Raw genomic sequence first — 72,089 nt, 5'->3', positions numbered from 1 at the left:
ACCAGGGAGGCTTCTTCAATTTTACAGATGCCTTCCTCTGAGCTGAAGTGATAAATAGACTGAATTGTAAATAGTCCCTCTGGCATAGATGCAAAGGTTTGTTCTATTAATTGTTCTTCGGTTAAGTATCCTTCAGGTATTAGCCCAATTACATTATTCTGGAATCCAAAAGTGTAATAACTTGATTCCAGCGCATATCCTATGGTAGTTCCCTTGGATAAGGTGATATCCTGTGGGATCATTTAAATAAAAAAATAGGTGGCGCAAGTTAATGCTGTTCTGACTATTAGTGGTATGAATGTAGATCAAGTCTCCCTATGTGTCTGATAGTGTTCTCACCATACATAAGCTGTGTTGGAATTGAAAGGTAGGTGATGTCTCTCCAGGACAATAAAGCTTCCAGATTCAAGTTCCACAATACAAATATATATTTATTGAATAAAAGATTCTTGTATATATATGGGATCGAAAATGATGATCTATTCGCATATAGTGATCTATTCACAATTTAAAACACTTTATATTGTACAATTGTAAAAACACTGGTGTTGTTTCATAAACAAAAAAGCTATAAAAAACTAGAATTGAGGTAATACAAACAAGCAAGTATAATTATAAGATAAAAACAAAAAATAAAAAGAGGGGATTCATATACCTCTAAGCGTATGACTAGTAAAAAACATGTGTAAATGCATAAATGAATACATGAACCATGTGTCTGGTATCCATTAAATCAGCATATATACTTCACAGGTATTCAAGGGTTAAGCAAGTATTTTACAGTTCCTTATGGCTTCATATTCTGGCAAACATGGGGTGGCTATCCTTCCGTCAAAAAATAATCGTATATTGAAACAAATGTATATTGAAACAAATGTGGCAAAATGTAGCCTATGATAGATAGCTGTAGTGTTAGTTCTTAAATTTCAGCGTCTCTGTTATTTAACCAGAGGTAGGTTACATACGGTTTCTTGCTGGGTGTGTGGATTCCTTCCTTCAAACAGTGCACTGTTGACGTCTTCCTTCTGCTATACAGAAAAAGCCGGTGGAGTGCTAAGTCCCTTAGCCTCCGTTTACCAGCGATGTTGGTAATTATCTCCTCGAATTTGCCGCTTACCCAGTAGCGGGCCTTGATGGTAATTTTGTGAGCTCCGATCACAGCTTGCTTCTGTCTTTGTGAGTATATAACCCAGACTCGGTCTTTGTTTTCACCGGTCTCCTCGCTGTTGTCACAGCCGACAAAGTTCTCCTCTGGAGCTAAGTTGTTTTGGCTCACTTCTCAATTCAAGTGATCAGGTTTCTACGCCGAAACGCGTAGAAACCTGATAAAAATAGTGTAAATATTTTAAAAAAAAAGCAAATGGACTGTTTGCGGTTGTTTGCGGTGCGTTAAACGGGGAGTTTGGTCTGTCACTGTGAAGTGGGCGCAACCCTTACACTACCTGATCGATACAACATCAAACCTGATGTTTTAAAGCACGTTATTCCAAACAATTTAGGAATGTTAGGTGATTTATGCCCTTTATGGCTTAAAACCAGACTCTGCATCAACTATGTAATTTTCCATGGGAGTTTTGCCATGAATCCCCCTTCGGCATGCCACAGTCCAGGTGTTAGTCCCCTTGAAACAACTTTTCCATCACTATTGTGGCCAGAAAGAGTCCCTGTGGGTTTTAAAATTCGCCTGCCCATTGAAGTCAATGGCGGTTCGCCCGGTTCGCAAACATTTGAGGAAGTTCTTGTTCGCCGTTTGCGAACGCAAAATTTTAGGTTCGCAAAATCACTAGTGTTAATATGTGTATATAAATATTTTTGTACACACAGCTTCTTAAAAGTTTCAAGTAACATGCTTCTTATGCATCAAAGAAAGAAACATCACAATATATAGGCTGATACCTTTTCAGCTATTTTTCTGGCTGAAAGGACAGATTTTCAATTTAACGTAATCACAGTATAGTGTTTTTGGCTCTTTCTCACATCCACAATTTAATTTGTGGCTCTTTGCTAAAAGCCCTTTTTTACTATGGGGCCAAACATTTCTGAACAATGAAAATCCATTTTTTTAGGAGATTTTTCAACAACTTTTCGAGGACAGTTTTGACTTTTCAAATTCAAAATCTCAAGGCACTTTATAAAGCCTCAAAATAGCACTTTGGAACATTGTTGCAATGATTACAACACTAACTGGAAACAGTCTATCATCTTGCGCAGGTGCAAAACACTCTGAAATGGCCACAGGAGACATTGTAGAGGTACATGGTATGGATTTAATAAAAAAAAATGAATACCATTGTATAGTCTGTATACAGCGGTAAGGACATACATTAACATATGTATAGGATACACATACATATGTATATGTATTGAGTATGTGATATCCTGTACAGCTAAGGGGTGGCAGTAGGAAAATTTACATCAGGACCCCAACATCTACAAATGGCATTGAGCAATCTTTTTCTTTTGATGTTTGATTCTTAGTCACGTTCTAACTGCCATGAGTGTCACTAACAGTAGGGGCATCTTCATAATCAAGCTTTAAACAGGATTGTGCAGTTGCAAGCTCCAAAGGACCCTATTGCTTTTTGTTTCCGCCTGCAGCACTGCTAAACCATCTGAATGTGTGAATGGGAATTTGTCATTCTTTATATTGATTATTTTCAATATTTATTATTATTATTTGTTAAACCACTGCTTCCGGATTGGTGTGAACTGGAAACAAGATGGAGACTATGGTTTCTATTGAAAGGGCTTAGGATATCTTCTTATACTAGAGCAAACTTGCTCCATTGCTACATTATATATCTGCATAGAAAATGTTCAAACAAGATTGCACCTTTGTGACTGGGTTTTTATAGAGGATGCGCCTTCATGCACGCTAAGTCCAAATATAGTCACCTTAGTGCTTTTTAAGTTCTTGCACTGGCATTATTGAATTCACATTCAGAGAGGCAGGTTCCCATTTAAAAGTTCAATAATGTAGGCACTTTGAAACATACTGTTATGACTGTGTTTGGACTTAGGGGTATATTTATTACAGTGCGAGTGGACATGATACGATGTAGAGTATCATGTCCGCTGCAAATTGATAAATGCCAACAGCATTCACGGCATTTATTATTGCACCTGCAGTTCTGGTGAACTGCTGGTGCAATGTCGCCCCCTGTAGATTTGCGGCAAGGGGGTGACAATCAACCTGATCCTATTTGATTGGGTTGATTTCTGTCCATGGCCTCAGAGCAGGCGGACAAGTTATGGAGCAGCGGTCTTTAGACCACTGCTTCATAACTTCTGTTTCCGGCAAGCCTGAAGTCTCGCTAGAAACAAGGGGCATCAAGCTCCATACAGAGCTTGATAAATCAGCCCCATAGCATGCATTAAGGCTTTTAAAGCACTAATCTATTTTGCATTTTGATTACTCAAGAATTTCAATTCCTTATTAAGGTACAAAACAAAAAATCAATTTCAAGAGCAAATCACTGATAGATAGAATTTGACCCCAAGAAAGTTAATTTAGAATGTTCCCCTTTTAAATTTTAATACTTCTTTGTCACAATTGTAAAATTATTTACTTTTAGGCAGAAATGCCAGATTATAAATATATATATTTTGCTCTGTGATGAAAATTGCTTAGTTGTATATTTGTGGTTGTTCACAAACCTTTAAAATGTTTATGTATACAAAATTCAACAATTATTTTTTGAATTTTTTTAGATAATTTAATAAGCTTTTCTAAAGCATTGTAATCGATAAACTTGGTAATTCTCCTAATCAATTGAGGGGTTGATCACAATCCTTTAGAAAAAATGTATTATAGACTAGATTACAAGTGGAGCGCTAATTTATTGAGAAACCGCAAACACAAATTTGCCTGTTTATGGGTACGCGATAAATAACCAGCCATTACAGGTAGCTGATTATTGCTATTGTTTGTTCCCTGTAATATATATATATATAAATATATATATATATATATATATATATATATATATATATATATATATATATATATATATATATATTAATATACACATATTAACACAAAAATATATATTTAAATTTGCTGCCAATCGCTGTGCGACTTACCCCCTAGCTATGCTACATTCTCATGCTGTGTTTCACGGCTTGGCAATGATGCTCCCATGGAAGCGTTCTTCTAAAGTCTTGTTCGCATTGTACCTCATCTGTAATACCAGTGCACATTTGCATGAGCTGGTATTACACAGTGGAGCGCAAATATTGCTCCACTTATAATATGGCCCTATATGATTTGTCTACAAGAATCCCAATAGAATTTTATTGGTGTTTTAGTGTTGGTAATCATTCGATTTTTATATTTTTTTCTAAAATAAGAGGCACATTTTTGACACTGAAATATCATTGTAGTTCATAAAAGATACCTATGTGATTTGTATTCTTTACCCAATAGGCTCTGCAGCTTTGACTGATTATAGATTCCAAAGTTGTTGACTGAAAGAGCATAAATGATAAAATTAAAATCAGAAAGAAAACTGAAGTCTCTAAGACTAGGATGATTATTTTGAGAAATACTTATACTATAAAAGAAAACTGCTTTTTTAATTATAAATTCAACAGGAATTCAGTTTGGAACTCTTCCACATGCTTTTTCCAATTGTAAATTCATCTTTTATTCATAAGTTAACTGACCGACAGTTTAGTAAATGGATTCAAACTTGCTTCAAAAAAGACATTTTCTATATTATGGCTAGAGTGTACTCTTTTTACAATTTTTTTTTGCCAAGTTTAGTATAGCTGATATTGAAATACAGGAACAAACATAAATGAATATGGATGAAAAATCACCCAGAGATATACAGAGGAGTTTTCTATTTGCGCATTTTGTACAGAATAACAGATCATTTATCAAGATAACTAAATTATAATTGGATGTGCATTGTATAAAAACACGTTATGTTTCTAGTAGTTCACGAGAGGATTTAGCTTGAGGAATTTGATGTGCTTGCTTATGGAATAAAATATTTCATAAGTGATAATGATTGCATTTAAACAGTGTAAATAGTAAATTAACTTAAGATAAATAACAGGTCTTTGATTTAAGAAATAAAGGGTTAGATTACAAGTGGAGCTCTAATTTATCATATGCCTACAAATGGAAAAACGTGCCCGTTTGCGGGCCCGCTATAAATAACCAGCCATTACAAGTGGCTGGTTATTGCTACCAAAAGTTCAGGGAAGAAATTAGCACTTAAAAAATTAACCTGAGGTCAGACCTCTAGTTAATTTTTTAAATGTGCCCCAACTGGCCCACAAAAAATATGTGTAGCTCATTTTAAAAATAAAAAAAATGTGACATCTTTTTTAAAAAAATATATAACTGCACAAAGCAGTTTTAATGGCTAAAGTGTGTGAAGTATCCTGTGTGTCAGCCTGTCAGCCAATATAGCTGCATGATCACACAGACATCCATTCCTGGATCTTGTGATGAATCTCTAAATAAGAGAGTGCAGTCACTCAATGGCTTAGTGGTAAGCCTATTTCCAGAGTACTGCTGAATATTTATTCTTCTTTACTTGGTTCCTTGAGGTGTAGCTGTTACAGGTGTCTATTCAGTCAGCTCAGTGAGCTGTTGGAGATTCAAAAAAGTGTGAGCCAATCAGGGTACATCTACCGGTTTCAGCTAAAAAGAGCCTTTATCAAGGCTCTTGATAAATCCATGTGACAAATGAATGTAATCATAGTGAAGGGAAAACACCACCTCCGTCGATCCGATCAAAAAAAATATAGCATAGTATCTAACAGCACAACAGCTGTGGCTGTTGATGTCAGTTTCACATGGCTATGAAAACAATCTCACCCATTGGTTCAGTGGGGGGACACCTATGCATCTGATTCACCATGGGGTACTATATGCCCGCCCCTCAATAGTCCGTAGCTAGCAATAGAAAAGCCAGCTGGAGTGGAGGACAACCAACCTACTTAGAGAACGATCCAAGCTGTTAATCCACAATTAGATTGCTACAATAGCGATCGCAGCACTGGTAAGCATAACTAGGCGCCTCCTGTGTAAACACACCAACGCACGCCCCCAAGCCAACATCCTCCTAGGTGACGTTCCCAAGAGATGGATAGCAAGCATGACCAGAACGGAACAAGTGGCTAGCCTACTCATAAAGCAAAATGGCTTAACACAAGAGCAGCTCAAAATAGCAAAAGACTTCCCCGCAAGGGTAAATAAGTATCACCTTGATTTGTAGCCTACAGTGGGAGGGTTTCACAGGCCTATAAATGTTTGATTTTGTTCACTAGTTGCTTGTCAGAAGAAGGGACTTTTGTGGCCCTGAAACCACACAATAAAAAAAAGATTGTCATTTATGACCGAAGTCCAGCGAGACCTTTCTTTTCCTAAATTCTTATATATAAATATATATCTGAGACAGAAAAAGAAATGTATAGAAAGAAGATATAGAATAAGAAAAGATAACAGGATTCCTTAACCTAAATATACAACGTAGATATATCTCTATAACCCCTAAATATTAAAAATACAAAACCATGGCCATGGTAGAGAGAGTTATAAACAATTATAAAAAAACGTCTATAATATGTATGTGTTAATCATTATAGAGAATAATATCAATAAAGGGCCCTAGTATTTATGCAGTCGGACATTTAAACCAATAGTGCTATTATAAGGCACTGACATACATCATTAATCGATTCTCATATATATGAATACTTGATTCAAGGTGACAGGCAAGTATAACAAGTATAGACGTATAAATAAATACAGTCCAGCAATATTCCACAGTTGGTTCTTATGCTAATTAAATGAAGCAAGGAATGAGTTGTTGTGATGGGGCAGTTAGTAGCAGGTTAATAACTTGTTATTATAAGCAGTTTGTGCATGTTAATCATAAGCATTAGCAGCAGCAACCATTAGCAGAATGGCATTTAGCGCACATATACGATGGTTATATAAGGGAACTCCTACTGAGAGCTTTACTCTCATCTAAGTGGCCCTTTTCAGATCTCACCACGCCCCAGAAAGTTTTTTCCTTCTCCAGTATGTTATGCCAAAATACTGATAAACGGTCACAGTCCTGCGGATGTTATATCTATGCGACCTGTATTGCGCGCTGTCTTTGCCTTCTCTCTAGGCCGTTTGTATTACAGCAGACTCCTCTTTTACTCGGGTGGTCCATCCCGAGTCATGTGAAAACACGCAACACATGTTTCGCCGCTAGGAACTTCCGGTGCAGCTTCTTCACAGCGTATCAGTACTACTGGTATTTTCTTCCTTCCGGAAATGTATACCCTAAGTGTTGGAGGCCTAGGGTTTACTCCAATCAGTATGCCTGTGCCTGTGATGTCATTATTTTAGGGTAGAGAATTCCTATTTTACATTGTTAGCAATAGTTTGTTAATACATTTGTTAAGTTAATACTGAAACCTTAAGTAGTCATAATCAAATCTATTAATATAATTGAATCTCTCTCTATACAATTATATTATAATTATGTGCATTCAAAAAATAAAGATAAAGATGAATATAAATATAAATATAAAAATAAAAAATATACTCTGAGAAATGTATTAAAATTAAAAACTTCAATCATATCCACTTACTCAGGCACAATGCCAATATCATAGCCGACTAATTTAAACATGTTAATACTGATAGAGTATTGTCTATCAGCTACATATCGTATGGGGGTTAGAACCAGGTTAAACTCATGCAAATAGTGAAGGATTAGGATACATAAAACTGAGTGGCTTACCTGTAGAGTAGACTTAAAATTACTTATCTATAGGAAGGGGGCATAGTTAATCCCTTCATTTAGCCCATTAGGATTCAAGGTATCCATATTGTAGATCCACTTGCATTCAGTTTGTAATAGCTGTTTGTCTAAGTCCCCTCCTCTACTCTGAATATCTATTAATTCTAAACCTCTCGCCTTTAATGAAGTTACCGAGCTTTCATGATAAGTAAAAAAATGTCTAGCCACACTACTGTCTTTGAGGTTCTTGTTTTTAATTTCCCTTTTGTGTTCTTTCACTCTGTCTCTAAGTTCTCTATAGGTTTTTCCTATATAGGAAATGGGGCATAAACACGAAATCATATACACTACCCCTTCGCTGCGACATGTTATGTGTCCTTTTATTTTATGTCTGTTGTTGTGGCGATCTAACACTGTATCACCTTTTTGTATATTTTTACATATACTACATTTTCCACAGGCAAAATTGCCATCTTTCTCCTTATGTTTAGAAATCCATGTACCTTTATGTTTGGTTTTATTTGAAATGACTGTGGACAAGTTTGTCCCTTAGATTAGGGGCTCTCCTGGGGGTCATTATCGGTCTTTCTCCCACTATTTCCCTAATGATGGGATCTGTGTGTAGTACTTCCAAGTGTTTATTAAAGATTGCTCTAATGTCTTGCCACTTGTTGTTATAGGCCGTTATAAATCTAATTCCTTCATTGTCCACACTGCTCTCTTGTTGGTTTTTCGCCTCATATAGAGTTTCATCACGTGTTTTTTTACGTGTTATATCTTGAATAATTTTGTTTCAAATGTTTATTATGGTATCCTCTCTCTGTTAGCCTATCTCTCAGATCATCTGCATGAAATTTTAATGATTCAGCAGTTGAACAGTTCCGCTTACATCATAGGTATTGGCCGTATGGAATGCCTTTTATCACTGAGTTTATGTGATTGCTATCAGCTTTCAAGATCGTATTAGCTGAGGTTTCTTTCCTAAATATTTCTGTTTCCAGCACACCATTCTTGGTGGTAATAACCAAATCCAAAAATGTTATACTGGTAGTACTATGGGTATATGTAAATTTAAGATTTAAGTTATTCATATTTAGTCTCTCAATGAATTCCTTTAGTTCCCCTTCTGTACCATTCCATAGGACCAAGACATCATCGATGTAACCTACCCAAAGTTTCATTTTATCCTCAAATTGAGATGCAATATCTAGTACACAGTCTGTTTCCCACCTGCCTAAGTATAGGCATGCATAAGAGGGGGCACAACTAGCCCCCATAGCTGTACCTAAAGTTTGACAATAATATTTGCCATCAAATGTTAAGGACAAAATCCAAAATTTCCAAAACAAAATTTGTATGATCTTTATATTTTGGCCCTCTCTGTTCTAGATAATATTTGCAAGCCTCTATCCCCAAATTATGGGGAATTGAGGAATACAGAGATTCCACGTCAATGGCCACTAAAATAGTATTTTCCTCTACAGTTAAGCTGTCCAATTTTCTAAGAGTATCTCTTGTATCTTTTATAAATGAGAGCAATGTTTCCAAAAAGGGCTGCAAGCAATAATCTATGTATTGGGATACATTCGCACTCAGGCTACCTTGACCCGAGATAATGGGTCTTCCTGGTGGTGGATTTTTATTTTATGTAATTTTGGTATGGTGTAAAACGTTGCTGTTTTTGGTTTTTTAAAATTCATAAATTCATATTCTGCTTTATTGATTATTCCATTCTCTATAGCCTGAGTGAGAATGTAATCCAACTCAATCTGATATTCCATAGTAGGGTCACTATTCAGCAAACTATAGTGTGTACTATCTCTGACTTGTCTAAGACATTCTCTTTTATAGTCGATAGTGTTCATTATCACTACATTGCCACCCTTGTCTGATGGCTTAATAGTAATATCATTGTCTTTTACCAAATCGTTAAGGGCCCATCACTGTTTTTTAGCTAGATTATCTTCATAGCCTGTGTTAATATCTAACTTGGCTATGTAATTCTCCACAAATTTAATGAAACTGCTTACTGATCCCGCCATAGACAAAGGTGGCATGTATTGCGATTTCTTTTTTAATGGCGTATAGCCTATATGTTTAGGCTAACAGAGAGATGATACCCTAATAAACATTTGAAACAAAGTTATTCAAGAACACGTAAAAAAACACGTGATGAAACTCTATATGAGGCGAAATACCAACAAGAGAGCAGTGTGGACAAAGATGGAATTAGATTTATAACGGCCTATAACAACAAGTGGCAAGACATTAGAGCAATCTTTAATAAACACTGGGAGGTATTACACACAGATCCCATCATTAGGGAAATAGTGGGAGAAAGACCAATAATGACCCCCAGGAGAGCCCCTAATCTAAGGGACAAACTTGTCCACAGTCATTTCAAACAAACCAAACATAAAGGTACATGGCTTTCTACACATAATTAGAAATATGGCCATTTTCCCTGTGGAAAATGTAGTATATGTAAAAATATACAAAAAGGTGATACAGTGTTAGATCGCCACAGCAACAGACATACAATAAAAGGACACATAACATGTTACAGCGAAGGGGTAGTGTACTGTATATGATTTCGTGTTCATACCCCATTTCCTATATAGGAAAAACCTATAGAGAACTCAGAGACAGAGTGAAAGAACACAAAAGGGATATTAAAAACAAGAACCTCAAAGACAGTAGTGTGGCACTGGCTAGACATTTTTTTACTTATCATGATAGCTCAGTAACTTCATTAAAGGCAAGAGGTTTAGAATTAATAGATCTTCAGAGTAGAGGAGGGGACTTAGACAAACAGCTATTACAAACTGAATGCAAGTGGATCTACAATATGGATACCTTGAATCCTAATGGGCTAAATGAAGGGATTAACTATGCCCCCTTCCTATAGATAAGTAATTATAAGTCTACTCTACAGGTAAGCCACTCAGTTTTATGTATCCTAATCCTTCAATATTTGCATGAGTTTAACTTGGTTCTAACCCCCATACGATATGTAGCTGATAGACAATACTCTATCAGTATTAACATCTTTAAATTAGTCTGCTATGATATTTGCATAATTCCTGAGTAAGTGGATATGATTGAAGTTTCTAATTGTAAATACGATTCTCTGAGTTTATATTTATATTTATCTTTATTTTTTTGAATGCACATAATTATAATATAATTGTATATAGAGAGATTAAATTATATTAATAGATTTGATTATGACTACTTAAGGTTTCAGTATTAACTTAACAAATGTATTAACAAACTATTGCTAACAATGTAAAATAGGAATTCTGTACCCTAAAATAATGACATCACAGGCACAGGCATACTGATTGGAGGAAAAAGTGAACCCTAGGCCTCCAACACTTAGGGTATAAATTTCCGGAAGGATGAAAATACCAGTAGCACTGATACGCTGTGAAGTAGCCGCACCAGAAGTTCCTAGCGGCGAAACACGTGTTGCGTGTTTTCACATGACTCGGGAAGGACCACCCGAGTAAAAGAGGAGTCTGCTGTAATACAAACGGCCTAGAGAGAAGGCAAAGACAGCGCGCAATACAGGTCGTATGGATATAACATCTGCAGGACTGTGACTGTTTATCAGTATTTTGGCATAACATACTTGAGAAGGAAAAAACTTTCTGGGGAGTGGTGAGATCTGAAAAGGGCCCCTTAGATGACAGTAAAGCTCTCAGTAGGGGTTCCCTTATGTAACCATCGTACCGGCATATATGTGGGTTAAATGTATATGTATATATGTATATGTATGTATATGAGAATCATTTAATGATGTATGTCATAATAGCACTATTGGTTTAGATGTCCTACTGCATAATTACTAGGGCCCTTTATTGATATTATTCTCTATAATGATTAACACATACATATTATAGACGTTTTTTTATAATTGTTTGTAACTCTCTCTACCATGACCATGGTTTTGTATTTTTAATATTTAGGGGTTATAGAGATATATCTACGTTGTATATTTAGGTAGTCAATAAATTTACACTATTTGTATACTATTTGTGCATTCTGATTCTTTGCTTTTGCTGTGGTTCTGATTGACCATCGGGTGTTTAATCTCTGACTAAATTATATTGTAAGGATATGGGAAGTGCTGGCTAAGGAATCCTGTTATCTTTTCTTATTCTATATCTTCTTTCTATACATTTCTTTTTCTGTCTCAGATATAATCAACATTGATTCCTCCTGTGCACCCTCTTACACTTACCACTAGCTGTCTTAGGTTTTCCCTATTACTTTATTAATCCAGGTGATACTTCGAGCTGGTTTGACTAAACATTCAGATATATATATATATATTTATTTATTTAAATATTTTATGGATTATTTAGCATTCTTTTATAGAATATATATTTTTATATATATATATATATATAGATTTACGTTCAACCCCAAGGAAGAAAACGCTTCACTCTCCGGTCTTTTCATCAATATTTATTTATTATTCACAAGAGTTGTATTACAGCATTCCCAGACGTTTCGACACCTATTGGTGTCTTTTTCAATGGGTATTTGCCAAAATTCTTTTGTCCCAAAAAGGCTCCTAACAAACTATTCCTAACCGCTTACCTATAAACCCCCGTATGTGCTCATGTCACTTCCGGTGCCATGGAGGCCGCTCCCCCTTGCGCGTGTCACTGCTCTTTCTCTGCCGCGTGGCTAATTAACATAGCTCCACCTGCGTGTTGACGTATATCAACACGTAGTACACCCAAATGTGCGCATGTCAGGGGCCAGCAACTCTGATAGCATCGGACTGACTAAAAATCGTGTATTAAAAAATGTATTATAAAAGCTTATCTATCCCGTCTATTTATTAAAAAAGTGCCGTGAAAGCACAGAATAAGACCCTTAATATTTCCTATTTACACAGTGAACCTAATACCCAATTTATTTTGTCAACTATATATCCATTAACTTCATCTCAAGCTTGTTTGTACTAACATAACGACAGTTCTATAGTTGATTGTAAAAAAATTGTATGGACGTGGAGTTACTTGGTTGGTGGGAAACTTATCATAATAGCATTCATCCCTAATGGAATAAGGTAGAAAAACTTTTTGGTCCGCAACAGTACACTATATCATGGAGCTTCTTTGGTTTACAAATGTTCTTATTCCATCCACTCTATACAAATGGGTAAGACCTATTGTGTCTGCCCGGGATTCTTTGTGCTCAAATGTGGCCATCTTTATAGACCATCACTTGCAACCAGTTGTTAAAGAAACCTACTCTTTTATACTAGACTCTCCATCCCTTATCAGGAAGTTACTGAATTGGCAATCCCTAAGTCCAGGTGACTTATTAGTCACTATGGACGTTGACAGCCTGTATACCGCCATCCCTCATGGTGGCGGGATACAGGCTGTTAGATCAATATTGAGCAGTTCATTGGCATATGCGGGACCACCCATTGAGTTCCTATTAGAACTCCTTACCTTTTGTTTGGAGAAGAATTTCTTCAAATTTGAGAAAGATTATTTTCTACAAGTATCAGGGACTGCAATGGGTTCTAATATGGCTCCCGCATATGCCAATCTATATATGGCTTGGTATGAGACCAATATAATGCAGATTCTAGAGATAGATCACATCAAGCTATATGTAAGATACATTGATGATGTATTTCTAGTGTGGCGAGGGTCAGAGGAATCACTGAAGAAATGGGTTGAAACTCTGAATAACATTGACTCTACCATTCGTTTTAAGTATTCCTGTGATTGTAGAAGTATACCATTTTTGGATTTAAATATTACAATTTACAATGATGATGAGGGTTGTAAATTTTCAACCTCATTGTACTCAAAGCCCACTGACAAAAACTCCTTGTTGCTGTCCACAAGTTACCATCCGGGACATCAAAAAAGAGGTGTTGTCTCCTCTCAGCTTACGCGAGTGGTCCGCAATAATACACTACCGGAGACAAGGAGAATCCAAGAGGAAGAAATGGTCAATAAATTGGAACAACGGGGCTATGGACGAAAATTGATCAAAAAGGTACACACTGAATTGGTGCAACAAGATCAAAAGTCATTACTTCTGCCTCAGGGTGTGAAGAAGAATGTGGAAGATGTGAGTGACAACATCAATTTTATAACAACGTTCAACCCCATATCTAAGATTCTATCAGAGTCGGTAAAGAAGAATTGGGAAATTGTGAGTTCTGACAAGACCTTACCCTTTACACGTACAAAATCCCCACGGATGGTATACAAAAGAGCACCCAATTTAAAGGATATTTTGGTCCACAATGACCCGGTTAAGTGTTACGAAAAGGGGACATGGTTGGATACAAAAAGGAAACTGGGATGCTACAGATGTGGTGACTGCACTACGTGTAATAGCATGCTGACTGGTATGCACTTCCATCATCCACACACTGGGAGGAAGTACAAGATTCTGCATAGGCTGTCATGCCTTAGTACCTACTTGATCTATGTACTGATGTGTCCGTGTTCCCTGATGTATGTGGGGAAAACATCGACCACCTTTCGTGAGAGGATGGCGAATCATCGCCATGCGATCAGGCAAGCGATTGAGAAACGTGAGTCTGATCAACCTGTGGCTCGACATTTTCTCCAGGCAGGACACACAGCTGCAAGTCTGAGGACCATAATCATAGATCATGTGCCGCCCTTACGAAGAGGGGGAGATAGAAATACCAAACTCCTCCAGGTGGAAACCTCCTGGATCTACCGACTGGATACAGTAGCACCAAAAGGACTAAATATACAACTGGATTTTAATGTTTTCCTTTAATGGGAAGTCTAGGATTGTTTGATCCAGGTCAATTCTATTATAAGGGACTGTATTACCCATTTGTATAGAGTGGATGGAATAAGAACATTTGTAAACCAAAGAAGCTCCATGATATAGTGTACTGTTGCGGACCAAAAAGTTTTTCTACCTTATTCCATTAGGGATGAATGCTATTATGATAAGTTTCCCACCAACCAAGTAACTCCACGTCCATACAATTTTTTTACAATCAACTATAGAACTGTCGTTATGTTAGTACAAACAAGCTTGAGATGAAGTTAATGGATATATAGTTGACAAAATAAATTGGGTATTAGGTTCACTGTGTAAATAGGAAATATTAAGGGTCTTATTCTGTGCTTTCACAGCACTTTTTTAATAAATAGACGGGATAGATAAGCTTTTATAATACATTTTTTAATACACGATTTTTAGTCAGTCCGATGCTATCGGAGTTGCTGGCCCCTGACATGCGCACATTTGGGTGTACTACGTGTTGATATACGTCAACACGCAGGTGGAGCTATGTTAATTAGCCACGCGGCAGAGAAAGAGCAGTGACACGCGCAAGGGGGAGCGGCCTCCATGGCACCGGAAGTGACATGAGCACATACGGGGGTTTATAGGTAAGCGGTTAGGAATAGTTTGTTAGGAGCCTTTTTGGGACAAAAGAATTTTGGCAAATACCCATTGAAAAAGACACCAATAGGTGTCGAAACGTCTGGGAATGCTGTAATACAACTCTTGTGAATAATAAATAAATATTGATGAAAAGACCGGAGAGTGAAGCGTTTTCTTCCTTGGGGTTGAACGTAAATCTACATTTTTCCACGCAGCACCCCGGCAGATGATCCTTGGAACAGTGAGTGCACTTTAACTGTTATTGCTCTCTCTCTCTCTCTCTATATATATATATATATATATATATATAATTATTTTTATTGATTTTTTTTTATATTTTTTATTTAATATTTCAATAATGCACATGAATTAAGCAATTCTTCATGTGCGCTAACCCAAAACCACATTAGACCTAAATCGCTAAACACAAATCGCTAAACACATATTTTACCTTCTGAAGTTCTGTACGTATAATTTTTTTATTGTTATTAAATATATATCTCTGTATATATGTGATAATGTAAATGTAAAATATATATATATATATATATATATATATATCTGTATATCTAAAGGAATACATAAACAGGTATAGATTTACAGTATATATATATATATATATATATATATATATATATATATATATATATATATATATATATATATATATATATATTTACAATAAAAATTACATAGTTCTGTAGATAAAGAACATTGGAATTTGAAATATGAATAATTCCTGTCAGGTTAGCGTGCAAGCAATAGATGATATTTTTTTTTCTTCTAAGAATACGTTAATGCGGTTGCGATATTTAGTTCACACATTGGGTTTCATTCACGTACAGTCTTTTTACTTTGGATTTGTAATATGTGTGCAAAACAATTACTTCTAGAGAAGTTTACTCTCCAGCAAAAGCACCAAATCCAAATAGCGCGCCACTTGTAATATGGCCCTGACACGGCATGAGAACTAGCGCAGCAAAGGATGCAAGTCACACAGCAATGGGCAGCAAATATAAATATATATGTATATGAATATATACGTATATATTTATGTGTTAATATGTGTATATACACATATTAACACATACATTTATATGTATATAAGCTTATACATATATATTTATACAGGCCCGGACTGGCCATAGGGCATACAGGGCAAATGCCCGGTGGGCGGCCGGTTACTTTAGCCCCTCCCACCATTACCGCACACACCAAGTGCTTTTTATTGTGTCTCTTAGTGGGGCATAACTATAGGGGTTGCATGGGACACAGATGCTATGCTCACTGTCAGTTTGATTTTGTCACGATGGCAATTACTTCAGTTTCTTTTACACCAAACTGTACTACCTACTACAAGCCTGTTCACTCTAACAGATTTTCAAGTGAGCACACCTAATAAGGAATTCCTTGTACAGGGTCGCCCTGTGCTTTAATATTATAGCTCCGGCAGCTGCCTGAAGGAGGAAGCACAGCTATTTTTTGTTAGTGTCTTTTTTTTCTGCTTAGGAGCATAATGAGAGTGTGCTTGTGTTAAATGGCATGTGCTCTATTCATTAGCAATTATTGTGAATTATGCAAGATGTACCGGTCCCTATCCCACCAGCATTGGCTGCTACAGCACATTGTCAGACAAACTTTAAAGAGGGAGCGGGAACTTCTTGGCTGTTAGTGCGATCTGCATTTAGTTCACCGACACAGTAAGAGAAATATGACAACCACCTAGTCTTTGTTATTTGTTTGTGTCAGTGTTACTCTCCATTTCTCTGCATAAAAATAAATTGGTAAATTAGCTTTTTTCTCTCTGCATAAGACCCTATTGATAGTTTTCCTGTTAAGCCTTATATTATTTACATTATATATAAAAAATAATTTTGCCATTTTTTGCATAACAGAGCAATTAAGTCAACAGGGTTGGATAAAGGCAACATTATATTTCCATTCAATGTACATTTTGGGTAAAGCATTCTTGTTTAATTAGAAGTATACTTTATAACATATCACACACATCTAAACTTTTGAAATGTATTTAATTTTTTACTAGGAGATAAAAATTCAATAAAATCCCTGCACTAAAACATACCCTGTCAGTAAGATTGCATTCTTTACACCATGCAAAATCATGTGTGTTCTTTCATGATTGGTCGCAGTAAAACTTTAGTTTATAGAGGCTTTGCATCCATGAAAAGCGAGTTCAGCAAATGGGACAGTACCAGCGTTGAACCTTCTGTATAAGCCCAGCATTTGTGAGTTTTTTTATACCAACTAATTCACAAAATATACATTATACTTGTCATATTTTGTCTACAGTTAAATAAGAAATGGGGGGGTGGAGTGGGCTGCTTTGCCTTAAAAAGCCTGGGCCTATTTTTGGTACCAGTCTGGCATTGTATTTATAGGGAAAATACATTCCCCATAGACTATGTAAAGGCACTTTTCAGTGCCATTTTTTTCCTAACACCCCACACCCACCACTTTTAACCCCTAAAAACTATCCAGTGCAGTAGTTTTTTATGAAAAAATAATAATAATAAAAAACCCTATATTTTGGTGGCATTTGGGGGCACTTTTGGAAAATTATTTTTCTGAGCGCTAATGGCTTGGTTATTTATTGCCCACCCGCAAACGGGCGAAGTTGCCCGTTTGCGGGCACGTAATAAATCAGCACTCCACTTATAATCTTGCCCTAGATTGGATGTTCTTTTGTTAGAAAAATATTTAGAAGTGAGAAGATTAAGAATTAAAAAGGAATGTTCTTTTTATAAACCATATGTCAATTTCCTATTATTATGAAAACAATGATTATAGGATTGTTCCTTGAAATGTATAAAATAATTTTTGAATATAGGAAATACGTCTTTGCATTGCTGATTATAAATATGGCAAGAATAGAAAACATTTGTAATCTTTTTAAAAACATGCAGAAAATAACAATACATTTTATTTAAAAAACTAAGTAGGTCTAAAGCAACAACCATTTTTTAAGAATAGTTTAACTATATCATTACATTATACTTGGGAAAAGTGTATATAATTTACAACAGAGCTGGTAAGACAGTAAGTAAGAATAGGGATGCTCTTGTGTAAGTACAAACTGACAATCCTATCTATCTTCAAAAATATTTAAACCTCTAGTCTCTCTTACTCTGTGTACTTACTGCATACTCTATAAACATATTATAATTTAAAAAAATAATAATTTAACATAATAATAATAGTGCTACTCTCATTGAACTCTATCATGTAAGCAAATCCTTCTATCTACAGCAGTTACTTTAAACTTATCCAATCAACAACCTTATACTCAATAGGAGCTAAAACTAAGCATTATACACATAGAATCCATTAACATGAGAGTATAACAAACTTGCTTCCCTGTGAGGTTCAATGCACTTCCTGTGTAAACCGATTTATATCGTTAAGACCCTCAAGGGTTTAAATAATATTCTTGTAAGACACTAGATAAAGACACTAGATAAACTCTATGTATTTGAGGGATAATAATAATTATCTGCATTTTTTACCTTGTTACACCTGCACGCCATGCTTAAACACATGTTTTCATTAGAGTTGATTTTGGGACACAAGGCATTAAGCAGGGAGAAACCAGGGGGTGTGATTGCATAAGCATTTGCCGGTGCAATGACAAAAAATGGACAGCAGATGCTATCCACTTCCTGCAATGCCGGTCCTTCCACAGTGTCATGAGATGCAGGACACATGCAGAACACGGCAAAGATGATACAACTCTATTTTATTGTAGAGCATGGAAATATACATTTGGTAGCATTGATCTCACTAAGTAACTGTGACACAGACAACCATACCTAAGCCCCGCCCCCAATCTGGTGACATCACTTCCCACTCTCATCACATCTTCCCCTTTTCAAAGGACAAAGCATACATTTTTTTCATTTGAATATAACAAATAACAAGTTACAGAAAATATAAACAACATGAATTACATCCTAACTTGAACATCGGGGTAGACTACCCTAGTCCACAGTGACCATGGTATTATTCTGCCCATACTTCCGGTCACTATTCTAACTAAAGTTAATCTCAACATCGGGCCGGAAGTTTCACCACTCTTCCACTTGATGTAACTCTACATGAACTGTCCTCTGATACAGAAGAAGGTGATTGAGAGTCTGCTGGAGGCAAAGACATATCCCCGCTGTGATCTTGCTGAGGGGAAGGCACCCCTTTTAAAACAGGGGATCCCACCGGCGGTGGTACTGAGGCATCCAGTTCCAAACTCTCAGGTACAGGCTGAAGATGTTTTCGATTACGGCATGTAACTGTCCCTCCATCAGTAAGGACTACATAAGACCTTGGTTCTGGAGAACATCCAATTACCGTAGCAGGCATCTTCCATTTCTTCTCATCATCCAGTTTAATTCTGACACTTTGCCCCACATTCAGCTCCTGCAAGGGCCTCACAGAATGTCTCCTGTCATAGAAGAATCAATAGCCCCTTTTTGCCTCATCATACCTCCTAAGGACTTTGTCCCAAGGAATAGAGCTAGTTGGCTGGAAGACACCCACAGAGGGTAAGGTGGTGTGAATCTGGTGTCCTAGCATCAGCTGTGCCAGGCTAAACCCTGTGACTTGAATGGGAGTCGCCCTATAGGACAAGAGAGCCAGGTACAACTCAGATTGCTTCAAAATTAATTTTGTTGTTTGAACTGCCCTTTCAGCCATTCCATTGGCCTGCAGGTAATGTGGACTTGATGTGGAATTTATAAAATCATATTCTCTGCTGAAAGAACTGAACTCTGTGGAAGCGAACTGCATTCCGTTATCACTCACCATCTCCATTGGTATGCCCCACCGGGCGAACAAACTCTTCAGACGAGTGATAATGGCTTGACTTGTGATTTCATTCAAATGTGCAATTTCCAAATACCTGGAATAGTAGTCGGTCATGACTAGGAACTTTTTCCCGTGCAGTTTACACAAATCAGCAGCTATTTTCTGCCACGGGCCTGCAGGCAGCAGAGTAGAAATCAAGGGCTCCCTTCTCTGAGTAGGCCAGCGTTCCCAGCAAAAGGCACCTTTAGACACATGGCTTGCAATGTCCGAACTGATTCCAGGCCACCATACTGCCATAGCTGCCCTTTCTCTGCACTTTGTAATGCCTAAGTGGCCATCGTGAATCCTGTTTAATATCTCCTGCCGCATGCTAACAGGAATAACAATGCGGTCCTGGAACAGCAACAACCCATCTTTTCTGACTGGTAAGAACGTAAAGACATCCAGGCTGCCCGACTCTTGGGCCAACCTTCTTTTATGTACTTTATAACTTCTTGAAAGTCTGTATCTAAATATGTCTCTTTCTTTATCTGTATCTAAATATGTCTCTTTGTTCTAGCTTCCCTGAAGAGATGGACTTGGAGGCCAGAATTGAATCTACATACACTTTCACATCCGATTCCGTTGAAGACTCTTCAGCAGCAGCCAGCGGGAGCCTAGACAGTGTGTCCGCCACAACCAGTTGTTTCCCCGGCATATGCACTGCCTGAACATTGAACCTGAGCAGCCTCATTAGAAGTCTCTGGCATCTTAGGGGTGTTTTTGACAATATCATAAGACCGCTGCTCCTTAACTCGTCTGCTACCTTTTAGGTGGCGGACTGCATTCATGATTGACACCCCTTGCTAGCGGCCGATTGGACGCAAATGTGCAGGAGGCAGTATTGCACAAGCATTTCACCAGAAATGCTTGTGCAATGTTAAATGCTGACAGCTTATGCTGTCAGAATTTAGCAATGTCGGGCGGACATAATTCGCTACAGCGAATAATGTCCATCCGCCATTTGATAAATCAGCCCCTTTATGTCTAGTAAAGGAGTCCAATAACGGCATCATGCAACAAGCCTTAATTTTTTAATGGGTTTAATGTAAGCTGCCAGATGGTGTTATCTTTTAACAGATATTGGCTGGCTGAAAATATTAACAACAATGTAAACTCAGCGAGAGGTGTTAGCAGTTGGAGCTGTGGCTGTCAATGGAGTGTACTTAAAATGCATTTTGGGCGTGATATGTAACTTTTTCATCACCTGCTTGTCGAAGTTGGACGACTGTTTAAGACACTACAGTGGGTGGATTTTACATATACAGTATCAGCAGTGGATTGTTCAGAAAAGACTAACACCTGTATTTTTCACAGTACAGATTAAGGTGTGTTTTCCTCCATCAAGGCCAATGCGCTATTTAGCCACCCTGTAAAGAGACATTATATTTATCATCACCTTAAAGATATTACACATGGTACAAAAACATTCTGATAATCATTATCTGATGCATTGGTCTTTCGCTTTTTTCAATCCTACTTATTAAGGAAGGTCCACTGCCATCTTACAGCCATATAAAATAATAATTTATAACTAGCCCAATAATCTGACCCACAAGGTTATAATATAGACCAAAGGTACATCATTTAACTTCCACAATTAGGCCTTATAAAATAAACGAACCAAAGATGCAAAAATAATTTTCCCTACTGAAATATGTGTGTGTGCATGTACATGTGTGTGTATGTATGTATGTGTGTGCTCATGAGTGTTAGTGTGTATGATTAAAAATCTTAGAGTGCTTAAGATTTCATCCTTATATCTATTAATATTTATTTAAATCTTTATACTTATATTCTTTTTTGTATTTAACGTGCCATAAAAATGTTTTGAGATCCGTGCATGCTCTAAAAGTGCTAATTAAGTAAAAATAGTTTGTATAAAAAAAATTGTTTAAAAATTGCTGGCAAGTATTTTAAAATAATTTTCAAAAATAAGCAAAATTAGTTACATAGTAGGGATGGGCAAATGTGTTTATATTCAAATTCGAATGTTAGAATGAATATTATTGTAGAAATTCGATTTACATAATAGAATGTTGATAAGAACGAATATTCTTAAAAATTCTATTATCGAATGTTATTTACAGTTTTTGAATGACACCTTCGAATTCGAATGTGACATTCAAATGTGACATTCGAATTCAAATGTGACATTTGAATTCGAATGTGACATTTGAATTTGAATGTGGCATTTGAATTCGAATATTATATTTATAAAACACAGTATTAGACTAGAAATACTATTTCTAATTTGAATGTTACATTTATAAAACAGTATTAGACTAGAAAAACTATTTAGAATTAGAATGTGACATTTGAATTTGAATTTAGCATTCAAATTCGAATATTACATTTATTAAACACAGTTGTAGACTAGAAATACTATTTTGAATTCAAATGTTACATTCAAATTCGAATATTACATTTATAAAACACAGTATTAGACTAGAAATACTATTTTGAATTTGAATGTCACATTTGAATTTGAATTTAGCATTCAAATTCGAATATTACATTTATTAAACACAGTTGTAGACTAGAAATACTATTTTGAATTCAAATGTTACATTCAAATTCGAATATTACATTTATTAAACACAGTTGTAGACTAGAAATACTATGTCACATTCGAATTGGAATATTACATTTAGAAAATGAATGAATACATAGCTAAACATTCTATTATTCGAACAAATATTTTTGAATTTTATTGAAAAATTCGAAACGAAAATTTGAAAATAGAATGTTAGAATGTTATATAAAATGCCCATCCCTATTACATAGCTGTGCTTTCTGGAGTAGACCGATCCCGCCCCTTATCAGTGTTTAACATCAGAAACACAGGCATTGTATTTTAACTGAGTTCACAGCAGCTTATTTGCTTCTAGGCATGCTCCAGCAGATATTGACTGTTAAAGTCTTGCATTCTACCATATCAATGGTGGATATATATACAGCCATAAAAGGAATTTTGTGGGGGGAGTTAGAGCTGTACAATTCAGTAACTTAAAATAAAGTGTTAATGGCGAGGCACTGCAGTATACTTTTGCAGGCAAAGTAATTAAAGTACATATTATTATATTTTGTCTCTATCCCAATTTGTTTTATGACCATTAACTTTAATCTCCAACCCTTTAAACATTATTTAGATAAGTATTAGTAATGAAAAATGTTTTCTTTCACTAAATAAAACTTTGAATATATGTGTGCCCCTTTATTACTTTACTACTAGGACAATGACAGACTATTATTTTAAACTTTTCTTTCTAGACCCATGTTTTGTATTTTTTATTTATTATCTATTCATTTTAGATTTTATCTTATAAAATAATAATAAGACTGAGCAGTACAGACTAATACAAATATCACATAAAATAATGTTAAGACTAATACAAACATTAAAAGAAAAATTTATGGTAGCAATACTAGACACTGTAATGTTGCCACTTCAACAATTCTTAAAATGGAACTACAATACTGGGCACATTTACATACAAATGTAATTATAAAACTTTGAAAAGTTCAGTGAAAGTTCATAAATATAATAAAGGAATTGAATGGGGTATTTTTTCATACAGAAGATTTGCACTTTTGTTGTTGTTTTAAGTATTATTATTAAGGGACATTGAACCCAATTTTTTGTTCTTTCGTGATTCAGATAGAGCATGCAATGTTAAGCAACTTTCTAATTTACTTCTATTATCAATTTGTCTTCGTTCTCTTGCTATCTTTATTTGAAAAAGAAGGCATCTAAGCTTTTTGTCTTGGTTCAGACTCTGGACAGCACGTTTTTATTGGTGGATGAATTTATCCACCAATCAGAAAGAACAACCCAGGTTGTTCACCAAAAATGGGCCGGCATCTAAACTTACATTCTTGCATTTCAAATAAAGATAGCAAGAGAATGAATAAAATTTGATAATAGGAGTAAATTAGAAAGTTGCTTAAAATTGCATGCTCTGTCTGAATCACACAAGAAAAAAATTGGGTTCAGTGTCCCTTGAAGGTTGATGGAGGATTTTTTTTTTTTCCTTTTACAGTCTTGCATTATACTGACCTATAATGGTTACATTAGTGTCCTTATATTATTATATTTAACTCAGTTTCCTCTTTGGCCAATATGTTTTTTTAATTTGTTTTGGTTTTTTTGAGTGATTACAGTCAGAAATAATTTTGACCAATTAAAGCCTACAGCCAAAAAAAAATCATTATAAAAGTTCCCAAAAATGTGTTTTCAGTACTTTAGTACTTATTTTCAGGGTCGAAAATGGAGATCCATCTGAAACTAATATACTAATATATACAATGGCCATTTCACATGCCCCAAGGTTACATTACAGTTCTTTTAAATTAACCCCTTTGTACAGTGTATAAGGTAAATAATCATTTACATGCCCAAGATTAACGTATTGTAATCTGAATTCATCCTGATAACTGCTAAACAGTATGAATGTCATTTCTATATAGGCATGCTTGCTCAATGATTATATTGACACAATATTGTAAAAGTACTTTTTCGTTATTTCCAATAATTGATTGAGGAAGCATTGTTTTCTGGTTTCACACAATTTACATCTGAAATCAATAAGAATGCTACAGGAAATTAGTATCTATTAGAATGAAGTTGCTAGAACTATTATAAATTGTGAAACTGTTAAGTGATGATGGTTCCTCCATTGCAATATTGTAGCTCTAGAAATGTCACCAAAACTGGAAATCTGCACTGTTGAGAACAGTGTATTGTCTTTACACAATGCATATTACTGAAGATAGCGACACAAGCTTCGTAATATAATAAATCACGATTTTAAAAAAACATAACTGTTTTGCCATTTAAAAAAAAAAAAAAAAGTAATCTTGGTTGCCAACAAAAAAGACAGAAGTCAAATAACAAATTGGCCATCACCAAGATGTAATCGGAATCCTGTTTATTAAGATGACAGTATTACACATGACAATTGCAACAATTCAAGTGTGTATTAGAAACACACATTTACAGAAACGATTGCTACACACCATTTCTAGATGTTATCTCATGATTTCCAGGGGTCAAGTCCATTGGGAACGGAGTTCCTGCACTATTTTTGTCTCCCTGGCAAGAGAACAGAAATGCTTCAGTTAACACTGCAGGAGGAGCAGGAGCACACTGGAGGAGCAGGAGCACAGTCTGGTTAGAGGGATAGTGAGATCATCAAGTAGTGGGCAGTAAAACTTCCTACAATACACTAAATGCAAGCATGTCAGCAGCCCTGCTGTGTAATCACCCCACACTGTGAACACATAGTCCTTACATAGTCCTGTGTTGCTTGTTCTGGGGTTATTTAGCTCCTCTCAGCAGAAATAGGACTATTGTACCTTAAATGGGTGAGACTCTGTGACAGATGAGGTCTGGAGTTGCTGTCAGACACAGATGTCTCAGCCTGCCCTGGAAAGGAAGGGGGAGAAAGGAGGGTGTGAGGAACTGACGCAGCGTATGCTGTCGGCATTTATTCATGTGCTGCATACATGATATGCTACATCGTATCATGTCTGCTCGCACTTACATAAATATGCCCCAAGGTGTTTTTGTGTGTCTAGTTTAGTTATTTTGAAGTTTTGATTTTTTTTAAAGTTCAGTGTTTCACCAAAGAAAAAATGTGCTCATCAAGCAGGGAAGAGTTATGTCCTTCCAGCTTACCCTTTTAGTTCTTCCAGAGATAAATGGAATCAGGTTTACAAGGGAAATACATGTGTACACACAAAGGTAAATAGATATAATAAATAGATATAGATATAATAAATATTAAATAAAAATTGGATCTACTGGATATCGTCTATTTGGGACTCACACCACTAGGACATATAATTTGGACACTATTAGGACATTATTTTTTTTTGGACACTCTTCTATTAAACAATATATGAGGGTATTTTCTTTGAGTACTAAACTTACTCTGTAGTTTGGTTTTAATGATCTTTGTCTTTATAACGTTTGCTTTTTGAAATATTGTGTATAGGGTACCTTATATGCAGTTTTTATATTAAATGACAATTTTTATATTAAATGTTATTTTTTAACAAAATGATAATTTTCACAGTCCAAGTACTATCTTAACTCTATTTAGTACATATATAGTAATTATATATTTTCATGACATTCTAGCTTATAGATACTTTAGCCAATTTGGTGCTCCCTTCTTCTATATATTGTAATTATTTATGAGTTTTTAGGGATCTCATTTTGGGAGCTTGTATCTTTTTATGTTGGCGCTGTGTATATAATCTATTCTCTTTGTAGCAGGACAGGATAAGCCCAGTTACTTTATTTTATAAACCAATAGTACGTGCAGTCTGTTTATCTATGTTGGTGTCTGTATGTCTATCAACTTATGGTCAGTAGGCCAGATTCTCTGCAGAATGCTGACCTGTGCAAGATAATGTATTTGCCGCAGATTCAACCTTACCACTTTCATCCCATAGTGCAAGGCGACCTGTTTTGCTTTCAATGTTATGGTGCCCTCATGCCTCCTGCTTCCTCTGCCAGTGTTACTTACTTACCATTTACTTGCTATATGTGTTAATGGTTAAAGAAAATGACACCCAGACTCCTTGTGACCATAATTTTACTTTAAATCACATTATCATTGTTTTTACTGCAGCGTGAGTGCACACAAACCTTGTCAAGATCATAATATCAGATGTTTACATTACAGAACCTTACACATCCTGAGAGCCAGGGAGTAACATCTCCTAAAATTCTACTAAGGATCTTAGCTTTTTTGGATTATTCAACATCATCAATATAGAAATGCCTTTTCATGTGTTCTAAAAAGCCTGTGTCTGGCTTCTCAGTATTCAGTATCAGTTGGTACCTTAATTACAAACAAAAATGTCCCCCCTGCCATGTAAAAATGTAGCCACGGGTATCCATCCTCAGACCCAAGGCACCCATTAAGCCCTTTATTGGTTTTAATTTGCTTTCATTAACCAGAGTACATAGCTTATATACATATAAAGTGTGTGTGTGGGTGCGTATAAAACAATATTAATTGTGAGGGGGTGGAAGTCTTGGTGAGTCCTCACCCTTTTTTTGTAGGACTTGACCCCTACTGATTTCCACTTTTTTTATTTTTCAGCATATCCTATTAGCTGTACAGGATTTCACATATTATATAAATATGTATTTGTGTGTCCTGCCCATTGTAGACATTCTATAAAATAGCAATGAATAGAGCTTTAGTGAATCTAGACCATGTATTTAACTACGTCTTTGGCCATGTCTTAAACAAGCACAACATAATAGAATAATTCAAAATCTTCTTGGAATACTTGCAAACATGTCAAAAAGGACATTTCTGGACTATTAAATGCCTTTAGGTGAAGCATTCAATAAGTGTAAAATGATAGACTGAAGGTTTGGTAGAATTACATACCTACACATCAGACATGAGGTTACGTATACTGTGTACTTTTTTATGACTATGCTTATGGCAGTCAATTGAAGAGGAGCAGTCATGTTTATCATTAAAATGGTGTTTGTGAGAGGTAAGAAGCAGCTTCATACACATATGAAACTGGTGATTCAAGAAATACAGTGTTCATTTTGTAATAACCACTAGAGACACAGATATTGTTGTGTCAGATTTACTAATGCTAATGCTTAACATCCTGCTTTATCATAGGTGGTGGAATCACTGTCAAGTCTGCAATATCTTCTGCACCGTAGAACATCAGTATTGTATGTATTAATATGATTTATCTATGTCTACTATTATTATTATCATTTATTTGTATAGCACCGCAACATTTTGCAACACTGATCAATAGATTCATATATCAGTAAATAACAGTGTGAACCTTATTAGCAGTAGCAGTTGTATGGGGGTGCTGGGGAGTGCTATGCACTAAGTGTAACACCCAGTTGATCTGCAAGGGCTCACTATTCTATGTGGGCTTTCAACCTTTTCTCTTCTTCTTAGCCCCCAAATATTAAATTCTAACACCTTGTTTTCTGCAAGTGGTTTTTAATGGTTAAACTCCACCCCCCACATTCCTTATTTGGAGGAGCCAATCCAGACTTGAGGCTACAGGTGTATAGGCTTGCCTCTGTTATAATGTTAAAAATGTTTCCATTGTTTTCTTTAGCAAAAAAAGATAACAAGCTGCAAATGAATATGTGGCAAGGTTATGCTTGTGAAGCCTGCCATGCGCTCTTTCAGTTTTCAGGACTGGAAAATCCACAATTTTCAGACTTAAATTACAGGGAAAGCAGGCAACATAAATTATTAAACTATAATGCAAAGTTGTTTTACTATGCAAATAACATTATCTCAGTGTTTACAGACCCTTTAAGAATAGTCAAAAAATAAAAATATATTTAATTGTTTGTTTTATTTTACCTTTAAAATCACAGATATGCAACATCATCATTTATTTTTCTTAAAGCAAAAAACTGAGATTGATAGGTTCAGCACACACTTTGATAAATATCTAGGCTTTAATCCCAACATAGAAATAACTAATAAAGACAAAAGAATTTGAATTTATGTCACTATGGGCCAGATTGCACGTGGGGCGCACCAATCAGTAATCCCAGTGCGTGGAAAAGTCATATTTACATTGCAACGAAGCATTGAGCTCATTAGAGTGCTCTTCCATAGACTCCAATAGGAGCCTCATCCTCATGCCGTGAGACAAGGCAGAGAAGCTAGCCCAGCGAAGGGGGTAAGCCGCGCAGTGATGTACATCAAAGTTTAAATATATATGAATATATACATATATATATATTTATGTGTTTATATGTGCATATACACATTTTAACACATAAATATATATGTACAGTATATAAGTATATACATATATATTTACAGTACACACACAGTCCCCATAGACTGCAATGTAAAGGCACTTTTCAGTGATGTTTTTTTCTAACACCCCACACCCACTCATTTTAACCACTACAAATTGCTTTGTTCCGTTATTTAAAAAAAAAATTAAAGATGCTATGATTTTTTTACATTTTATTAAGGAACCTCTCACTCTATTTGGGGAGCAATTAGGGTACATTTTGAAAATTAACCAGAGATCTGATCTTTGGTTAATTTTCAAAGTACTAATTGCTACCACAAGCTTGCATTAGCATTAACCAGCCAGTTGTAATGACTGGTTATTTATCATGTGCCTGTAAATAGACAAATTTGCACGTTTACAGGCGTTCGATAAATTAGCGCTTCACTTGTAATTTAGCCCTATATGTGTAAAATATAAATATAGTTTCTGTCTATGCATCAATTACTTACATTGAGTACTGAGTAATAGAAGGGTTTCCAACTTCATGCATAGCATTGTTTACTTAAAGTGACATTCTGATCAAAATTTAAATGCACATAGATGAATTACATCTTTGAAAAAAAAAAACATGTGTTGGCAAAAACACTTCTAGTAAAAGTTATCACTGTATTAGTGTTAACATTTTTCTCTGCACGTGCATATGAAGCATAGCTAGATATTCTCAGTGCACCAGATCTTTAAATACAGCAGCTGCTCAGAGAACCAGTGGGACTTGTATCATGCCAGCAATTAACAAATTGAGTCTATGGAGTCCATTTATTAATGTGCGGACAGACATGATCCGATATAGTGGATCATGTCAGCCGCAAGTCGATAAATGCCGACAGCATACTCTGTCGGCATTTATCATTGCACCAGCAGTTCTTGTGAACTGCTGGTGCAAAACCACACCCTGCAGATTTGCGGCCAATTGGCCGCTAGCAGGGGGCGTAAATCAGCCCGATGGTATTCGATCGGGCGGATTGCTGTCAGAGGTGGCGGACGAGTTAAGGAGAAGCGGTCTTAGGACCGCTGCTACTTAACTTCCGCCTCAGCTGGAACTGAAGTGGGTCAGAGGCAGCATCCGCTGCTTCATAAATAGACCCCATTACCAGATGGTACAAGCACCTTAGGCTCTCTGAGCAAGTGTTGTGTTTAAAATGCTGGTGCACGGTGCATACTTAAATACACTTTTGAAACAGTTATAGCTTTTACTAGAAGCATTTTTGCTAATATATATATATTGCAAAAATGCTTCTATTCAAAACTGAAATGCATCCATGTGGTTTTCAAGTTTGGCTGGAATGTCCCTTTAATATATATTTATAGCTTTTGCAGCACTATTTGTATGAACATTGCAATAATATTCATTTAGGCATTACAGCAGTGAACCTGGACTGTTATTTTTAGTGTAAACTTAATGCAGATGTATAAGAGTTGCAATACGAGATGTCAGTTCAGCAAACACATCATAACTATTATTGTACAGAACAAGTAATCTACATTCAAGGGCCACTAAACCCAAAATCTTTCTTTCATGATTAAGATAGAGAATAGAAATGTAAACAACATTACAATTTATTTCTATTATTTATTTTGCTTCATTTTTTAGATATTCTTATTTGAAGAAAAAGCAATGCACATGGGTGAACCAATCACATGAGGCTTCTATGTGCAGCAACCAATCAGCAGCTACTTAGCATATCTATATATTCTTTTCAGCAACTAATATCAAGAGAATAAAACAAATTAGATAACAGAAGTAAATTAGAAAGATGTTTAAAATTGCATTCTCTTTTCAAATCATGAGAGAAAAAATGTGGGTTTCATGTCCCTTTCAGTTAATGTGTTTTTTTATGTTTTGTGCAAATCTTTTTTTAACCTTTGCAGTTTACTTCAGGAGGGATATTTATCAAGCCGTCAACTGCAAATACGCCAGAATTCTGCATCGTAATTGTGGCGAGCCTGATTTGCCCTTTCTTTCAAAGCCTACAGACTGGCAAAAGTTGAAATTTGTGACGTAACATACGATCCGTCGGTCTCAATCCGACACAGATCGATGCTTACGTCATTACAGATGTTCTGAATACAAATTCAGCATTATCTGACAACTTTTGCTAGTTAACAAATTTCTAACAGGTACGCTCACCACTATTCCGGCCCAGCGTACCTGGTTTTCAATCCGCCACCCTGGAGGCCGCGGATGCTATAGGAATCAATAGGTGTCTGAAAGCCGCAAAAGCTTATGTTCAATGCTGCCAGATATCGCATTGATTTCTATGCTAGAATAAAAGTTACATTTACACCTAACACCCTAACATAACCCCCGAGTCTAAACACCCCTAATCTGCCGCCCCCGACATCGCCGCCACCTACATAATGTTATTAACCACTAATCCGCCGTCCCCGACATCGCCGCAACCTAAATAAAAAATATTAACCCCTATCCCGCCGCTCCCGGACCCCACCGCAACTAAATAAATGTATTAACCCCTATTCCGCCTCTCCCCAACCCCTCAGCAACTAAATAAAAATATTAACCCGTATCCCTCCGCTCCCGGACTCCGCCGCAACTAAATAAATGTATTAACCCCTAAACCCCTGGCCTCCCACATCACTACCACTTACTAAACCTAATAACCCCTAAACTGCCAGCCCCCCACATTGACATAAACTAAATTAAGCTATTAACCCCTAAACCTAACAACCCGCTAACTTTACATTAAATATTAACTCATCCCTATCTTATAATAAATTTAAACTTACCTTTAGAATTAAAATATACTATATTAAACTACTAATTAACCTACCCTAACTATTATACTAAAATTACATTAAACTATATTAAAGTAATAATTAACCTACCCTAACTATTATACTAAAATGACATTAAACTATATTAAACTACTAATTAACCTACCCTAAATATTAAACTAAAATGACATTAATTTGCAGAACAATTGGGATAGAATCCCTGGAAAGAAATGCTGTGTATCTACACAGCATTTCTTTCCAGGGATTCTATCCCAATTGTTCTGCAAATTCAGTACCAGATGCTAGCACTACTCCTCAAAAGAAACATAATATATTGATACTAAAATAAAATATAGTATCTTATGCAATTCAAACCAATGAGGAGCTTGCCTATATAGTGCCCTTGTTATCCTTGTGTGTCAAATTCATAAAATTACATTAAGCTAACAATTAAATTAACTATATTACATATTTAAAAACCTAACCCTACTCAAGTTATTTAAATCTACTATAAAGAATTACTAAGGGCTCGCTTCCATTGAGTCGTAATTCTGTTTGCGTGCACTCGCAAACCGATAAATATGCTGTCGGAAGCAATGTCGTTTATCGACTGTTTCCAATGGCGCGTTATACCTCAATATCGGCAGCCGGACTTCGGACTTCTATGGGTCTCGAAGATCTTTTCGGCAGCCGAAGTCCGGCTGCCGATATTGAGGTATAACGCGCCATTAGAAACAGTCGATAAACGATATTGCTTCCGACAGCATATTTATCGGTTTGTGAGTGCACGCAAACAGAATTACAACTCAATGGAAGCGAGCCCTAAGTTGTTACACAAAATAAAAAATAATTTATCAAATATTTAAACTAATTACACCTAATCTAATAGCCCTATCAAAATAAACCCCCCCCCCAAAAAAAATAAAAACCCCCATAAACTACCAATGGCCCTTAAAAGGACCTTTTGTTGGGCATTGCCCCAAAGAAATCAGCTCTTTTACCTGTAAAATAAAATACAAACACCCCCCAACAGTAAAACCCACCACCCACACAACCAAACCCCCACCAAATAAAAACACATTAAATATACAGGGAGTGCAGAATTATTAGGCAAGTTGTATTTTTGAGGATTAATTTTATTATTGAACAACAACCATGTTCTCAATGAACCCAAAAAACTCATTAATATCAAAGCTGAATAGTTTTGGAAGTAGTTTTTAGTTTGTTTTTAGTTATAGCTATTTTAGGGGGATATCTGTGTGTGCAGGTGACTATTACTGTGCATAATTATTAGGCAACTTAACAAAAAACAAATATATACCCATTTCAATTATTTATTTTTACCAGTGAAACCAATAAAATATCTCAACATTCACAAATATACATTTCTGACATTCAAAAACAAAACAAAAACAAATCAGTGACCAATATAGCCACCTTTCTTTGCAAGGACACTCAAAAGCCTGCCATCCATGGATTCTGTCAGTGTTTTGATCTGTTCACCATCAACATTGCATGCAGCAGCAACCACAGCCTCCCAGACACTGTTCAGAGAGGTGTACTGTTTTCCCTCCTTGTAAATCTCACATTTGATTATGGACCACAGGTTCTCAATGGGGTTCAGATCAGGTGAACAAGGAGGCCATGTCATTAGATTTTCTTCTTTTATACCCTTTCTTGCCAGCCACGCTGTGGAGTACTTGGACGCGTGTGATGGAGCATTGTCCTGCATGAAAATCATGTTTTTCTTGAAGGATGCAGACTTCTTCCTGTACCACTGCTTGAAGAAGGTGTCTTCTAGAAACTGGCAGTAGGACTGGGAGTTGAGCTTGACTCCATCCTCAACCCGAAAAGGCCCCACAAGCTCATCTTTGATGATACCAGCCCAAACCAGTACTCCACCTCCACCTTGCTGGCATCTGAGTCGGACTGGAGCTCTCTGCCCTTTACCAATCCAGCCACGGGCCCATCCATCTGGCCCATCAAGACTCACTCTCATTTCATCAGTCCATAAAACCTTAGAAAAATCAGTCTTGAGATATTTCTTGGCCCAGTCTTGACATTTCAGCTTGTGTGTCTTGTTCAGTGGTGGTCGTCTTTCAGCCTTTCTTACCTTGGCCATGTCTCTGAGTATTGCACACCTTGTGCTTTTGGGCACTCCAGTGATGCTGCAGCTCTGAAATATGGCCAAACTGGTGGCAAGTGGCATCTTGGCAGCTGCACGCTTGACTTTTCTCAGTTCATGGGCAGTTATTTTGCGCCTTGGTTTTTCCACACGCTTCTTGCGACCCTGTTGACTATTTTGAATGAAACGCTTGATTGTTCGATGATCACGCTTCAGAAGCTTTGCAATTTTAAGAGTGCTGCATCCCTCTGCAAGATATCTCACTATTTTTGACTTTTCTGAGCCTGTCAAGTCCTTCTTTTGACCCATTTTGCCAAAGGAAAGGAAGTTGCCTAATAATTATGCACACCTGATATAGGGTGTTGATGTCATTAGACCACACCCCTTCTCATTACAGAGATGCACATCACCTAATATGCTTAATTCGTAGTAGGCTTTCAAGCCTATACAGCTTGGAGTAAGACAACATGCATAAAGAGGATGATGTGGTCAAAATACTCATTTGCCTAATAATTCTGCACTCCCTGTATATTTATATTTGATAAATTATTTTTTATTTTGTGTAACAACTTAGGGCTCGCTTCCATTGAGTCGTAATTCTGTTTGTGTGCACTCGCAAACCGATAAATATGCTGTCGGAAGCAATATTGTTTATCGACTGTTTCTAATGGCGCTTTATACCTCAATATCGGCAGCCGGACTTCGGCTGCCGAAAAGATCTTCGAGACCCATAGAAGTCCGAAGTCCGGCTGCCAATATTGAGGTATAACGCGCCATTGGAAACAGTCGATAAACGACATTGCTTCCGACAGCATATTTATCGGTTTGTGAGTGCACGCAAACAGAATTACGACTCAATGGAAGCGAGCCCTTAGTAATTCTTTATAGTAGATTTAAATAACTTGAGTAGGGTTAGGTTTTTAAATATGTAATATAGTTAATTTAATTGTTAGCTTAATGTAATTTTAGTTTAATATTTAGGGTAGGTTAATTAGTAGTTTAATATAGTTTAATGTAATTTTAGTATAATGGTTAGGGTAGGTTAATTATTACTTTAATATAGTTTAATGTAATTTTAGTATAATAGTTAGGGTAGGTTAATTAGTAGTTTAATATAGTTTATTTTAATTCTAAAGGTAAGTTTAAATTTATTATAAGATAGGGATGAGTTAATATTTAATGTAAAGTTAGCGGGTTGTTAGGTTTAGGGGTTAATAGCTTAATTTAGTTGATGGCGATGTGGGGGGCTGGCAGATTAGGGGTTAATAGGTTTAGTAAGTGGTAGTGATGTGGGAGGCCAGGGGTTTAGGGGTTAATACATTTATGTAGTTGCGGCGGGCTCCGGGAGCAGCGGTATAGGGGTTAATAACTTTATTAGACTTGCAGAGGGATCCGGGAGTGGAGGGATAGAGGTTAATTACTTTATTAGAGTTGCGGTGGGCTCCGGGAGCAGAGGGATAGGGGTTAATAACTTTCTTAGAGTTGCGGTGGGCTCCGGAAGCGGAGGGATAGGGGTGAATAAGTTTATTAGAGTTGCGGTGGGCTCCGGGAGCAGTGGGATAGGGGTTAATAACTTTATCTATTTGCAGCAGGGTCCGGGAGCGGCGGGATATGGGGTTAAACTTTTTAGTATAGTGGCTGTGTTTAGTGAAAGGGTATAAATAAAGTTGGGAGAAAGCCGAATAGCAGCGAGATAGATGACTGTTAGTTAACAACACTCCGCTGCTCATCGCCCCGTACTTGGTGCGCGGCTTTTTGACAGCTTTTTTATTAACCCTTTAAGGACACAGCTTTCAGTTTACTCAATTGTTTTTTCCGTCATATGTCCTTAAGAGGTTAATAAGGAGAGCGTATTCAGGTCCGCGGCCACAATGTTAGGCGATGTTAGGCGAGCGTATTGGTGCCGTTGATTGCAGCATAGTTGACTGCTTGATAATTCGGCCTCCAAGTCTGAAATTGCTCTAAATATTCCTGTGCAATTTTTGGCTTGTGCTCGAGCGCAAACTATAGCTTTCAACTTGTAATGCCAGCTGAAATTAACATGGTTGTGATATCAATTGAAAGTATAGACTGCACTCGAGTGAAGATGGCTACACTAACCCTTCTCTGGTTAACGCACTTTACCATGAAATTGTAATATATAAAATTACGTGCTAATGGTAGTCATTAGTCCGCCACTTGTAATCTAGTCTTAAATAAAGAGTTTTAACTAGGTTTTTTCAAGTGATGACAAAATTGGCAGCATTGCACAGGATTTGTGTGTTATAACCATATAAGGTTAAAATGAAATTATACACTACAGCCTGCGGATTAATACAGCAAGGACTGGTGAGGCTGGAGAGGCTGAAGACGCTCTAGGGAGCCTAACAAAGACTGATATTGCACTTGCGTTGCAGTTACTGCACCACTCACAATCTAGGCGCTACAGTTTATACACACACTACTTACATTCATAGTATTTCTCCTCAACACTTTGGGTTCAATTTACCAAGTGTCGAACTGACATGGTTCTCTATTGCGAATCATGTCCTCTCGACATCGCTAAATGCAGACAGCATGCGCTGTCCGCAGTTATCATTGCACAAGCATTTCACCCAGAAATGCTTGTGTAATGCCGCCCCCTGCTAACTCGGGGCCAATCTTATGATCACTGCTTCTTAACTTTAGTTTCAGGTGAGCCTGAAAATGTGTGCTTTCCAAGGCAGCTTCTGCTGCTTAATAAATGGAGACTTTTATCTTCAAATTCAGTCATCTATCTTATTCCTTCTCTCTCAACCTCTTTCTCTGGCACTGATATTCAAAACCACTCTGATCAGGGGAGATATTCTTAAATGATCCTCCAGCACTGCAAGATCCCTAGTAAAATGTTAAAAGGCAGATTTTGCTATATTTCTCATAGGTGCAATCTCTGCATTTCTGTATGTGATGAAGAGATAAACCAAGTGCAATATAGCACTGCATGACATGACAGTTCTGCTGCATTTACACTTTGTGCTTTCTATTTTATATCACTTTACTCTTCATAATTAATTTTATTACATTTAAACTTTTCACTTTTTATTTTGTATTTTGTTTTGTATACAGAATACATTTTGATTATGTCTTCAAGTGTAACTTAAACAAATTAGGCTCATACGTATTTTTATGTGTATATTTTACAAATCAGATTGGACTCTTTTATTGTTTTATTTAAATTAAATTAGAAAAACTGTCATCTTTAGTTTAATTACTTTCTATGGACCAAATAATCAAACATTCTCTAGAGAGCTGACTTCACAGGTGCTGAACTCACTGAATTTTCTAAGAAAAGGGGAGAAACCTGGAAATCCCAGAGAGATGTATTCCATAGAATGTAATGAATATCTCTGGGATACAACATTTCACAGGGGAAATTTTACAATGGAGAAAATAAAAAGTACAAAGTAATTTGTAAAAAATGCACAAAAATATACAAAGTGTAATCCTAAGTTATGAAAGTAAACTTTCAAAGCATAATCAGAATGTGTAATATCACTACTAGATCCACATTTTAATGTATTAAAATACAAATGAGAATGTGCAAAGCTTAAATGAAATAATATTGAAAGGACCCAATCTTAAGTCTTAAGTAATGTAAAATACAATGCACAAAGTGTAAGTGTAACAAAACTCTCATATCATGCAGTTGAGCTTGTCTCTGCTTCACATACATAAATGAGAGAGATCTTGCCGTGCTGAAGAGTTCCGTCCTTTTTCTTTTGAAAATTCACTAAGTTCAGCCTTTGTGAAGTACAATTTCTCTCCAAGCTGGATAATCTTTGAATATCAGGGCCTCTATCACACCATATGTTACATCACTTTCTCTCCCTCTATCACTCCCACAATTACTGCTCGTTCAACTACTCCCCCTTTATATTTTGCTCTCACTCTTTCTCTACATTATTTTAAATGAATATGGGTGCACAATATGTATAAAACAATGTTGTTTGTGTGTTGTATGTGTGTATCTATGTATGTTTTTAGGCTCTCGTCATCCTGGGCTTATCCATTTTTAATTTTTGAGCTAATTTAGTTTTTCACTTTTTGATGATGTAGACCTACAAACATGTGGGCATTTGCATACCTATAAGCAGCAAGATGTGAATTACTGGGAAATATAGCTTATGGTTATTCAGACAAAGCTGAAAATTACCAGTGCATATTGGGTTTAATAAAACTCATTTAAAAAATTTCTACTCCGTACTGAATTAAGATGCGCACATATAGGCATCTATTTATCAAGCCGTCAACCGCAAATACGCTGGAATTCCACAGCGTATTTGTGGCAAGCCTGATTCGCCTTAGTTATCAAACCCTACAAACCGGCAAAAGTAGAATTTAGTGACGTAACATACGATCCACCGGACTCAGTCCGACACAGATCGATACTTACATCACTACAGATGTTCGAATGCAAGTTCGGCACAATCTGACTACTTTTGTAAGTTATCAAATAACTACCAGATACGCTCACCACTATTCCGGCATAGCGTACCTGGATTTCAATCCGCCGCCATGGAGGGGGCGGATGCCACAGGAATCAATGTGAGTCGGAAAGCAGCAAAAGCTTATGTTCGCTGCTGCCCGATATCCTATTGATTCCTATGGGAATGTTTACACCTAAAACCCTAACATGTCTAAACACCCCAAATCTGCCACCCCCTACACCGCCGCCACCTTTATTATACTTATTATCCCCAAATCTGCTGTCCCTACACCGCCACCACCTAAATAAAAGTTATTAACCCCTATCCCGCCGCTCCTGGACACCTCCGCAACTAAATAAACGTATTAACCCATAAACCGCCGCTCCCAGAGTCCACCACCATCTACATTATACTTATTAACCCCTAATCTGCCGCCCCCTACACCGCCACCACCTACCTACATTTATTAACCCCTAATCTGCCGCCCCCAACGTCGCCGCCACTATATTAAATTTATTAACCCCTAAACCTAAGTCTAACCCTAACCATAACACCCCCTAACTTAAATATAATTTAAATAAATCTAAATAAATATTACTATCATTAAATAAATTATTCCTATTGAAAACTAAATACTTACCTATAAAATAAACCCTAAGATAGCTACAATATAACTAATAGTTACATTGTAGCTAGCTTAGGGTTTATTTTTATTTTACAGGCAAGTTTGTATTTATTTTAATTAGGTACAATAGTTATTACATAGTTATTAACTATTTAATAACTTCCTAGTTAAAATAAATACAAAAGTACCTGTAAAATAAAACCTAACCTAAGTTACAATTACACCTAACACTACACTATAATTAAATAAATTCCCTAAACTAAATACAATTAAATACAATTAATTTTTTTATCTAAAGTACAAAAAACAAACAAACACTAAATTACAGAAAATAATAAAATAATTACAAGATTTTTAAAACAATTACACCTAATCTAATCACCCTAACAAAATAAAAATCCCCCCCAAAATAAAAAAGCCCCACCCTACACTAAATTACAAATAGCCCTTAAAAGGGCCCCCAAGTAATCAGCTCTATTACCTGTAAAAAAATTACAACCCCCCCCAACATTAAAACCCACCACCCACACAACCAACCCTACTCTAAAACCCACCCAATCCCTCCTTAAAAAACCTAACACTAACCCCTTGAAGATCACCCTACCTTGAGAAGTCTTCACCCAACCGGGCCAAAGTCGTCAACGAAGCCGGCAAAAGTGGTCCTCCAGACGGCAGAAGCGGTCCTCCAGATGGGCAGAAGTCTTCATCCAGGTGGCATCTTCTATCTTCATCCATCCGGCACGGAGCGGTTCCATCTTCAAGACATCTGACACGGAGCATCCTCTTCTGACGACGGCGACTGAAGAATAAAGGTTCCTTTAAGTGACGTCATCCAAGATGGCATCCCTTCAATTCCAATTGGCTGATAGAATTATATCAGCCAATTGGAATTAAGGTAGGAAAAATCCTATTGGCTGATGCAATCAGCCAATAGGATTGAGCTCGCATTCTATTGGCTGTTCCAATCAGCCAATAGAATGCGAGCTCAATCCTATTGACTGATTGCATCAGCCAATAGAATTTTTCCTACCTTAATTCCGATTGGCTTATAGAATTCTATCAGCCAATCGGAATTGAAGGGACGCCATCTTGGATGACGTCACTTAAAGGAACCTTTATTCTTCATTCGTCGTTGTCAGAAGAGGATGCTCCGCGTTGGATGTCTTGAAGATGGAGCCGCTCTGCGCCGGATGGATGAAGATAGAAGATGCCGTCTGGATGAAAACTTCTGCCCGTCTGGAGGACCACTTCTGCCCATCTGGAGGACCAGGGGGGATTGGGTGAGTTTTAGAGTAGGGTTGGTTGTGTGGGTGGTGGATTTTAATGTTGGGGGGGTTGTAATTTTTTTTTACAGGTAAAAGAGCTGATTACTTTGGGGCAATGCCCCGCAAAAGGCCCTTTTAAGGGCTATTTGTAATTTAGTGTAGGGTAGGGCTTTTTTATTTTGGGGGTGATTTTTTATTTTGTTAGGGGGATTAGATTAGGTGTAATTAGTTTAAAAATCTTGTAATTATTTTATTATTTTCTGTAATTTAGTGTTTGTTTTTTTTGTACTTTAGATAATTTTTTATAATTGTATTTAGTTTAGGGAATTTATTTAATTATAGTGTAGTGTTAGGTGTAATTGTAACTTAGGTTAGGTTTTATTTTACAGGTATATTTGTATTTATTTTAACTAGGAAGTTATTAAATAGTTAATAACTATTTAATAACTATTGTACCTAGTTAAAATAAATACAAACTTGCCTGTAAAATAAAAATAAACCCTAAGCTAGCTACAATGTAACTATTATTTATATTTTAGCTATCTTACGCCTAGATTTAGAGTTCTGCGGTATCCGTCAAAACCAGCGTTAAGGGAGGGCGGAGCAGACCAGCGAGGCTAATGGTCGCATAGTTAGAAAGCTCCGGAGCTGTTGACTCTGATGAGGGTCTTATAACATTTAACTTAATCACTAGCTGGGCATAATCGTGTTACAGGACTCTGCTAAAGCCCTTTACATGTGGAGGTCAAACTTTTGAGTGAGTTTATTACCTGCACGATCGCCGTTACAGCCTGAGGCCAATCCTGGGGAAACGGAGCAGCATATGACGCATCAGCACTTACATAGTGTACGCTGACCCACCGGTAAACACGGACTGATCTTGTGGAACAGAGGTTAGTGCCTGACAGCCTATATATACCACCTGTATCTTCACGGAGGATCCGACCACGGAAAGACACACCGGATCAATTCTACATCAGAGTACAGGTAGTTTTCGACGAGGCAGTAGGCCACAGGAAAAAATCCAAAACATATTTACACTAACCTCTGCAACACTTAACCGCAGGTTACTCAATAATACTTAAATCAGAGTAACTCTATAAGAACTCCATAATAACTGGCATATTACAGGGGTCCCCAACACTGGCACAAACGCATCATTGCAAGATCACTTAGTGTACTACAGGGAATCAACCCTCAAATATCAGTTAATCTGCCATATTGAAGAGGCCTTTTATGATACAGGGCCATCATTGACACTGCAGGTTTCTTTAAAAACTCAAAGAATGACTTCTAAAAATAAAAATAAAACAGATAAATCCTCTAAGGGGGGGGCTTTGTCGGGGGGGCAAATTAAATTCTTATTTCAAAAGTCAGGACTCTCCTGCAAGGGGGATACTGCATTACTTATCCCAGACCTACATGATAACTCCTCGCGATCTAATAATTCTGTTCATGAGGACTTAACACCTATAACTCGTGCTGATTTGCAGGCTTTATCTACAAAGGCAGACCTTGCCGCCATAATGCACCAGGTCAGCAAGGCCATCAAAGATGGACTTGCGGAAGTTAAAAGAGACATTAGGGAGCTGGGAGAAAGAGTCCTGGAACTGGAAGAACAAATGGAGGAGACAAACAAATCTTCTGATAATACCACACAAGCATTCCAGTACCAGCATGAGGCCATAGAAAACCTACAAATACAAATTGAAGATTTAGATAACAAAGGCTGCCGCCAGAATCTACGGATCCAGGGCATCCCGGGAAAAATACTACCGCAGCAACTCTCCACTTACCTCCAAAACCTATTCAAATATCTTCTAGATCCTGAAAAAGATCCCATAACTCTGGACAGAGCCCACAGGGCTTTAAGACCGAAACCCCCTGATCATTTGCCCCCCCGAGATGTGATCCTTTGCTGCCACAAATACACAGACAAAGAGAAGATACTACAGGCAGCTAGGAAGAAATCTCCCCTACACTTTGGAGAAGATACCATACAGGTATTTCCAGATCTCAGTCCAATCACCTTGGCCAAACGCAAGGAGGCCAGATACCTGACCATGCACCTCCAAGATTTGGGAATAACATATAGATGGGGATTCCCCTTTGCTATAAAGGTCATGAAAGAGGATAAGACCTATATCTACAGAGGACCTGAAGACATAGAACAGTTCTGCAAGCAACTTAATATAGTGCAACCTTCCCTGCCTAAACTCTCTGACACCAAAAAAAGTGAGACCCAAATGGGCTAACCAGCATCTAAATCTCAGAGAAGGAACTGGTCTACAGTGCCGCGCAAAAGAAGAAACACTGAGAAACAGGATCCTGCTTCCACTTTACATCCTGCGGAGGACACTTGAAGTTTTCTTTACTAAATTTGCTGGAACTTTTTAGTTAGCTTTGTAAATTTGACCATTAGCAGAAAATAGCTAGCTTTTAGATTCACAACCCCAGTTGAATGTGATAGATTGCTTAACTTACATGATAGTAACCTTTATTACCTCATCTTAGAGTGGAGAGACAAATCCATCAGTCTAAAACCCCCCATCCACTCGTGGACTATTAGTAGTCTGTATTGAAAATTGAAAAATTACTAGTTAATTTCACCAATGAGTATTTGTAATGTTCGTTTTTGTTTGTTATGTATGAGTTTGTGTTGTTTTGTATATGTTGAACTGGTCAACTTTGCTAATACATTTATTGCCTTTAGATCTACAAATAGAAGAACAACCTACTTCTCTTGTTTAGAATATACTTCCTTAGTAGAGGCTCCATCCTCCAGACAGTCTCATGGAAGACCCCTCAAATCTTTGCACAGCTGTCTCCGGCAGGTAAGCCAATCCTTACACAAGCATACAGTTCCCAAGAACAGATTACATGTCACCCCCTAAGATACACATATTAACACAAAACACCAAAGGACTTAACTCCCCAACTAAACGTTCAGTGGCCCTCAAACATCTGTCGAAATTCTCTCATTCAATTGTATTCCTCCAGGAGACCCACTTTGTAGCTGGCGAGGAACCTTCTCTCACATCAAAAGATTTTCCAATATGCTTCCATAATGCTTACAACACTAAGAAGCAAGGGGTTAGTACCTTGATCCATAAACATCTACACTTCCAATTACAAAATAAGATAGTAGACGGAGAGAGCAGGATCCTAATTTTAGTGGGACTTCTGTTTAACAGACCTGTCACTTTGGTCAATGTATACACCCCATTGAGCTGTAGACGAAAATTCTTCCATACACTACTCACACTTATCCTAGAACACAAAAAAGGCCTGCTGATTATGGGAGGGGACTTCAATACTACATTAGATCCAAAGCTTGACTCATCCTCGAAACACGCACAGACAAAATCTCAAGCTCCAAACGCTGCCTATACACTGATAGACTCTCTGGGATTGGTCGATGTGTGGAGAATACAGCATCCTACACAAAAGAACTTTACTTTTTATTCACACCCATGGTCCACGTACACACGCATCAACTACATTTTTCTAGATAGGAATCACCTATCCCTTTTAAAAGACACAGAGATTAATACTACGGCGTGGTCAGACCACTCTGCGGTTATTATGGACCTGGAGTGGCCGGAAACACCTATAAATCCTTTCATATGGAGAATGGACAATTCACTTCTCCATTATCCCCCGGTACAGGCTGTGTTACAAAAGGCAATCTCGGAATATTTTCTATTTAATAATAATAACGAGACTCAACCAGGTTTTATCTGGGAGGCACATAAGGCATATATCAGGGGGGAATGCCTGAAACAAAAGGCTATCATGAGAAAACAGTACAACTCCTCTATACAGACATTAACAACCCAACTGACTGAATTGGAATTAAAACACAAAAATACCCCTAATGACACATTTCTTCTTTCACAGATAACTAAAATAAGAGAGGATATTAATAAAATACTAACTAAAGAAGCACAAAGAAAAGTTCTAGCAATTAAAAAAATCTACTTTTATGAAAGTAACAGAGCAGGACCAAAACTAGCCAGACTACTTAATGAACAGAAAATGAAATCCCACATCCACAAATTGATAACGCCACTGGGTCATACATTAATAGATAGCAAAGAAATTGCCGATCATTTTAGTACATACTACAATGACCTATATAATATACGAACTAGCCAATCCACAAATAGGTTAAATGATATAAAAAATTATATAAAAGAAGCAAATTTACCCAAAATCCAGACATCTTTGAAAGAAGAATTTGAGACACCTATCACATTAGCAGAGGTTCTCTCCGTTATAAGGTACTTACCAGCAGGGAAAAGTCCAGGCCCAGACGGGTTCACTAATATGTATTATAAAATGTTCAGGTCCTCATTGGCCCCTCACCTCCTTACTTTTTTCCAGACCATAGACAGAGGCACTTCCTTACCTGCCACAATGCAACAAGCACATATCTCAGTAATTTTAAAACCGGATAAAGTTCCCACTGACCCCAAAAACTTTAGACCCATATCTCTCTTGAATGCAGATTTATAAATTTTGGGCAAAATTTTAGCAAAAAGACTAAACAACTTACTTATAGACATAATTCATACAGACCAAGTAGGTTTTATCCCCCATAGAGAAGCAAGGGATAACACTATTAGAGCCCTGACCCTTATATCCTATGTAAAACACTACAAAATCCCGACGGTCTTCATGGCAACAGATGCCGAGAAGGACTTCGATAGGCTTGATTGGCAATTCCTCAGAGAAACAATAATAGAAATAGGAATAGGCCCCTACATGCTCAACAGAATATTTAGCCTTTATGCACATCCAACTGCAAAGGTTAAAGCCAACGGAACTCTATCTAACTCATTTTCGATAGGAAACGGAACTAGGCAGGGCTGTCCCTTGTCCCCCTTGTTGTTCGTTCTGACAATGGAGGTGTTGGCATCGCATGTCCGTAATAAAAGGTATAGAAATTGGCCCCCATAGCTTTAAAATAGCGCTGTACGCCGATGATGTCCTTTTTACAATAACTGACCCGTCTCAATCCATAGCAGAGATCATGAGAGAGTTAGACAATTTTGGTAAATGCTCCAATTTTGCGGTCAACACCTCCAAGTCAGAACTACTAAACATCTCCCTTGGTCAAGACACATTCATGAGATTATCAAAAGTTTGCCCATTAAAGCTCCAATTAGACGCTCTTAAATATTTAGGTATATATCTCTCCCCATCTCAGAAAATCCTTTTAAAAAAAAATTATAAACCTTTACAACAAGCACTACAGAAAGACTTGAATAGATGGTCGGGTAAACCCATATCTTGGTGGGGTAGAGTACAATGTATTAAGATGACAACACTACCTACTCCAAGCCCTACCAATAGCTATACCGAAATGGTTCCTCACTCAGATGCAAAAACATATCAATAAATTCATATGGGGCAAATGCAAACCTCGAGTAAACAAAGCTACTATACACAGACCCACGACACTAGGGGGACTTGGTCTACCTGAGATAAAAATTTATATAGATGCAATAACATTGCAAAGAGTTCTAGATTGGCATATACCGTCAGGCCAAAAAGCCTGGACTGCGATTGATTCCCACATATTGAAGGTCCCGTCGGTAGGAGCCCTCTGTTGGGTTCCTAAATCGCTGAGACCCCCTCAATGCTCAATACTACCCATACACTGCCACTTTTTTAGAGAATGGGACCTATTAGTTCAGAAGAATAGTTATATCTCGGGTCCTAGATCCCCACTCTTTCCGATCCCATTAAATGCAGAACTTACAGGAGGACTAGATAGAAACTACCAAAGAGCAGTGGAATGGGGGGACACAACCCCCCTATGGGAATTCTTAAAAGAGGGCAAATTGCTAAATAGAGAGGCCATAAAAGAAGTAGCTAATGGTGCTTACTACCCATGGTTAAAATACATGCAACTCGATCACTTTATCAACACGTGCCCACATAAAGCTGATTATCTAAGACAACTGACCCCCTTTGAAAAGATTTGCAATGCCAACATGCAAATACCACACTCTCTTTCAAAGATGCGATCAATACTACAATCTCAAATGGAGTTTGAACTCCCAACATACACTGATAAATGGCACAGAGAACTGAATGAGACATTAAGTGATAGATCTTGGGGCAGGATATTTCAACACACTAAAAAAACCTCAACAGCACCCAAAATACTCTAACTTAATTTCAAAGTTTTGACCAGATGGTACTTGACCCCAGCAAGGCTACATTCAATTTACCCTTCCTCCTCCGACAGATGCTGGAGAGGTTGTAGACTAAAAGGTAGTTACTTACACATGTGGTGGGGCTGTAGTTCACTGACCCAGCTTTGGAATTTTATAGAAGTCCACTTCAGAAATGGATTGATTCCAGATTTCAATCTTACTCCCCATTTAGTATTATTCAACCAACACCCAAAAATACCTTGTAAACTTCGGAGACAGCTGTTGCAAATAGGAATAAACAGTGCAAAATCACTAATAGCGGCACAATGGAAAACGCCAACATCACTGACAGGACAGATGTGGTTGGTAAGGGTGGAGGCGATGCTAGTGCTGGAGGAGTATGGTTTCGTGAAAAGAAATAAACTAGAGTTCTTCCATGACATGAGATTTTTGTGGGACGAATCCCTCAAGGTTACAGCCCCCCCATCTTAGTTACTAATTTAGTTAATTACAGAGTAGTATCTATATTTAGCAAATGACCAGAATTGTTATTCATGTTGTTCTAAATGTTTGATTATCTTAAGGTTTAGTAATTGCGGTCTCTTGATATATTGTGCATATGCAGAGAAATGTGACCTGTATTGAACTTGATTGTTGGGCATGTAGCCCCCATCTTTAATGTTGTATTAAGCATTTCTACCCAATAAAAGATGGCTTTTAAAAATTAAAAAAAAAAAAAAAAACAGCGTTAAGGGGTCCTAACGCTGCTTTTGGCCACCCGCTGGTATTTAGAGTCAGCCAGGAAAGGGTCTAACGCTCACTTCCAAGCCACAACTTTTCCATACGGCAGATCCCCTTACGCAAATTGCGTATACTATCTTTTCAATGGGATCTTCCTAATGCCGGTATTTAGAGTCTTGGCTGAAGTGAGCGTTAGAACTCTAACGACAAAACTCCAGCCACAGAAAAAAGTTAAGAGCTTTCTGTGCTCTAAAGTACACTAACAACCATAAACTACCTATGCACCCCTAAACCAAGGTCCCCCCACATCGTCACCATTCTAATAAAAAAATTTAACTCCTAATCTGCCGACTGCACACCGCCACAACCTACATTATCCCTATGTACCCGTAATCTGCTGCCCCCAACGTTGCCGACACCTACATAATATGTATTAACCCCTAATCTGCCCCCCCCAAAGTTGCCACTACCTTACCTACACTTATTAACCCCTAATCTGCTGACCAGACCTCGCCGCCACTATAATAAATGTATTAACCCCTAAACCACCTCACTCCCACCTCGCAAACCCTATAATAAATTTTATTAACCCCTAATCTGCCCTCCCTAACATCGCCGCCCCCTAACTTCAAGTATTAACCCCTAATCTGCCAACCGGACCTCGCCGCTACTCTAATAAATGTATTAACCCCTAAAGCTAAGTCTAACCCTAACCCTAACACCCCCCTAAATTAAATATAATTTAAATCTAACAAAATAAATTATTTCTTATTAAATAAATTAATCCTATTTAAAGCTAAATACTTACCTGTAAAATAAACCCTAATATAGCTACAATGTAACAAATAATTATATTGTAGCTATTTTAGGATTTATATATTTATTTTACAGGCAACTTTGTATTTATTTTAACTAGTTACAATAGCTATTAAATAGTTATTTACTATTTAATAGCTACCTAGTTAAAATAATTACAAAAATACCTGTAAAATAAATCCTAACCTAAGTTACAATTAAACCTAACACTACACTATCAATAAATTAATTAACTAAACTACCTACAATTACCTACAATTAAATCAACTAAACTAAATTACAAAAACAAACTAACACTAAATTGCAAAAAATAAAAAAAGATTACAAGAATTTTAAACTAATTACACCTACTCTAAGCCCCCTAAAAAATAACAAAGCCCCCCAAATTAAAAAAATGCCCTACCCTATTCTAAAATAAAAAGTTAACAGCTCTATTACCTTACCAGCCCTTAAAAGGGCTTTTTGCGGGGCATGCCCCAAAGAAATCAACTCTTTTGCCTGTAAAAAAAAGCATACAATACCCCCCCAACATTACAACCCACCATCCACATACCCCTAACCTAACCCACCCAAACCCACCTTAAAAAACACTAGCCCCTGAGGATCTCCCTACCTTGTATTCACCCATCCGGGTATCACCGATCCGTCCAGAAGAGGGTCTGAAGTCTTCATCCTATACGGCAAGAAGAGGTCCTCCAGAGGGTCCGAAGTCTTCATCCTATCCGTCAAGAAGAGGTCCTCCAGAGGGTCCAAAGTCTTCATCCAGGCGGCATCTTCTATCTTCTTCCATCTGGAGTGGAGTGGGTCCATCTTGAAGCAGTCGACGCAGAGCCATCCTTCTTCACCAACGGACTAATGACGAATGAAGGTTCCTTTAAATGACGTCATCCAAGATGGCATCCCTTGAATTCCGATTAGCTGATTGGAATTAAGGTAGTAAAAATCTGATTGGCTGATTGAATCAGCCAATCCGATTCAAGTTCAATCCAATTGGCTGATTGGATCAGCCAATCAGATTGAGCTCGCATTCTACTGGCTGATCGGAACACCCAATAGAATGCAAGCTCAATCTGATTGGCTGATCCAATCAGCCAATCAGATTGAACTTGAATCTGATTGGCGGATTCAATCAGACAATCAGATTTTTCCTACCTTAATTCTGATTGGCTGTTAGAATCCAATCAGCCAATCGGAATTCGAGGGACACCATCTTGGATGACGTCATTTAAAGGAACCTTCATTCGTCATTAGTCCGTCGGTGTGGAAGGATGGATCTGCGTCGGCTGCTTCAAGATGGACAAGCTCCGCTACGGATGGAAGAAGATAGAAGATGCCGCCTGGATGAAGACTTTGGACCCTCTGGAGGACCTCTTCTTGCTGGATATGATGAAGACTTCGGACTCTCTGGAGGACCTCTTCTTGCTGGATAGGATGAAGATTTCGGACCATCTTCTGGACTTATGGGTGATACCCGGCTGGGTGAATACAAGGTAGGGAGATCTTCAGGGGCTTAGTATTAGGTTTTTTAATTGGGGTTTGGGTGGGTTAGATTAGGGGTATGTGGGTGGTGGGTTGTAATGTTGGAGGGGTATTGTGTGCTTTTTTTACAGGCAAAAGAGCTGATTTCTTTGGGGCATGCCCCACAAAAAGCCCTTTTAAGGGCTGGTAAGGTAATAGAGCTGTTAACTTTTTATTTTAGAATAGAGTAGGGCATTTTTTTATTTTGGGGGGCTTTGTTATTTTTTTAGGGGGCTTAACCGGAGTGGCAGATTAGGGGTTAATAATAAAATGCAGGGGTCAGCGATAGTGGGGGCAGCAGAATAGGGGTTAATAAGTGTAAGGTTAGGGGTGTTTAGACTCGGGGTACATGTTAGGGTGTTAGGTGCAGACTTAGAAAGTGTTTCCCCATAGGAAACAATGGGGCTGCGTTAGTAGCTGAACGCCGCTTTTTTGCAGGTGTTAGGTTTTTATTCAGCTCAATCTGCCCCATTGTTTCCTATGGGGAAATCGCACACAAGCACGTTTTTCAAGCTGGCCGCTACCGTAAGCAACGCTGGTATTGACAGTTGTAGTGGCGGTAAATTATGCTCCACACTCCCTTTTTGGAGCCTAACGCAGCCCTTCAGAGAACTCTAAATACCAGCATTATTTAAAAGGTGCAGGGGGAAAAAAACACGCGTAGCTAACGCACCCCTTCTAACGCAAAACTCTAAATCTAGGTGATAGGGTTTAATTTATAGGTAAGTATTTAGTTTTCAATAAGAATAATTTATTTAATGATAGTAATATTTATTTAGATTTATTTAAATTATAGTTAAGTTAGGGGGTGTTAGGGTTAGACTTTTTTTTAGGTTTAGGGGTTAATAAATTTAATATAGTGGTGGCGACGTTGGGGGTGGCAGATTAGGGGTTAATAAATGTAGGTAGGTTGCGGCGGTGTAGGGGGGGCAGATTAGTAGTTAATAAATATAATGTAGGTGGCAACAGTGTAGGGGTTAATAAATGTAGGTAGGTTGCGGCGGTGTAGGGGGGGCAGATTAGTAGTTAATTAATATAATGTAGGTGGCGGCGGTGTAGGGGACTGCAGATTAGGGATTAATAAGTATAATGTAGGTAGCGGTGGGCTCCGGGAGCGGCAGTTTAGGGGTTAATAAGTTTATTTAGTTGTGGCGGGGACCGGGAACGGTGGTTTAGGGGTTAATAAATGTATTTAGTTGCGACGGGGTCCAGGAGCGGCAGTTTAGGGGTTAATAATTGTATTTAGTTGCGGCGGAGTCCGGGAGTGGTGGTTTAGGGGTTAAACATTTTATTTAGTTGCGGTGGGGTCCGGGTGCGGCGGTATAGGAGGTAAACAGTATAGTATAGTGTGGGTGTTTAGTGACAGGGTACCAAGAAAGCTGTAAAAAAGCCGAAGAGCAGCGAGATCACTGACTGTTAGTTAACAACAGTCCGCTGCTCATCACCGCGTACTTGGTGCACGGCTTTTTGACAACTTTTTTGATAATTTTGGACAACGTATTCAGGTCCCCGCGGCAGTGATGTTTTGGCGATCTTAGGCGAGCGTATTGGTGCCGGCGAATGCAAGTCAGTTGACGCTTTGATAAATAGATGCCATAGCCTCATGTTTTTTTAAGATATCCATAAGCGCAAAAAGCATCCATTTCATTACTGCGTACCATTACAAAAGTTACTTGTTAGTGCGACTCTATGTTGCCAAGTTCAAATAACATTCAAAAACGGATTAAAACACTAAAACAAAAAAGGTAAAAGAAAACTGTGCACAACAAACGATAAAAACTGTATTGTTAGTTTAACATGAATTCTTTATTATTAAGTTAAGCAAGCGGCATATTGACTGCAAGTGAGCAGGGTGGCATTGCACAAGCTGGTGAATTGCTTGTGCAATGATAAATGTGGACAGTTTATGCTGTCCGCCTGCAACGATGTCCAGCAGACATGATTTGCTACAGCAAATCATATCCACTTGACATTTGATAAATTAAGCCCTTTGTCTTTAGATGGTGATTTAATTTCCGTAGTTTGTCTGCAGCTGGTTTTATGGACTTTAAAGGGACAGTAAAGCCATAATTAGACATTCATGATTTAGACAGGGCATACAATTATAAACAACTTTCTATTGTACTTCTATAATTTAATTAGCGTCCTTCTCTTGTTATCCTTTTCTGAAAAGTTTATCTAGGAAAGCTCAGGAGCAGCAAAGAACCTAGGTTCTAGCTGCTGATTGGTGGCTGCAAATATATACCAATTGTCATTGGTTCACCCATATGTTCAGTTAGAAACCAGTAGTGCATTGCTGCTCCTTCAACAAATGATACCAAGAGAATGAAGGAAATTTGATAATAGAAGTAAATGGGAAAGTTGTATAAAATTGTATGTTCTACCTAAATTATTAAAGAAAAATGTTGTTTCATGTCCCTTTAAGAAGATACAACAACCATGCAACATATCTGCTTCATGCTGGCTCCATCCATAATGATAATAGTTTGGAAGTGACATTTGAATTTCCACTGCACTTTTCTAACAGGTTTCTCATTATTTTTGTCCTTTTCTAATTTAAAAGCCTAATCTTTTTTTTTTCTTTTCTTTTTTTTTGCCTTTTGTGAGCATCATTGCTTGTTTGTTTGTTTTTTTCAAAGTATTTTATTGGAAGTTGTTAAACAATACAAGAAACACATCATTCTATTTTTCTATATAGTTATGCAGAGATCTGGGTACATGATGCAAAAAGAAGAGAAAGCATTCACGTTAGGCTTATATCCCTATTGATAGTCATTTAGCTCTATGAGTAAGTCCATTGGTCAGTTTGATGTCCATTTCTTCCAGATGGGGTGCCTCACTGGCAGTTTCTCTTAGGACTTACTATTTGTCTTTGGTAAGTGAGATAGTGGGATAGTATACTGTATAACATGGCATGGGAAGGTGACTGAATGACTTGTTCCATAACAAATGTTTCATTAAACAAAATACATAAGTATAAAGAAGAAAAATAATAATAAAGAAGAAAAATAATAAAAGGGGGTCCAGTGACCTACTGAGCATTTGTTTTCATAATTTGGTGTTTGCAGGCAATCTAACACCTTTTTGGGGGACAAGAGGGAGGGAAAGTGGAGTGTGGGTAAAAGGAATAGTGATAAGGGTGTTCTATATGTGGCATTTGCTGGGGGACTACAGAATTTTTCACTTTGTCATGTGTTTTTGGTGGCATTCCACCTCATGAGCACTTCTTCATGGATACCGATCCTACCCGCCCTATAAAAGTGATATTTTTCTAGTGCGAGTAGCTAGTCTACTTGGTTTTTCAATAAAGTGAGGTTGGGTATATCTTGTGATTTCCACCTTTGTGGTATTATAATTTTGGCGCTGGTAAACATGATGTATAACAGCAATGTTTTTGCTTCGTCTTTAAGATTGGGTATGTTATGAAAAAGTATAATGCCTTGCTGTGCTATGATTTGAGATGAAAGTGTTTTGTTCATGTGTGTTATTATGTCTTCCCAGTACTTTCCTAGTTTGGGAAAGGACCACCAGATGTGTAGAATGTCAGCTGTCTTGTTGCAGTTCCAACAACATTTGTCACTGGCGTGTTTGTAGATTTTTTGTAGTCTCATGGGGGTTAGGTATCATTTGGAGAGGAGTTTATAATTCATCTCTTGAATTCTTGCGGAGACTGACGTTTTTTTGTGATGCATAACATTTTTTCTCCATTCCTTTGTGGTTATGTCACATCTGAGATCTAACTGCCATTTGTGGCTGTAGGAAGGAAGAGAGTCAGGTCCTGTGTCCGATAAGATCCTATAGATGAATGAGATTGTGTGGTGTGGTAAGCATTGTGAAGAGCATAGGGATTTAAAGGTTGTTAGGGGCCTGGTAATGTCCCTTTTCTGCCTATGTGTGTTTAGATAATGTGACAGTTGTATGTAGGTAAGCCAAGAGGTGTTGATCCACTCCTCTTTTTTGGTAAGTGACTGTCTTATTACTATTGTTCCTTTTTCAGTAATATTTTTCCATGTGTGCTTGGAAAGCTGGGGAGTGTATGTCATAGTTTCTTTGAAGGGCGAGAGGAAGTGAAGTTCAGGGTTATTTATTAATGGAGCTAATGGGGATGGCCTTGAGGAGATATACAGGGAGTGCAGAATTATTAGGCAAGTTGTATTTTTGAGGATTAATTTTATTATTGAACAACAACCATGTTCTCAATGAACCCAAAAAACTCATTAATATCAAAGCTGAATAGTTTTGGGAGTAGTTTTTAGTTTGTTTTTAGTTATAGCTATTTTAGGGTGATATCTGTGTGTGCAGGTGACTATTACTGTGCATAATTATTAGGCAACTTAACAAAAAACAAATATATACCCATTTCAATTATTTATTTTTACCAGTGAAACCAATATAACATCTCAACATTCACAAATATACATTTCTGACATTCAAAAACAAAACAAAAACAAATCAGTGACCAATATAGCCACCTTTCTTTGCAAGGACACTCAAAAGCCTGCCATCCATGGATTCTGTCAGTGTTTTGATCTGTTCACCATCAACATTGCGTGCAGCAGCAACCACAGCCTCCCAGACACTGTTCAGAGAGGTGTACTGTTTTCCCTCCTTGTAAATCTCACATTTGATGATGGACCACAGGTTCTCAATGGGGTTCAGATCAGGTTAACAAGGAGGCCATGTCATTAGATTTTCTTCTTTTATACCCTTTCTTGCCAGCCACGCTGTGGAGTACTTGGACGCGTGTGATGGAGCATTGTCCTCTCATTTCATCAGTCCATAAAACCTTAGAAAAATCAGTCTTGATATATTTCTTGGCCCAGTCTTGACGTTTCAGCTTGTGTGTCTTGTTCAGTGGTGGTCGTCTTTCAGCCTTTCTTATCTTGGCCATGTCTCTGAGTATTGCACACCTTGTGCTTTTGGGCACTCCAGTGATGTTGCAGCTCTGAAATATGGCCAAACTGGTGGCAAGTGGCATCTTGGCAGCTGCACGCTTGACTTTTCTCAGTTCATGGGCAGTTATTTTGCGCCTTGGTTTTTCCACACGCTTCTTGCGACCCTGTTGACTATTTTGAATGAAACGCTTGATTGTTCAATGATCACGCTTCAGAAGCTTTGCAATTTTAAGAGTGCTGCATCCCTCTGCAATATATCTCACTATTTTTGACTTTTCTGAGCCTGTCAAGTCCTTCTTTTGACCCATTTTGCCAAAAGAAAGGAAGTTGCCTAATAATTATGCACACCTGATATAGGGTGTTGATGTCATTAGACCACACCCCTTCTCATTACAGAGATGCACATCACATAATATGCTTAATTGGTAGTAGGCTTTCGAGCCTATACAGCTTGGAGTAATACAAAATGCATAAAGAGGATGATGTGGTCAAAATACTCATTTGCCTAATAATTCTGCACTCCCTGTAGTACTGATTGCCAAAAATTTGTCCCAGTGTAAGAAGAATTGTGTGAGGAGAGGGTAGACCTGTATGATTTTGGGTCTTTGAGCGGGGAGTGTCCACTCCGTCAAACCCACATTGGGCGTGCGGAGTAATTCCCTATCTAATTGTATCCATTGTTTGTTACTCGAGTTATGGCACCAATCTATAAGTCTCTGTATGATTGTTGTTAGTCTGTATATTGTTATGTCCAGCACTGCCAGCCCCCCTCCGTCTGGTTAGATACAGGTTTTGTTTTGGTACTCTTGGTTTTGTATTGCCCCATATGAATTGCTCTGTGTTCCATTGTAACTGTGCTATAAAGTTTTTTGGAAATGGGATTGGGAGAGTTTGTAGGAGATATAGAACCCGGGGCAGGATGTTTATCTTAATCATGTGAACTCTTCCAATCCATGAAAGTGGTTTATTTTTCCAGCAAGATAAATCTCTAACAATGTTATTTTGCAAAAGTTTATAGTTTGCTAAGAACAAATCTTGTATGTCTGCGGTCAGTAATATCCCTAAATATTTTAGGTGTGTATTCTGGAAGCAAAGTGGGCATGTTCCTTTCAGGTTTTCAGTGATATGAGTTGGAAATTTGAATGTTTCCCATATTCCTTAATGGTATCGAGCAGAGGGGTAGTGAGTTTTCTATGTCAGTTATTGTGAGCGGTACGTCATCAGCATACATTGCTAGTTTGTATTCTGAGGTCGGAGTTTTAATGCCTTGATGTAAGGGTTGGTTCTAATTTTGTGGGCCAGAATTTCAATGGTTAGTGCAAAAAGGATAGGTGACAGGGGCATCCTTGTCGGGTGCCATTTTTGATATCAAAGGGTTCAGATAGGATTGTGTTAACCTTTATCCTGGCCCTGGGTTCTGAGTATAAAGAGAAAACTTTATTTATGAAAGTTTGTTCTATGTTTAGCTTCGACAGTGTGGCCCTGAGGAAATCCCAGTAAATCCTGTTGAATGCCTTTTTGGCATCAGTGGAAATAAGTGAGAGTAGTATGTGGTTATTATGTGCGTAAGCTTAAGCTGCACTCATTGCTTCGTTTTGTCAAAATGTTGAAATTTTTAAGCATGCTCAGTTAACATGTCTATAAACACAATCATTCAGCTGATATAAATAAATAAATTAAAGGGAAAGTGTATTGTAAACCTATAAATATGACTTCTTATACAAGCTGAAGAATATAAAATGAATAGAAAATTGTTCCTTCAGTATTATTTTTGAATATGAATTGGCTGTTTGTATGCTAAAACCCCAAAATTTAAAACATCATCAGACCGTTGACAAATTGCCTGTTTGGGTTCATCAGACTCGCAGTCCATCTGTCTGGTGATATTTTCAAATAAAGTAGGCTGAACCTCGTTGTGCTTGAGTGGTGATGTGTCTCCCATAGGATATAATGGGGAACGCAATTTCAGCAAAAGTCTGCCGACATCATCACTTAGCTGCCGTGCAGGTGCGCCGGGGTGAGGACAATGACTGTCTTTAAAGAATGTTCACATAAAATTGACTCTGAGTTCGCAAAAATAAAAAATGTTTTCTGTGTAGTAACACTTCAAATGATGCATATGTATATTCAGTTTCACTGTACAGTCACTAGCAAATATCGCCACTGAAAAGCAGGTGAGTCTGATATGGCTGAGAAGGTATAGCTAAGACAGAGGACAGTGTTTTGAATATTAGAAACCCACAGCGATGTTTCCCCATTAAAAGACAGGTTACTTCCATGGAACACCCTTGAAACTCCCAGAAAATGCCTATATATTCATCATTTCTGTGATCTACTTTGTTAATAAAGAAAAAACAACAACTTCCTTTTAAACTTCTAAGAGCTGGGATTGAAAAGTATAATGTTAGAATATGTATGTAAACCTTAAGCATAATTGTACAAATCTATTGTATCCTTAGGAGTGTTTTTTACTTATTTTAAGATTTTCGATTACGCGTTCTCAATATTCATATTTCCATAATATTGAGAACTCGCAATTTTGATTGCATTATTCATATTTACATAATATTGAGAACACAATTGCACGTTCGCAATATTCAAATGTAATAATATTGCGATTTTGATTGCATGATCGTGTTTTACTCATAATATTGTAGGAAATGTGTTCTATATTAATATAGATCTATAGATACAGATATATATTAATATTAATGGAGAACACATTTGCTACAGTGCGATCGCATATTATAAGTAAAACACAATCTTGCAATCGTAATTGCAATATTTTGAAATATTAATATTGTGAACGCCAATTGCATTCTCAGTATTATGTAAATATGAATATTGAGTATGCACAATCACAATCTTAAAATAAGTTAAAAAACATGGCTAAGGACACAATAGAAGATTTTACAATCACACAGTTTACATAAATATTCTAATATTATACTATACAATACATATACATTAAACAATGCATACACATATATATCATATACCCACAATCTCCCAGCTACTATAAGTGTATTATTGATATGTTTAATTCACTATTGTATTGTAAGAACAGGGGTTGAGTTTCTGTTGACACATGTAAATTGTATTGTCATAAAATACTGTGTAAAAAGGGATCATGTATATTTCACTTTTAATGTAAGTGGCGATGCTGCTTTAAATATATCGCCAGTATCCAAGAAGCATTGCCGCCCACTGAAATGTATGGTAAAATATCTCTCAGAGATGTTGCCTTTAAACAGTACTGTCAGCCCTTTTGGATATTTTGACGGCTTTCTCGACATCGCAAAGGATCCCTTTTGAATATCTCGCCACCTTGTGGCACTTTCAATTATCAGGGCCTTAGACCCCTATGATTGAAAGTGCTGCAAGGCGGTGATATATTCAAAAGGGATCTAATGCAAAGGCGAGAATGTCTGCAAAATATTTAAAAGTGCCAACATTACTGTTTAAAGGCAACATCGCTGAGAGGCGTTTTGCTATACATCGCAATGGGTGGCGATGCTGGCGATATATATTCCAAGGAGCATTGTCAACGGAATTGACAATGTATAGGATTCCTTTTAAATATATAGCGCAGAGACTAATAAATATACCTATGCACCCCTACACTGACATATCCCACCACTGCAAACTAACCCAACACTACTTAAACCCTATACCATCAATAGCTCACCACAATAAACTTTCTGAACTTTTAACCCCTATACCGCCATAGCCCACCACAATAAACTTCCTAACCTATTAATCCCTATAACGACATAATCCCCCATTGCAAACAGCTAACGCACCCAAAAACCATAGTCTAACACCCCCTAAGTTACACAAAATAACACTTACATTATAAATAAATAAATAAAAAAAAAAAAAGTACAAAAAGAGCACTAGCAAAAAATAAAAAAAACAGTTGTTGTAATGGGGTCAGGATTGGTAAGAACAAAAGTGAAGCTTAGTTCATATTCTTATGTCTACTATTTGTACTGTATAATGTTGAATATACGTTTATATAATAAAACAAAAGAAGGAAAAAGTAAAGCTTAGACACATTTTGGGGGATACGAGAATCAATCAACTGACAAGAACATTACTATGAAATAGTGTAAAACAATAAACTGTAAGCCTTTACTGTCTCCTTTAAAATAACAGTTTTAACTGCACACAAAAATCAATTACATTTCTTTGTAATTCTTTCCATGCTTTTTAATTAATGTGTATATTGTATTTGTTGTTTATTTGTAAAAGGGGTCATTTGTTTTCCTTTTTCAAAAAATGCAAATAATTCAGCAAAATTTGTGATGTTTTGCAATTGCCCATTACCAAATGAACATGTCTACTGAATATTCCAATGAATTATGGATTAGTCTATGAGTATTTAATTAGTATGAATTGCCAAGTCTGACTGTAACAAACAGCTTGCTAAACTGATCTCTTTACTACATAGTAGTAATTTCTGCTTCGTTTTGAACCAAACACAAAAAGAATAATACTTTTTTTATCTTAAAAAAAACTCTTCTGCGTGGATGTTTTTATTTTCTGAGATGCTGTGTTAGCCTGCATAATTTCCCCTATGTGAAGTTACTTCTGGTTATGAATTTGTTTATGTAATAATAAAATGCAGAATTTATAACTCGCCTATCTCTGAGCAAGATGACAAGTCGCGCGCCAAATTTTTATTTTACGCTACTGAAAATACTGCTAGTGAAATGCTTCTTGCGCTTCTCGGGACCCACTTGTTGTTGTTAAAAAAAAAAAAATCGCTAGCGGTAGCCTGAGAAGTGTTCCCCTAAAGAAATCAATGAAGAAGAAAAGTGGAAAAACAGCCTACTCTTGAAAACGACAATACATTTGAAAAAAAACCTTCCATAAGCATAAGTCCCTAGCCTAATAACCTCTATTCCGCCACCCCCCCCATATTCCCAACCTTTAATAAACTGTTAACCCCTAAATTGCCACCCCCACATCGCAAACTAACTAAAGTATTAAGGCTACAAACACAAAGATTGAACAGTGGCACCACTCAGGCTTTTCCCGTGATATTACCTATAAATTATTAATACTTGTGAAAAATACTAATATCAATGAACTCTGGGAAATGGTGTTCATGCATAAAGTTATATAGAGGACTAAAAGTGGGGTGGCTGGAAAAAGCCTAGATACAAGTTAAACGAATCCAGATATACCTTAGTGATAATCCTAATTCCTATTCAAAAGATGGCATAATCATGTATCTAGTCTAGATATATTGAGATAAATGAACCCTCAGTTAAAAATTAGCGTTCCCACCACTGTATCAAAAGTATGAAATTAAATATACCATACGTATATAAGACCGCTATTAACCTGACATTCAGATTATATAGTGACTATGAATATGGAATAATAGAAATAGCCACTTATATAGGATGTTTGGCTATACTGGGTTGGTTCTCCTTAAGTATAAGATGGCATATATAATACATAAAATCCTAAAAGGAGGGTTGATTAAGTTAAATTTATTGGTTAACTACTTAGGATAGTGACCCCCAATCAGCAAAATATTGGTAGTTTATATCAACAGTTTGACACTCTGTCTGGTGAATGTATTATTTAGAAGTGTATGTTGTGCTTTGACACATGTAGTTCAAGTTGTTTTTTACTGCTTCAATTGAATATTGCACCACCAGAATGTCACTCAATATAATCAATATATGCTAAGGGATAAAATAAGATCTCACTATGCTTATTGGTGAACATATATTTAACCAATGTTGAAACATACATATGTAGTTAATCTCTGGCTAAGTTGTTATGTTGTGGGATCTAATAGGATCTCACTATAATTCATTAATAAATATTTGTTTCACTTTGGTTGCAACGTACACCTTGGATTGATCTCTGGTAGAAATTATGCAGCTTGTGTATTGCTTTAAATTGTTAGCAATATACACTATTGTTGCTATTAAAAGTTCCAAGGTGCAAGAGATTAACTATGTTTGGGGGTGTGTTCTCAACCCCTAGTTAGTATCTGTCATAGTGCAAGTTGAATTTGGACCTTATGTGACACAGAGCTTAGATCGTACTGCACATATAATATCAGCGGTGATTTCTATGTACAAGGATGTATCTCAATTTTAGTATTAAAGGTTTACGCTGTTTGAAATAATGTGCTTTGGATCTTGGTAGCTAGGTCACATACCGTTAATAAATGCAATAGTGCTCCCAATATTTGGTTAAATGCCTAGACTTTAAGTAATGTTAATTAATTGCTAGAACTGGCACAACCCAGATCACTTTTTAATACAATAAAAACTCATTAGGTTAGAGTTTGTTATCATAGTAGTAAAGATAATGGGTAAAGTGATATTCTCACTTGGTAGCACATTACCTAGAGTATCGGCAAGACTATGCTATGACTAGATCTGACACAACCAAGATCAAAATAATTATACACTATAAATTCTATATGTTAGCACTGTTTGTCTGGCACAACCCAAATCTAATAATAAAAAAGGTTTGGTAGCGGTTTTAGTGGCGTATAGGATTCAACATAAGGTTAGCATCTGGCAATTAAAAATTGAGAGCATGAAACACGCTCAAGTAGCTCCTCTGATGCGTTTAACCCCTCCAGGCTTTTTCAAAGGCAGCGAGCCGCTGAGGTTTGGGGGATATATACCCTACACAATGCGGAAGTCCCGCCTCATCTCGATTCTGATTGGTTTCCGGTTCTATCAATTGATGACAGGCAGCCAATCGTATGTATGTGAGTAGGCGGGTTCTATTATGACATCTATTGACAACAAACCCTGCCCACTCATCTGTCAATTGTATGTGTTTCTCTGTTGCGATCGTGTAACTATGTATGCTCCACTAGATTATATGCGTGATTCCCATCAGTTACAGTGTATCTCTTCGATCTCTCACCACCACCGTCAATACATGTCGTGGTGAATATCTCAATCTGTACACGATCTGATGTTTTACTACCATGCATCTTAACTTATGCTAATATTCATAGACCTGATCTCGTAAAAGATGTATGCATATATCTAACAGGTATGTGTTCAGTTCTTTTAGTGGCTCTGTATTACTCACTTACTTAAGAATACACGTTCCTCATATGTGTAAATTAAATACTGTATTGTTTGTTTATGGTTTTTTAGTGTGTTTTTAAATATTAGGTTGCATTAGTGTTGTATATTAAACATCAACTATCTGCGGTGAATGAACTGTTACTATGAAATAAATCAAAGATGTGTTCTATATCAAAAGGTATTGGTGTCACTTTACTGAGTGTATGTGGATTTTTCTCAATATATCTAGACCAGATATATGATTATGCCCTCTTTTGAATAGGAATTAGGATTATCACTAAGGTATATCTGGATTCTTTTAACTTGTATGTAGAGTTTAGATTTTAACATTTATTAATAAAAGTTACTTTTTAATTAATCCACCCTTTTGTGGAAGCAATCGCTCACAGTCAGGGCCCAGAGTGCTCTTTGTACAAACTTGTTGGTGGGTATTCTAGGCTTTCTTCAGCCACCCCACTTTTAGTCCTCTATATAACTAAAGTATTAACCCCTCAACCGCCATCCCCCACAAAGCAAAGAAATAAACTTCTAAACCCCCTAACCTAACAACCCCAAACTGAACCCTAATTAAATACCCATACATTTAATTAAAACTATCCTAACTACCATTAAAAATAAATAAAAGCTTACCTGTAAAATTCTATTAAAACCTAAGCTTACCCTAAAAAAACTAACATTACTTAAACATTACAATAAATAAAAAACCAAACATTACCAAAAATAAAAACCTACCCTTTAAAAAAAAAAAAAAAACCCTAACATTACCAAAAAATAAAAAACCTAAGTCTGACCCCAAAATTGGTACTCACCAATAATGATGGGCGGTACTCCATCTTCATCCAAGCGGGGCTCCATCTTCCTCTATCGCGGGTCACTCTTCTTCCATCTTCATCCCGGCCATGGTCAATCTTCTTTCTTCATCCTGGTGCCGGGGACGAGGTCAGCGGCGATAGTCTTTCTTCTCAGACCATCGACATGGAGGTCCTCTTCATGCGATCTACAGCTGCACACTGAAGATTGAATGCAAGGTACCCCTTTTTATAGGGGTACCCTTGCAATCCTATTGGCTGGTTTGAATCTTCAAATTCAAATCAGCCAATAGGATGAAAGGAAAAAGGGCAATGCCCATCCAAATTCCCTTTTCGGGTAGTTAAGGTATTTTTTAGTTAATTTTTTATATGGGGAGTTTGGGAGGTTGTAACTTTAGGTGGTAAATGTTTTATTTTATTTAAAAGAGCTGTTTACGGGGGTGGAGCTAAGCCACGCAGGACGATGGCTGCTTTTTGCTAGAGCTCCCATCTCCTTCTCCGGCTGTTAGCACTCTAAGGACAGAAACCTGATCCCTTTCCTTTCCACTCACCCTCCCTTGTCCTCAACGGACTGCCCTCATCCTCTCTGAACCATTTGATGACCTGTTAGCCTGTATATCAACGGACTAGGAGACCGGGGCCCAGGACTTACTGCTGCTAGTCTGCCTTCACCCATCCAGGGCTGACTTACCTGCAGGATCGCTCAACTTGCAGCCCTTTGACTCACCGGCTCCTATATCACTCAGGCTGACCTGCCACTGGGAACAAGCGACTCCCGACACCGGTGGAACTAACAAGCAGAACTAACAAGCAGAGTCCCGCTCCAGAAGTGCAGCTCGCAATCCTCCCGGTCACCATCTTATCCTCCTCGTGGCGTGCCGCAGCCACACTCCTTCAGGGAATCTTCAGCTCTGGCGGAGGCAACGTCTTACAGGGGATTACAGCTTACTTTCAGTAAGTCCTTTACACACCCACTCACCTCTTTATCTGTATGTGCAGGGCCTGATAGTGTGTGGGGAAAACGCTGTGGGGCTCCTGATGCACAGCAATAACACAGTACTCAGACTATATTAGTCAGACGCCTCACTTAATCTAACGTCACAGGGACTAGCAGTTGTTCCCATTACCCTCTCATCTTGTAAGGTCTTCACTGGGGCTGTTGTAACTCTCTAGACCCCCATAGCAAGTTATAAAACCGGGGTCTAGTGAAAGTGGAACATTTCTTTACATAATCCTCCTTCAGCTTCCTTTTCCACACACTTCTAACTACTACTAATGTGATGCCTTGTAAGAAGCATAACAGGCCTGATAAACCTAATACAAATAAAACCCTCAACCATTACCTTAAGCCTGCTGAGACCCCCACACCTGTAAGTTCAGAGGACATATCAACCCCTGCACCACTTATGTCAAGCCAGAATCACAGCGTGGCAACCTCCACAAATATGTATTTAACCAAAAATGACATCTCCCATCTTTCCTCCAAAGAGGATATTAAAGAAATTATGCAGGAGATGAAGAGTCTGTTTGGTGATTTGCGCAGGGATATTGGGGCATTAGATCAGAGAATTGTGGCCCTTGAGGAAAAACAAGTCTCCATAGATGGCACAGTCCAAAAAAATGCAAATCATCTCCTGGAGCACGAGCATAGAATCAACACTCTCACTGACAAACTAGAGGACCTAGAAAATAGGTGTCGACGCAACAACTTGCGTATAAGAGGAGTCTCAGAGACTGTCTTCCCTCCTGCTATAGAGGGTTACCTGCAGGCCTTATTTAAAATCATAAAGGATGACCCGTCGGCAGACAGCATACCTATAGAAAGAGCTCACAGAGCTATCAGACCTAAGCCTCCCCCAAAGGCCCCACCCAGAGACATTATAGTCAAGTTTCTGCGGTTCAAAGACAAGGAAGATCTTCTACGCTGTGCTAGATCCAAACACCCCATTTGCCATGCTGGGGAAGAAATCTCCCTGTTCTCTGATCTCTCTCAAGTGACCCTCCAGAAACGACGAGAAATGGCACCCCTCACTGCTGCCCTCAGGAGACACAAGATCCAATACAGATGGGGATTCCCTGTATCTCTAATTGTCTCCTGTGACAACCGAACGGCCACTTTTCGACCTGGGGACGACCCTGTATCCTTCTGCAGAGATCTTTCCATCCCATTTGTCTTTCCGGCGGGGGCGGACCCTGCCCCTCTCATGCCAAGGTCTCAAAAGCCTACACAGACCCCCCTGATTGGAGAAACCCCAAGCTGAAACGCTTATTTGCTTTATTGACCAACTGGTGTGACCCATCTTCACTACTTCAGAAGTGACTCTACTCTCCTTATGAGGGGAAGCTCGAATCACAGTAGTTACATACCTTAGTCGCTGCTACATCCTCAGCTCTGTGCAAGAGCCCTGCTTGACAACTCAATGTGGGGGGCCCCAGAGCCCCCTCCCCGCTGGAGGATGTATCCTTTTTCCTAAACAGACAATAGATGTGTCACTAATGCCTAAATAAGTAACTGTAACTCACACACATGGTTTCTGAATGTTTAAATGTCATTGTCTATGCTTATTTAACCTGATGTGGTGAAGTCTTTTTCACAGGGACTGCTCTTCCGGGACATTGTGCTCTCTATAACCCTACAGCCCTTATCTATAACAGGTTTTTTTCTTTTTTTTTTCTTTTCGTTTTTTTTTTTGCAATTAGCTCCTATTTGTGGACAATCTACTACTTCTGTCTGTTTAATATGTTATGTGCCCCCTGGGCTCTCTTGAACATATGTTGGGCTTTGCTGTTTTGAGTGATGGGGGTTTTGGGTTATGCTTCAAAAATTACTAAAGCTAAACTAAATTTACTAAAGCTGACATTTTCATTAATACCTAAATACATAACTGGTACTCCACACATGATTTTTGAATGTTTATATTTCATTTTCTATGCTTATTTAAGCTGATGCAGAGAAGTCTTTACCACGGGGTCTGACCCCCCGGGATTTTGTGCCCTATATAACCCTTTACTGATCACTATTTTCCACCTATATATTTGGGTCCAACCAGCTCCCTCCTCGCCAGTGGACGTTTCCGACTTACTGTTGTTTGTAAAGGGCATCTTTCTAATGTCCTTACCTATAACCTATTACAGTTTTTTGCAACTAGTTCTTATATGTAGATATTCTAATATTTCTGTATGTTTAACATGTTATGTGCTTCCAGGGTTCTCTGGAGCTTATGTTGGGTTGTGTCGTTTTGGGTGTTGGGGGTTGCGGGGTATGGCTAAAAATACCATGATGTAATGAGCCAGTCTTTTTGCACTCTTAGTACTTTCCACCTCTAAAGTACTACCCATCACTTTCTATCTACCAGCTGTATCCCTCCTCTTCCCTACTCCCCACCCTCCCTTTCCTCCCCTTCCCCCCCCCATCATGTCTCTTAGACCTAAACATAAAATGGATGATATATTTACCAGCCGGTGAGGGAGATACTTCCCCCAAGTGTCTCTTCTCTTTTCTCTGACTTCTGCGCTAAAGACAAGACTACTCCTCTTGTCTTTCTCTTTCTTTTTCCTTACTCTTGCACATTCTAGCTGCACAACTTTCACTAAGTCCTTGATCTTCCTAGTACTCCCCCTTCTTGTATATCCCCCCCCTCTACTCTACCTTCGTCCTCCCCTTTCTTTTACTTCCTTCCCCCCCCTTCCCCCCCTTTTTTTTTTTTTTTTTTTTTCCCTTGAATACAGGACATGGAGGGCAGGCGTAGCAAATTTCAACACCACTCTTGGCAGCTGTCGACACTTAATGTTAAAGGACTGAACAGTCCAGGTAAGAGATCAATAGCTTCTAGGGAGTTTTCTAGATTGGGTAGTCATGTTCTCATGATTCAAGAGACGCATTTTCAGAGGGGTAAGGAGCCCAAATGGAATACTCCGCATTTTCCCATCGCTAGTTTTGCTTCGGGCCCAAAAAAAAGAGGGGGGGTGGGCATTTTGATTCACAGGTCCCTTCCCTTCCAGGTTACACAGACTGACAGAGACCCTGAGGGCCGTTATATCCTCATATCGGGATCCCTTTATGGCCAGCAACTCTCGCTGTTAAATATCTATGCCCCTAATCAAGCACACAGTGTTTTCTTCAAAAAAATTGCAAACTTAATTTTAGACCGGGTTAAGGGGACACTGTTCCTATCCGGGGACTTTAACCTAGCTTTTGACCCAGTCCTGGATTCCTCTAGAGGAACCTCGTCGGTCCCTAGAAATAAACTTAAAACAATCAAGAACATATTCACCAACCTACACCTCCATGACATCTGGAGGACACTTCACCCACAGACTAAAGACTACACCTTCTACTCCCCCCCACATAACTGCTACACTAGGATTGACTATATCTTAACTGACGCTAATGGACTTTCTATTGCTAGTCATTGCGAGATTGGACAGATAACTTGGACCGACCATGCCCCAGTGACTTGCTCTATCTTATGGCCAGACCTACCTATCACATCCAAAATTTGGAGGTTTGATGACTCCCTTCTAGACGATCCCATTGCGCTCGCAGAGACAGAAAGGGACCTTACAGAGTACTTTACGCTCAATGGGAATTCAACTGCATCTCGGCAGTGCGAATGGGAAGCACATAAAATAGTTATGCGCGGTTTGTTTATTAAGCGGAAGGCTAGGATTCTTCGTCAGGCTAGAGAGAAGCATTCTCAACTCTTAGACAATATAGGCACTCTTGAGAAAGCTCACAAACAAGACCCAAATAATCACGACCTCAAAAATGACCTCCTCAAAGCCAGAACAGACCTTAAAACTTACCTGACGGCAGTCTACCAACGCAATGCGCTCTTTTTGAGGCAATACTATTATGAGGGAGGTGACAAACCGGGTAAGCTACTGGCCAGGTGTCTGAGGAGGAAACAACTTTCCTCCTATATCCACAACATACAATCTACAGACGGCCACTTAATCAAGAGTAATAAACATATTGCTTCCGCCTTTAGACACTACTACAATACGCTATATAACATCCAGAATCCTAAAGACATGTCATTGGGGGAAGATCCTCCTGTAACTTCAGGAAATCCTTTCGATACATACTTTCTTGGCTTAGGTCTGCCAACACTAAGCAATGAGGGGAGGGACCACCTGGCATCCCTTATCACACTAGACGAAATACATCAGGCGATTAAAGATTTTCCTTCGGGGAAGAGCCCCGGGCCTGACGGTTACACAATAGGATACTACAAAAAATTGTCAGACATTTTGTCCCCCCACCTCCTATCTCTATTTAATAACTTAAGAGATACTCCCTCTCTGTCTGGGAACCTTTTAGAGGCACACATTACTGTCATTCCCAAACAAGGAAAACCAGCCACACGTCCTGAGAACTTTAGGCCCATCTCACTCATCAACACGGATATGAAAATCCTTGCCAAGGTTCTGTCCAACAGATTAAATAAGTATCTTCCTAGTTTAATATCTTGCGATCAAGCCGGCTTCATCCCAAGCCGGGAGGCTAGGGATAACGTAATTAAAACTATCCACCTAATAAACTATGCTAAGGCGTCGGGAGTACCCATGGTTCTCTTCTCGTCCGACGCGGAGAAGGCCTTTGACCGGGTTTGTTGGTCTTTTCTGCGTCGGGCTATGATTGAGATGGGGGTCCCGGGGCCCTTTCTGAACATGACCCTAGCTTTATATTCTAACCCAAATGCGAAAGTCAGGGTTAACAACACTCTCTCAGAGCCTTTCTTTATCAAAAATGGAACCCGTCAGGGTTGTCCCCTATCTCCCCTTCTCTTCGCCATTTCCATCGAAATTCTAGCCCAAAAAATTCGAAATAACAAAAATATTAAAGGTATAAAGATAGGACATACAGAGCACAAACAGGCGCTGTATGCGGACGATATCCTCTTCTCCCTGACAGCTGCAGAGAACTCCATCCCTGAACTGTTGTCAGAGCTGAACGCCTATGGTTCATTGTCTAACTTTAAACTGAACCTATCTAAATCTGAAATCTTAAACATTAATACCTCCCCCAAGGTTGTACAAGATATCACAGATAAGTATAAAGTTCCCCTTGCTCATAGCAAATTGAAATACCTGGGGATCCAACTTTCCTCCAACACCCAAGAGCTATTTAAATACAATTATAGCACCCTAAAAAACGATGTTTCACGTGACCTCTCTTCCTGGAGAAACAAACCCCTGTCCTGGTTAGGCAGGATAGGGGTGATAAAAATGAACATCCTCCCCCGTGTCTTATATGTGATGCAGGCCCTTCCTATACCACTTCATGACAACTATATCACCCAACTCCAAAAGATCATAGAGCAGTTCATTTGGGCGGGAACAAGACCTAGGGTTCCAAGGAAAACCCAATATCTACCTAGAGACAATGGGGGGCTGGGAGTCCCGAACCTGTTGAGTTACAAACAGGCAATCATGCTCAGGCACGTGGTGGAGTGGGCACACAACACCGACAATAAGATATGGGTCCAGCTGGATAGGGACATTTTTAAATTGAATAATGTAGCAACTATGGCTTGGACACCCCATCTGCAGAGACCCAGACAAATACAGCAATATCTAATTTCTGCACATGTTCTGTCTGAATGGGACAAGCTCCTATCCACCAATACACACATTTCCTCTAGACTTGGCCCGCTTTCCCCGCTTCTAGAGAATGTTGACCTCCCCTTCCACAAACTGAAATGCAGGTTGCCGACTCCATATCCCCTTAGAACGGGCTCCATGCAGTTTATTTCGGAGGCAGGCAAACTGAAGTCACAAAGATCCCTTGCGGAGACTCACGGGGGCATATTTTCCTCCTGGCTCCACTATAACCAATTAGTTCACTTTGTCTCTCACCACAAGAATAGGCATAGCTTTGGCAGAGAACCTACATATTTTGAAAAACTTTGTATACAACTTCACTCTCCCAGTCATTTAATCTCCAAACTATACAAAATTATGGTTATACCCACTACTGCCTCCCTCCCCTCATATGTTGTGTCCTGGCAGCGAGAGCTAAATCTCGACCTGACCGCCGAGACATGGTTGAGGGCCTTTAGATATATTAAGCGCTCCTCAGTATCAGCCAAAACACAAGAAATACACCTAAAACTTCTGTCCCGCTGGTACCTGACACCAGCGAGACTATGCAAAATGTTCCCCAGAACACCTAACACTTGTTGGCGTGGCTGTGGGGAAGTGGGCTCTCTCCTCCACATCTGGTGGGGCTGCCCTCATCTAACAACATATTGGGCAGCAGTATTTCATGCAATGTCTGAAATATTGGGTACAGTAATCCCATTGACACCGGAAATCTTGTTATTTTGTTCTCTGCCCCGACTAGATGGCCAGGGTAAACAAGCGCTGCTGCTCCTGATGTTGACAGCTGCTAAGAAAATCATACCTAAATACTGGAAATTGCACACGGTTCCCACCGAACAAGAGTGGCGGCAGCAGGTGCATGAGTTGTTGTTGCTTGAAAGGTACCATTACCTAAAAACTCATAAACTTGACCAGCATGAGCTCTTGCTGGCATACTGGAATGGAACCATATAGGGTTGAATTGCCTGCCTCCCCTCCGGCCTAACCTTCTGCTTGACCCTCCCTTCGCCCTAGTATGTGTTCTTTGCCGTCCCCCCTCCCCCTTTTTTTTTTTTTTTTTTCCTCCTCCCTCCTTCTCTGATTTCCCCCTTTCCCCTTCCTTTTCTATTTTTCTTACTTCTCTCCACCAGAACCTTTTGGTCTGGTCACTTTCCTGCTTTAACTTATATCATTATGCGTTCATAATAGTATTAAAAATAAAGGAAAAATGCAGTATATTTTATAAAGCTCAGAGGATCTGAAGTTATTTGCCCCTATATGACCACCTTCTGTTATTGTATGCTTTAATTTTCTTAATTTCTGGTCACTCCTGTTATTTCAGGCGACAATTCTGTCATTATGTCATTGTCTAAAAAAAGTCTATACTGTTGTATCCTCTGCATTATCTGACTCAATAAACATTCTCTTGAAAAAAAAAAAAAAAAAGAGCTGTTTACTTTAGGGTAATGCCCTGCAGAAGGCCATTTTAAGGGCTATTGGTAGTTTATTTGTAGTATTTGTATTCTAAATTAAAAAAGTTCAAAGCTCTTTTACCTTACCAGCCCTGAAAAGGGCCATTTGCGGGGCATGCCCCAAAGAATTCAGCTCTTTTGCCTGTAAAAAAAAACATACAATACCCCCCCCCAACATTACAACCCACCACCCACATACCCCTAATCTAACCCAAACCCCCCTTAAATAAACCTAACACTAAACCCCTGAAGATCTCCCTACCTTGTCTTCACCTCACCGGGTCCCGATCTGTCCAGAAGAGGGTCCGAAGTCTTGATCCAAGCCCAAGCGGGAGTCTGAAGAGTGATGTCCATCCTCGGGCTGAAGTCTGGATCCAAGCGGCGGCTGAAGAAATCCATCATCGGGCTGAAGTCGGAAGTCCATCATCGGGATGAAGTCTTCTATCAAGCCGCATCTTCAATCTTCTTTGTTCCGGAGCGGAGCGGAGCCATCTTCTTCCCAGCTGACGCGGAGCCAACCTCTTCAAGCGACACCTACTAGCCGAATGACGGTTCCTTTAAATGACGTCATCCAAGATGGTGTCCCTCGAATTCCGATTGGCTGATAGGATTCTATCAGCCAATCGGAATTAAGGTAGGAAAATTCTGATTGGCTGATGGAATCAGCCAATCAGAATCAAGTTCAATCCGATTGGCTGATCCAATCAGCCAATCAGATTGAGCTTGCATTCTGATTGGATCAGCCAATCGGATTGAACTTGATTCTGATTGGCTGATTCCATCAGCCAATCAGAATTTTCCTACCTTAATTCCGATTGGCTGATAGAATCCTATCAGCCAATCGGAATTCGAGGGACGCCATCTTGGATGACGTCATTTAAAGGAACCATCATTCGGCTAGTAGGCGTCGCTTGAAGAGGTTGGATCCGCGTCGGCTGGAAAGAAGATGGCTCCGTTCCGCTCCGGAACAAAGAAGATTGAAGATGCGGCTTGATAGAAGACTTCATCCCGATGATGGACTTCTGACTTCAGCCCGATGATGGATTTCTTCAGCCGCCGCTTGGATCCAGACTTCAGCCTGAGGATGGACGTCACTCTTCAGCCCCCCGCTTGGGCTTGGATCAAGACTTCGGACCCTCTTCTGGACAGATCGGGACCCGGTGAGGTGAAGACAAGGTAGGGAGATCTTCAGGGGCTTAGTGTTAGGTTTATTTAAGGGGGGTTTGGGTTAGATTAGGGGTATGTGGGTGGTGGGTTGTAATGTTGGGGGGGTATTGTATGTTTTTTTTTACAGGCAAAAGAGCTGAATTCTTTGGGGCATGCCCCGCAAATGGCCCTTTTCAAGGCTGGTAAGGTAAAAGAGCTTTGAACTTTTTTAATTTAGAATAGGGTAGGGCATTTTTTTATTTTGGGGGGCTTTGTTATTTTATTAGGGGCTTAGAGTAGGTGTAATTAGTTTAAAATTGTTGTAATATTTTTTATTTTTTGTAACTTAGTTCTTTTTTATTTTTTGTACTTTAGTTAGTTTATTTAATTGTATTTATTTGTAGGTATTTTATTTAATTAATTTATTTATAGTGTAGTGTTAGGTTTAATTGTAGATAATTGTAGGTATTGTATTTAATTAATTTATTGATATTGTAGTGTTAGGTTTAATTGTAACTTAGGTTAGGATTTATTTTACAGGTAATTTTATAATTATTTTAACTATTTTAGCTATTAAATAGTTCTTAAATATTTAATAGCTATAATATAATTATAATTTATATTGTAGCTATATTAGGGTTTATTTTACAGGTAAGTATTTAGCTTTAAATAGGAATAATTTATTTAATAAGAGTTAATTTATTTCGTTAGATAAAAATTATATTTAACTTAGGCGGGTGTTAGTGTTAGGGTTAGACTTAGCTTTAGGGGTTAATCCATTAATTACAGTAGCAGCGAGATTC

Source organism: Bombina bombina, chromosome 4, assembly GCF_027579735.1.
Source record: "Bombina bombina isolate aBomBom1 chromosome 4, aBomBom1.pri, whole genome shotgun sequence".
Classification (NCBI taxonomy): Eukaryota; Metazoa; Chordata; class Amphibia; order Anura; family Bombinatoridae; genus Bombina; species Bombina bombina.
The sequence above is the reverse complement of the archived record's forward strand: the minus strand, read 5'-3'. Positions refer to the sequence as shown.